General features: G+C 50.2%; 1 protein-coding gene and 1 long non-coding RNA gene across 3 annotated transcripts in view; both read right to left on the reverse strand.

The window, feature by feature from the left end:
• Positions 1–1,427: 1,427 nt before the first annotated feature.
• Positions 1,428–51,999, reverse strand: SLC6A17 (solute carrier family 6 member 17). 2 transcript variants are annotated; one of them, XM_054024884.1, is made up of 13 exons: positions 51,289–51,999; positions 40,525–40,691; positions 26,866–27,256; positions 16,316–16,473; positions 13,712–13,838; positions 12,842–13,023; positions 10,970–11,080; positions 8,757–8,998; positions 7,432–7,624; positions 7,058–7,250; positions 5,523–5,682; positions 4,357–4,519; positions 1,428–3,763 (listed from the first exon to the last, which is right to left on the reverse strand). In XM_054024884.1, the coding sequence occupies exons 3-13, from the start codon at positions 27,149–27,151 to the stop codon at positions 3,395–3,397; spliced, it is 2,184 nt and encodes a 727-aa protein (XP_053880859.1). In that variant the 5' UTR covers positions 27,152–27,256; positions 40,525–40,691; positions 51,289–51,999; the 3' UTR covers positions 1,428–3,394. The 2 variants fall into 2 exon arrangements, with proteins under 2 accessions (XP_053880859.1, XP_053880858.1); XM_054024883.1 differs by lacking the exon at positions 40,525–40,691.
• An 11,485-nt stretch (positions 52,000–63,484) lies between these two features.
• The window catches only part of LOC128836980 (uncharacterized), an 8,420-nt gene continuing 577 nt past the window's right edge, over positions 63,485–71,327 (reverse strand). Inside the window, exons 2-3 of the long non-coding RNA XR_008444868.1 lie at positions 67,321–67,469; positions 63,485–64,823 (exon numbers count right to left, since the gene is read on the reverse strand). This is a non-coding gene — a long non-coding RNA (uncharacterized LOC128836980). The remainder of the gene's footprint in view (positions 64,824–67,320; positions 67,470–71,327) is intronic.

Below are 71,327 nucleotides of genomic sequence, written 5' to 3' on the forward strand. Positions count from 1 at the left end.
TGGCTCTGTGTTTCTCCCATGAAGTTTGGAAAAGAGCCAATTCCTAACCCTTCTGATTCCCACTTGGGTTTAAATTCTCTCTCATCTGAAGTGGAAATATCTTAGGGATGCTGGCATCTATCGAGCAGCTAATGGACACGGAACTGGATCCTTCCAGGGCCATCCTGCAGCTGCTCCATCCCCATCTGGAAGCAAGTGCACCAGCTAGGCAAAACCAGCCTCAGATGCAAAGAGCTCAACTCTGCACAGGGCATGTCCATCACTTTCACTCTGCTCCGAAGGGTAGCAGGACCCACATGGTGACTCCTAATGCATCGCCCAGGAAAACAAGGTGAATCGAGAGAAAGAGTCTTCACGGTGATGGTACAAAAGCCAGAGAAAGTGACACAAGCCTTAGTGGCTTGTGGGAACCCAGTGGGTCCTACTGAGCAGAAGTGAAATGGTGTTTGAGTGTAAACGGGTGGGGGTGGGTCTGATTTGCATCTCACGCAATCTTTTTTTAGTGTGTTTATCCTCAACCCCCTGCGAGGTAGAGCAGTGCTGTCACAGCTGGAGAACTGAGGCACAGGGAGACAAAGGCCCAGATCCTGAAAGGTATTTCTGTTGATTGCAATGGGAGTTAGGGGCCCAAATACCTTCCAGGATTGGGGCCTGAGGGACTTGCTCAAGGTCCCACAAGACGTCTGTGGCAGTGCAAGGAATGAAGGTCTGTCTCCCACGCCATAGGCTAACACCCTAACCCAAAGGCAGCAGAAGCTTGCTTTGAATGGGGGTGGAGGGATGGGAGGGAGGCCAGTGAGCATGCAAAGCCAGTGTAACTTACCCCCCTGGGGCAAGATCTCCAGCTGGTGTAAACTGGAATAATGACTGTGAAATCAGTGGAGCTACACTACTTTACACCAGCATGGATTTGGCTCGTTGGACCCAATTCTGATCTCATCTATACCAGTGCAGATCAGGAGTGTCTCCACTGGCATCAATGGAGTTACACCAGGATAAAACCACTGTCAGATCAGAATCAGGCCCGTTTGGCATTCTGTGCAGCCCTCATTCAGCTCTGACGTGAGCAGGTGGAGCTTCCACTGAAAGCAATTGGAGCCGTACCCACTTAAGCTTGAATATGACCCCAATATATTAGAGAAGGGTTGGGAGCACAAAACAAAGGAGGGGGATGTTCTACTTCATCGTATACCCATTTGCTAGTTGTCTCTCCAGCTACGCGCCGTTCTGACCCATGGTACATAAGTCACCCTAACTGAATGCCACAGTGGTGCATGAACACAACATTATGGACACATTGTTTCTGACTCAGAAGATTGCAAGGGAGATGTACCCCTTGCCTGTGGTTGCCGAGTCATGTGACCTTAGCTTGGAAAAGCACCATGGGTGGCTTAGGGGAGAACTGATTTTTAGTGCAGGGATGGGTGTTAGGGGTTCGATTCCCAGCAGTGCCACTGCTTCACACTGTAACCATGGCCCAGTCGGTGCCTCAGTTTCCCCGCCTGTAAAATGGCTACTGCGGGGCTCAATTAATGTCCATAAAGTGCTTCCAGACCCTTGGATGGCAGGTGCAATAGAAGGGTCAACGGTTATTATTTAAAGGCTCACAGGTTGCATGAGGGAAGCCTCAGAAGAGATGGACCTATGGGCAGAAACGGTGCTAATGGAAACGAACGAAGCAGCAAAAAGCTCCAGGGCTTTTCACCCGTCCTTCAGTCTTTCCATGTTTCCTCAAGAGGGCATGGACTCTCAGCAGAGGGGAAAGCAAAGGATGAGAGGGGAGAAGGTCTCCCAGTCTTTGCAAGGACAAGGGGAGATCAGCCTGGCCTATGCGTTGGCATGAAATACCATCGAGCTGGCGCTAAGTACAACAGGAGTAAGAAAGGGCAGGTTAAAAAAAGTGTACTTAAATGGATGGGAGAGACCCACAATTATTTCCCCCACCCAAACCCTAAATCTCATGGATGGGTGTGACAGACATGGGTCTGGGTCGCCACCAGCCATGCCAAGACCTCACACTAATGTACAGGAGACTCCGTAACACACAGTGCACATTGCAACCTACGTTTCCATACCACTGCAAACTCGGCATGGAGCCTCTGAGCCAACTACACCCCTGCTGTAAGGCTGACGTCTACGAAGATACACCAGGGAGGAATTTGGACCCTTGCTTTTAGATGCATGAGGCTAGTGAACAGGAAGAAACACACACAGTCAGCTTCCATTACACCCAGATGACACCACTCTAAATAAGGACAGAATTTAGATCATGGGACTCTATTTCCTACAAAAGCTAACTCAAGATTGTAATTAGAATCCAATACCCCCAGCTTCTCTCTACTCATCTCTGTATCTAGGAGGGCTAGGGTCTATCATTCACCAGTCCAGGGGGCTTCTTTCACACAGTGCATTGAAAATGAAAATCCTGGGGCTGGAGCTTGCTCACAGTTACCCAATTGCAAATCAGGAACGACTTCAGGGGTCACTCCTGATCTACACCAGCGTCACCCTGCTCAAATTCTGGCCTGTGGACATGGCACATGCTCACACACCTGAAATCGTGGTTGCACCGGAGGTCCTGTGCCACTTTGGATGGATAACACTGTATAATAAGTGTGTGTGCTCACTGCAGCTCAGTTTAGAATGAGATCCCACCCCACCCTGACATGACTCATGGACATATTCCCCATGTGTGTTGAACCAACATCCGTAGTAACACAACAGATACCAAAGGGTCAGCTAGTTGCTGGCGCTCACTGTAAAGTGTTGTCCACTCAAGATGCGTCTCCGCTGGGTGAAAAATGTCCACTAAAGCTGAGCTCTGAGTGTGTCCAGAGCTACAAACCCAAAGGAGGTGCCACGACCACCACCCCATCAGGTGATGGCTGTCCATCGGGCTATGAACATGGGTGGTCAAATGTGATCAATGGAATAAGAGCCATCTCTTCTCCTAACTAGGGGAAAACCAAGAGGAGGGGGAAGAACTCCAGGTTATAAGAGGAAACGTCTTTGGCTGTCACCTTATTTTGTATCCCTTCTCTGTTCTCTCGATGCTTGGAAACCAAGAGATGCTTGGCTTGATCTCCAATTTTCTCTCTCTGGAAACACACCCATCAAATTTATTGCAGTGTCTTCTTGTTTTTTTTTTTTCACAAGGGCAGCTGACAAGGGATCCTGCCTGATTGGAATTGCTGAGAGGGAAATCCAGGACCCTCCCACGATCCCTTCTTCCCGACCTTGCCTGGGAAATGGCTGCTTACTTGCTAACATTCTAGGAAGGGTTTCTTCTTTTTTTCCCCTTTTTGTTCCACAAATGGACAGGATCCATTCCCCAGTTGCCTCCTCTCCTAGGCGCTGGGGGTGGCGGGGTGGGGTGAGGGCTGGTGGGTGGCCATCACAGTTCAGATTCAGGGGTGCTGGCCAAGTGGTACCCACTTCCATAGCGTCCGTTGGGTGCACTGCTCATCTCCATTGGGGAAGCGTTTCCCGGGCCCAGGTAGGAACGGTGCATGGGCATCGGGGACGGGGTCTCGCTGGGCACTTTGCTCAAAATGAAGCGAGTCTCATCATTGTCCTCCAGGTTGGAGATGTCCTTCATCATCCGGCCCTTCTTGTAGGTGACGGAGAGGGCGTTGGAGCCATCAGACACCAGGTGGAACTGACGGAGGATGAAGACCACGGGCAGTGGGAGGGTGGCCAGGATGATGAGGCAGATGAGGATGGCCATAGCCCACATTGGGTAATAGAGAAACTTCTCTGTAGCCTGGAAGAGAAAGAGGTAGCTTCATTACAGTGGACGTGAGTGTCTACACCTCCATGAAGGCACATGGGCAGATGACAGGAGGTTATCATTGTGGAGTAAAGTCAAGGTCATTGTGGTCTTGGTCCTCCAGGTCCTAGAGAGGACCAGGACACGGTGTATAGGGGAACTTAATAAAGGGAGGCAGGAGGCCACTGTCTAGCTCTCTGCCGATTCACCTGATGTCTGAGGGAAGGGGATACAGAGAGATCCATCTACTGTAGGTGTGCTTATCACGAAGGAAAACTTTCTCAGAGTCTGGTTGTCCCTCACCCATCGTCTCCCGCCAACTGTGTGGTCTATATAAGAAGGAAAGGGCAGTTTGGAGCTTCAGGGATGGAGGTGGAGGTGGACAGGAAGTCAATTACCAAACACTGTGGAAGCAGAGAATTCCCAGCTGCTAACCTGGAACCAAACCTTCACTCAGTGTTTACCCAGGCATTACGCAGGCAGACTTCCCATGAGGAAGGTAAGGACCGAGTGAAAACTGAGTAAGGGCCTCAGGGTTGGAACTGTGGAGGAGAGGACTCACTAAAAGCTGGTATTCCTGTACTCACCTCCTCTCTGATCCAAGCGCTGTAGCCCGGTGGGTTGACTCCCAGCTGGATGATGCTGGCTGTCATTAGCACAGCCATGCAGAGGGGAGAGACGTACTTCCAGGTGTAGAAGTAGAAGATGTACGGCCGGAAGCCCAGCATTTCTGTCAGTTCCTGCATGAACCTGGAGAGAAAGGAGAGGAAATCCAAATGGATGGAGCACAAGAGTCCTGCCTTCTCCTTTCTCACCACTTCAGATGGAAAACTCCTACCCAGGAACCGCCTCAGTGAACTAAGCATTGGGTGACCCTAGAAACAGTCAGAGGTCAGCTTAGATCCAGAGAAGGATCCAAAAGCTTCTCTTAGCTTTTTGAAGCTCTTGAAGCTACAGAGCTGGCCTGGGAAAAGTCCACATGAGGGACTCCAGGAGCCCCCAGATGATCCCAGGAACAGCTACCTTGGGACTGCAGCATTCCTGATTCCGGACCCCTCTCGAATCCTCAAGTGAAGGGAAATGAAAAGCAATGAAGACAAGTGGAACCAAACATTTCAGAGACAGTTTGGTTCCAGGATGGGGTTACGTTTTCCAAATTATATTTTAGCCGGCTGTACACTTAGACCAAGTTCTAAATCCCCTCTTTATATCTGGGTGAAGTGCTATGGCTTGCCTTATATGCAGGAGGACAGAGTCCACGATCATAATGGCCCCTTTCTGGCCAATGGGCCAGATTCTCAGTCGCCCTGTGCCTTATGTGGTATTGTATACCAACCCACGGTGGGTGCAATACACGACTGTTCCGATCTGTACTTCTTTTGCATGGGTGAAGATGACTTCACCAATTGCAGGACCAGGGAGAATCTGGCCCTGTGAGCTCGTGACTATCTGTCGACCCCTCCAGGGTTAGAACTCCTTGATGGGACCTCTACAAATGCCTTCAGGACTGGCCCATGCTCTGGTCCTAGCCCTGGGATTAGAGAGGGGGGAAAACTGTTGATCCCTGCCTCAAGCTTTGCCTATCATTGCTCCGAACCTTGAGGTGCCACCTTGGGACAGAGAAAGGTGGCTTGGCACTAACCCCTGTACCGTTACATATTTGGAGCAAGAGATTAAAGGAGAAAGCTTAGGAATCCAGCCAGGCTAATAGAGGCAGCAGAGGTGTCATTATTGCCATTGCGTGAGTTCTTACTTCTTGGTGCCATAAATCCAGGCCACAGCAATGTTCTCCAGGATCACCACAACCGTGAGCGGTAGCGTGGCAGAGTAATCATCAAACATGGTGACGAAGTAATTCCCCGAGTGCTGCACGAAGATCAAACCTATCAGGAAGGCGACGATGCAACAGCCAACTGCAAAGAGCACATGGTCACAGTCAGCATACTCCTCCAGGGGAACGCAGAACTCAGGGAGGGGGAAGAATGGGGTTCTAATAACTCCCCCAGCCTAAATTAATACATCCTCAAATCTGCTGATGGAATAGTAAATAATGACAACAAGAAGCATTTCTGATCATCAGTGAGTCTAGCAACCTGCTGAGACCGCTGTGGCTACAAACCTAGGCTAATGCACCGGTCTCTACTGTTGCCTTGTCCTCCCACTGTTTGCCTCTTTTGTCGCCTGGGCCCTGATCCTGCAAAGTCTTATGCACGTGCTTAACTTTCATCTCTGGGACCAGTCCCATTGCAATCAGTTGCAGGCGGAGGAAGGATGGGTCAGTGGTTCTCAGAGAAAAATAGGAAGTTTATTATTATTATGATTTGCATTACAGCAGCAAGTAGGAGCCCCAGCCATGGTCAAGGTCCCATTGTGCAAGGCACCACACATACATATTGTGAGATAGCCCTGCCGTGAAGAAGTTCTAAAAGACAATGGGAGGAAGGGAAACTGAGGCACAGAGCAACAACATGACTTGCCAACTGTCAAGAGCTAGTCAGTGGCAGAGCCAGGAATAGAACCCAGGTCTCCTGAGGCCCAGTCTAGTGCCCTCCCGCACAATTCATCTCCCTCTGCTTTGGGATTGCTAGGGACAGCAGGTGCCGTGTTAATATTAAATCATTAAATGCATTGAGGAGAACTAGCGATGAACATGAATGGCAGTGGAGAAGGCACACTGTGTGTGTCCAAAACACTCCGAAATGCTGAGGCCACTAAAGGTGCAGATCTGGATCTGAAACACCTCCAAAGTTTTGGGTCTGGAGTTTCGGTTCTGGCCCATCTCTACTTATGACATTTGTTGCTTCAATGTTATTTGCAGTCATGGATCCATAGCCTGGCACTCCCAAGAGCAGAAGGAAGCAGGGTTCTTCCCACCTCCAAACGTCGTCACCTTTCCAACCCGCTCCCAGCAACTCAACAGCCAATCCAGTGCCTAGGTAACTCTGGGCCTCACTAGATCCAGAGTTCCATTCCTCCCCCCACCTCCCTCCCACATTCAGCCCCTTCCTCATCCAGGTTTTGCTCAGAAATCCCTCCGGGAGCAAGCTCTGCTCCCCTGGTCCTGCTAACCTTGGGCCCTTCCTATAATGCAGGCAGAGAGATGAGGTATCTGTGCACGCTCCTGGGACATCCTAAGCTTCAGCCCTGCTGGTGGAGATGAGATCTGACTGGGCCTCACAAACCAGCTGACGCTGCAGTCTCCAATCCACCTGCTCGAGTCACCGTGCCCACCCCAAGGAAATGGAGAACCCCCTGCCCCCAAGGCAGTGCAGCCAGAAAGAACCTCACCTGTGAAAACTTCCTTCCGCACCTTGAAGGTGTCAATGATAGGGGTAGTGATACCCGCCATGGTCCCAATCATGCTGCCCAGCCCCAGGTTTATCAGCATCAGGAAGAACATCACGGACCAGAAAGGAGAAGCTGGGAAGTGGGTCATGGCTTCAGTGAAGGCAATGAAGGCCAGGCCGGTTCCCTGCACTGACTGCATGGGGGGAGAAGAGGGACAGCTGTGTCAGACTCGGGAGAGAAATACACTGGGGACATGTGCATAAAAACACACATGCATCTGCAAGCCCAACAGCTACACCTACACCCAAATCCCACCCCCTGCCCCTGAGCTACCCCTAGCTCTGAAGCGAATGCAAAGGATCGTCCCCAAGCACCTTGTTGAGCTCATCCTCTAGCAGGCAGGGGTCCAAGCCCAGCTCCTTGAAGTGATCCTCCTTCACCGTCATGATCACTTGGTACATCTCGCTGTAGTCCTTGGCCGTGAGATGGGAGAAGTTCACGTGGGGCGGGATGAGGTCATGGCTCAGGACGTGGGTGTTCAGGTAGCCCAGGATCTTCTCAGTGTTCCTATGGGGAGCAAAGCCAGAGTCACCCATGGAGCCCCCACCCTGCAATGGAGATGAGGTGGGATGTGATCACCCCCTATGGGCCAGGCAGGGCACTGCGTGTGGAGGCAGGACAATGGGAGCAAGGTGGGGCATCATCAGCAACATTCTCCCGCAACATAGGTGCACCGGGAGGCAACCCTGCCATCAAAAGCACTGAGGGTTGTACATTCTCTCTCCTCCTGCATCCAGCATTAGCCTCCATCTCTGCAGCACTCACTGTGAGTACAAGGAGAAAAGCTGCCTTGGCTACCAACTCTAGACCGTGATCTCTCTGGGATCAGCAAGCGTCAGACCAGTCTGTGCAGCAGTCCCCAGACGCCAGCACTGCTCCAATGCTTGCCCCTCAGGTTTATAACTTCGACGTAGGTAGTGCCACTCGTCCAGAGATCCAAAAGCACTGTGCTCTTTTTAGAAACTCGGTATAGAGCTCACTTCACCCAGCGCTGAAACGCAGCCACTTCTGCGGTAGAGCGCAGCAGCTCTTTAACATCACATAGCTACGCACCAGGTGAGGACAGGAAGTAAAAGAGAATCCCGTCTCCAGCTGAAATTGGAGGAGGAATTTAGAATGTAATTAGCCAAGTTGGATTTGCCCAGGACAGTCAGGCCAATACCTCAGCTTTAAGCTTGGATTTCCAAAGGGATGTAAGGTCTCATTAGAAGCTGAGGGGGATTGGGTACTTAGTTTATGACTCAGAGAGAAAGAGCACCCTGCAGTGAGTCACCAGCAATACCCTAGACATGGAGACCTCCCATTCAGGCCCAGTATAGCTGCTGAGATCAGCTGCACCAACCAGGTATTATGGTTTCATTTATCCCTGTAACAATCTTTTCATCTCCGTTGGGTCATGAATGGAGACTGAACTGGGAGCTCCTGGACCTAAAAGCATGAGCTTTGAATGCATGCACTAAAAGAATAGGGCCCAGATCCTCAACGGCATTTAGGCACCTAACTCCCATTGAAATCAATCTTTGAGGATCTGGGCCCAGAAGATACTGAATATGCATCCCCATTTGTGTGGGTTCACCCTCTGGGCGGGAGACCAAGGCCAGGAGAAGGGCCCTGGGAAGTGAGAGGAATCCACACGTACTCCACCACACATTTCTCATTCATGATGTTGGCCTTGAACCCCAGCACGGCGAAGACCACCAGGGTGGCCAACACGGAGGTGAAGAAGTTGATGAAGGAGACGAGGGTGGCGTCGAAGTGGCAGTTATTGTCCTGCTTGTTGTAGCTGGAGAAAGCGATGACACCTCCAAAGCCCAGGCCCAGGGCGAAGAAGACCTGAGTGGCCGCCTCTCGCCACACCTGGGGGTCCAGCATCTTGTCAAGCTGGGAGGGGAGAGAAAGTGGGAGGAGCCTGGTGAGACGCCCCATCTCCCTGTTCACTCAGCCTGTCGGGTCCAGGGAAACCCAGCACACCCATCACTGGCGCCAAGCCAGTGACGTCCCTTGTGGTAATGGGTGGGTGGAGGCTCAATATGTAGAACCTTGGGCTCCATGTGCTAGCCGGGGCCATGGGCTCATGCCCACTGCACCTTGGACTACACTTGATCAGGGTTTTCACATATGCATATGGATTTGGAGAAGCAAAGAATATAATTCCCTCCCAAACAAACACCCCCTCTAATGAGGGTAGTGAGCCCATTGTGCTTACGTAGCCTATTCCACTCACAGTTCTCTAAGAGTTAGGTGTCACCATCTCTAATTTACAGATGGGGAAACTGAGGCACTGAGAAGGGGGAATTGTCATACAGTGACCGAGCTGGGAATAAGAACCCAGCCTGCTTGATGCCTGAGCATGTCTGTGCTCCAACCACGAGACCAAAGTGCTTTTCATGGATATCAAAGACCCTTCAAAGCAAGTGTGGTTAGCTTCTTTTCAGAGATGGGGAAGTGACTGGCCCAGGGTCACACACTGAGTCAGCAGAGCTGAGAAGAGCGCCCAAGTTTCCGGACGTTCACTCAGATCCCCCATCCACTAAACCGTCCTCTCCATGAGCTCCCTGTCTTTAATACCTGCCCTCCCCACTACTATATAGTTACACCCAGGCACCCACTTTCCTTGCATTCTGCAGCGAGCTCCAATCTTCCCATCAGGACCACTGGCTGCTGACTTATCCCTTGCTGACTATGCTGTTTGCTGCCACGGGACCTGGAGTGCTGCAGGACCCCGCACTGCGTGGAGCGGGAGCTGGATGCTGAATTGCGGCGTGTTCATATATGCAAAGCAGCCGGAGGCTGCACAGAGCCAGCTCTCTCTAGCTATTTCCAGCACACGTCTCCCCGTGGTGCCTGAGTACCTTAGGAGTGCCCTACGCATTAACATTAATTGAGAGCTAATGCCTGTGTGATTAGCCTAGTTTGTTTTAAATTCTCCCCCCCCATCTCAGCTTCCCCTTTATAATAAAAGCCAGAGCTGTAGGACTGAAGTGTCTGGGTATCTCTCATCAAGCTATCATCATTAATATCTTGCAACAGCTTTGTGGGATGAGCTGATTCATTTACATCTCAGATTCATTAATTAATTAGCTAGTTAATTAATTGATACGTAACACTTATGGTTGCCTAGGTTTGTAACTGTGGAGGTTTGTCTGCCAGTCAGCATCTGTCATAGAGGCAGCCCCATGAAGTTTTAAAATGTAGCCCATGGCGACAAGCACAGAGACTGCAGGTGCCAACCAGCAATGCCCCACCTTGAGCTAAGAGACCTGCCCCCCCAAACATTGCATGCTGGGAGCTGTAGTTTCCTTTAGCTGCACCCCTACATTAAAGATACAGTCTGCCCCACTTTTGTAAATTAGGTGTGGTCTTGGGGTCCTGACTGTTTCAATGGCACTGGGTTTAGGCACCCTGATTTCCTGTAGGGGGCGTGTGTAGCACTGATTGTATGTGCATATAGGGTTGTGTAAGGCTGTGTGCAGCTGCATTGCATGCATCTATGTGTGTGTGTGTGTACAGTTGTGTGTGTCAATCTGTTTCCTAGTGTGAACCAATGATATGTGTAAATGGGACTGGGTGTGTGCACAGGGCTCATTGCATGTGTGTAGTTGTATGTAGGTAGGTGTAATTTTGTGTATGTGTGTGCACCTGCCTATGGTTGATATAGGAAGCAGCCTCCTCCCTCCAGGGAAATGAAGGAGCAAGCCAGAAGGAATGGGAGCCTGTGTCGTGATCATGGACCTCTGCCTTTATCTCCCACCCAAACTCATCATGAAATCAGCAGGGCAAGCAGCCTTGCGAAATGGCCCTGTCCCTCTCTGATCAGGCAGAGGGGCTGTACAGCGAGCGCTGGTCACTTACCTTAGGAGTGAACATGTGCAGGATCCCATCTATCGCCCCTCTCAGGAGCAGCCCCCGCACCAGGAAGCAAAGGAGCACCACATAGGGGAAGAGGGAGCTGAAGTACATCACCTAGGAGAGAGGAGACCCAACGTGACAAGCACAGCTACCGCCTCCCACACTGACACTCAGGCAGGGCCCGTTCCCTTCTGCACACAATCCCCCGACAGAAAAGGAGCAGGAGGGGGAGAGAATGCTACTCTGAAAGAGAAGCATTGAGCCTCTATAAGTCAGCATGAAACATGTTGCAGCATTAAGGCGCATTGTGCTGCTGGGATTGTTGCCCTTCAATACCTAAATGCCAGTTCTATCTGCCATGGCACAAGGAGGCGCTGTGCTGCTAGGGATGCTGCCCTCCATAGCCTGAACCTATCCCCTTTATACTGTAGCATGGTGTAACAAGTACAGTACAGTCTCTCAAAAAGATTTGAACCTACCACCTTTAGCACTGACCTTTACCACTGGAAGAGCCTCCATTTGGTTGTAGCAGTAGTAGGCTGTTATCCTCCTTATGACCCAGCCACTAGGGAAGAGTCGGGATGCAACGCATACTTGATTGGCATGAGGGGGCCCTGGGCGGCTATGCTGACTACCCGTGTAACCTGGGCCTATTTCTAGTGCTCAGGTGAGCATGCATTAACAGAGTCCAGTGTGTCACACTTAATCTGAGCAGGGAAGTTTGGCTGTTAATGCTCCACTTTTGTTCTCTGCTTGGTGCAGAGCATCTGGTGCCTCTTTGTATTGCTGGGATGGCAGCCTGGGGACTCATTGCCCTGATGCTCTACAGCAGAGTTACGGGGACACACAGTGTTCCGGCATCTCAGCTGGGATTTTACCCTTCAGAACTCCCTCGCCTTGCTCCGTAATGAGACACGGCCTTTTTCATAGCGCCAAATGTGAACATCATTGAAATGTTCATTGCAGCCTTCTCCCCAAGCCTCTGATCGAGCCCTGGTTGGGTCTGGTGCCTACCAATTCCCATCGGTGCCGCCTGCCAACCCAGCAAGACAGGCTGGGCGTTGTGGCAGCTTCCTCGGAACAGAGTTTCCTCAGCACTGCCAAGGGCAACTAGCGCAAAAGGTCAAACCTCGCTCTGGGCCCAAATCATCACACGTGGGTGCCCAATGTGTCATAGCCAGGCGCCCAGCCTGATCGTCACAGGTGCAGAACATGCACAAGCCCCCCTGAAGTCATAGGGACACGGGACTGGAAGGGACCTCCCAGGGCATCCATTCCAGTCCCCTGCTATCGCAGGCAACCCCATTCATAAGTGTTTGCCCCACTACTCCTATTGGAAGCCTGTTCCGAAACCTCACTGCTCTGATGGTTCTAATTCTAATCGCCAGCCTAGATTTATTCCTGGCCAGTTAATCCCCATTTGTTCCTGGGCCAGCATGGTCCTTTAGCTTAAATAGCGTCAGCCTTTTTCACAGCTGGTCAGTGGGGAGCTGCAGATGGCCAGAACCTCAGAACACCAGCTCATTTCCATTAGGGGACCTACAGGCTGAGATCTCAACATGGTGGCAGAAGTTAATACCCGATCACACACCACGGGTATCTGCAGAGGTCAGTCATGATGGTTACATCAGCAGGGCCACATTCCTAGCAGGAATAAACTCACCAGCTGTAGAAACCTCCTACCTCCAGGCACAAGCAGCTGCAGACATTCCTACCTTCTCAGACACTCCATAGCTACACTACTACCCAGCTGCTCTTTTGTAGACACTCCCCAGCACTGGTTGCATTTACTCCTATTATCCTTGGTGCACGTAACATCACTTCAGCCACTCGCAGGAAACAAGGCTTGTGGCTCTGGCCCTTGCTGACCCTCACCTTCCCTGAAGACTGAATTCCTTTGATCACGGCCAATCCCACGATGCTCCAGGCCGTCAGCAGGCACAGGGTCATCTTCCAGTTGAGCCCTCCGCCCTCTGAGATGGAGCTGGAAATCTCCAGAGCCTCCCGGTACCAGAAGTAGGTGGTAGCGGAGCTCTTCTCACATTCTGCCTCCACAACTGAAACAAACACGGGCCAGGAGAGGTTGGGTTGCTGGAAAGCACCCCCCTCCCTTGAGGGTAACATGTCATTAAGAACCCGCCTAAGTCCCAGGGCGGCCAGCCGTCATTTACAAATGTCTGTACAGCACTTGGGGGATTGGAGCTTGGTTGATTTTTAATAGCAAAGAGGGGATAGAAAGATGCGAACAAATGAAAATAAGATGTTAAATAAGTGATGCAATTTACACCTGCCATAAAATATTCCCAAGTATACCAGGGAGATGTTCAGATGTTACTAAACACGCTCTGTATTGGGCTCTCAGGAACCAGCTAGATGAGCACTCCGAATTCAATTACCAGCTGCCAAATCCATCTGCAATCCCGATAGCAGGCATGCCACAGTGGCTGTCTCCTTAGCGCAACCAGGCAAACATGTCCCAACACAACGCCATGTCCCACCAGTGGGGAAATACCCACAAAGAGACAGCAAGTGTCCCATGCGCTGCCACATCCCAGCATCCCCTAACCACGAGCATCCCCATCCAGTGACAACTATCAGCAATGGAAACTACCCACAACCCCGGAAGCAACTCCCCAGATCCAATGCCTTGTCCCAGCAGCTGGAACCATTTGCAACCCTAACAGCTCTTGTCCACGTCCCGTCTCCCAGCACCTGCCGAGCTGGAGAGACAACAAAATTACTCACCAGCCACTGTGCCATTTTTAACGATGGGGCACTCGCTCCAGGGGAGCGGATACTGGAAGGATTTAAAGAAGTAAAAGATGCTCCAGCCGATGATCACATTATAATAAAGACCGACAAAGAAGCAGACCTAGGGGAGGGAAAATAACATAGTGTTTAGATCCCACACGGTGCATCCCTTATACAGACCTGACGCTGACCAGGAAACTCTGGGACAACAAGGCAGCTGGGGTGATGAGACGTGGTAATCTGGGCCTGATCCCAAAGTCTGGTGATGTGAATGGAAAAACTCCCATTGACTGCAATGGGCCAATGGATCAGGCCATTAGAATGTTCACTTCCAATGACCATGAGAGACCCGGAGCTTTACTACGATGGACCTTCAGAAAAAGCAAATTTTAAGTTTGAATTCCAATTCTTCAATCTCGTTCTTCAATCCAAGGTCTAACATGGTCCACTGGCTGGGAGCTGAAGCAAGACCAATTCAGACTAGAAACAAGGTGCACGTTTTTAACAGTTAGGGGAATTAATGACTGGAACAACTGGCCAAGAACTGTGGTGAGTTCTCCAGCCCTGGCCATTTTGGAATCGGGATTGGATGTTTTTCTAAAAGATCTGCTCAAATTCAAACAGGAATGAATTCCGGGAAGTCCGATGGCCTGTATTATGCAGGCGGTCAGACCAGATGATTACAGTGGTCCCTTCTGGCTAGATAATCTGTTCATTGCATCTTCCCCGAAGCGTTTGCAGTTTGTGCTGCGCAAGCTTATTAAATACGTGTTGTTGTCTTTTGCTCTTTACGCAACAAAAACAACGTGGAGAAACCACACAGGCACAGCTGGGTCCCAAATAACTGTGTTACTAACTATACACAGATAGGACGGGCCTAATCACAGACACATTGCTGCTTCTTTCTGGCACGTTCTAAGACACAGAACACAGTGAGTGTCACTAGCCGGTTGGCAAACCGTTTAAAGGGACACTACCTTATTTTCTGTATGCTACAATATGTGATCCAAGCAGGGAACAGGCCCAACACCACCCAACCCATGTAACTAACAGACACACAGCAATCCTTGGTGAAAATTCTTGCTGCATTATCCTCAGTCTGAGCTTTATTCAGAGAAGAAATTAGCAGAGAATTTTATCTAAATCGGTGCGATCACTTTGCTGTCTGCTCGCAAGCTGGAAGCAAAGGTGACATTGGCTGAATGAAAGATTCATCATGAATGAGTCGCTCGGCTGTGATTACATTCCAAACTGAATTCTGAATTGCCTGTGTAACCCACTGATCAGGATGTGTTGTGGGTGTCGTCCTCTGCACCTGATCCGCAGGGGACATGAGTCTGATACAGCCCTAATTTGAGAGGCTGGCTTTTTAGCTCATGATGTAAAGACTCATGTTTTCAGCTCCCGGTTCAATCTCTGGTGTTGACCAAGGTGGCAGCTGTCACACGTGTTTTTCAGTGAAGTTGTTTTCGATACGTAGTAGCCAAAGCTAAGAAATGAAAAGTTAAGGAAGAAACCAACAGCTCTGGGCTGCATGTCTGAGGCTGTGCCTGGATTAACACAGTCTATACTGGTGTAATGGACATCACACTCTGATCTCAAACTCCTGCAAAACCCACGGGGAATTGCTAGTGATGGTAGTACTGTGTGCTCTGGGAAAACCTGGAGCCAGGAGATAATGAGGCTAGAATGGGAGCCATTTATTACCACTTTACAATTGAACCTGCTGCAATGCACCATAACCAAATGCTCGGAGCTCACCTGCAAGGGACTATCTCTTCTAGGGCAATCCAGGATGAACCCCCTCATCCCCATCATGCCCTGGAACTAAGGTGAGAATCTCTATCCATTCAGAGACTATCCAAGGGACTGATTCTGTGAGGTGCTGAGCATCTCCTAATGTCCATAGGCTCCATTGAGGGCACTCAGTAGCTCTCAGCAGATGTCCAGCCCCCGGCTAGCACATCCTGTTTGTGCTGAACTTTTCCTCTTAGAAGCCCAGGTGAGACTGCCATATTGAGCTCAGGTGAGACTGCCATGTTGAGCCCAGGTGAGACTGCCATGTTGACCTCAGACTGAGGTGGAGCATTGCACCCCATCACTCACTAGACTGATTAGGCAAATGACAATGCACTTGAATTTCTATGTATAGGAATTACCTCCCCTGCTACCAAACTGCAGCCACCTCTGGGGTGGGACATGGCAGCTGTTTAACAGCACTCCTAACTGCCCAACAAAGGTGAAGAATACTATATCCGCTAGCTATGTAGTGGCCCACACTGGCGTCTGACCAGGACATTGGGGATAACACCCTGACTCTTGCAATAAGTGCTATGGGATTTTGATGACCACAAGTGGATACAACCCTGGTTTTACATCTCAACATCCTCAGACAAGTACCTCTTCCCAGGCTCCATGATGACTAAGGACGCTGCCGTGGCAGCTGGAAGTCTGTTTTGCTATTGCTCCAGTTACCGTAGCTAGGAACCCAGCTGTTTGTGGCCTGCAATGCCCTCCCTGTGACTAGACAAAGAGATCAACCCTCCTCCCCTCCCACAACCACACTTGGCACCGGGTGAAACTCATCTGAGCACTCACGAGACAGCTGGCGTATCCAATGCCCCCCAGGCGGGGGCAGATGTAATTCCACACGCCGATGCTGCCCCGGCGGATTCTCTGACCCACGGCCAGCTCCAGGAAGAAGAGAGGGAGCCCGATGATGATGAGCAGCACCAGGTACGGGACCAGGTAGGCACCTGGCAGGAGAAAAAAGGGCCATTACAGATCCCACCTGCAACTGTGAGAGCCAGTGTTCTTCCACGTGGTGGGACAGACGTGGAGGGGGAGAGGAAGGAGGACAAGGGGGTAGGAGAGAGAAAAATCTCAACCGTGATGTCTCACCAGCCGCCTGTTCATTATAACCCAGAACCATCAGAGTCACGCCCCTGCGCCTGTTGTTTTTCTTACACACCGACAGGTGCCTAGGATACTTGTTTGCAGAGGAAACAGACACAGAGCAGCACCGGCTCCAGGAACCAGCTGAGGAAGCAGGTGCTTGGGGCAGCTAAGGGGAAGGGGTGGCACGTCGGGCTCTTCGGCGGAAATTCGGCAGCGGGTCCCTCAGTCCCTCTCGGAGGGAAGGACCTGCCGCTGAAGTGCCGACAAAGAAGAAAGCGGTGCGGTGGAGCTACAGCCGATCACGGCTTTTTTTTTTTTCCCCCGCCGCTTGGGGCGGCAAAAACCCTGGAGCCAGCCCTGACACAGAGACTGTCAAGGCTGCTTCCCCACTCTGAACTTTAGGGTACAAATGTGGGGGCCTGCATGAAAACTTCTAAGCTTAACTACCAGCTTAGATCTGGTCCGCTGTCACCATTCCCAAGTGCATTCCCTTCCCTGGGAAGCCTTGAGAAACCTTTCACCAATTCCCTGGTGAATACAGATCCAACCCCCCTTGGATCTAAAAACAAGGAAAAATCAATCAGGTTCTTAAAAAGAAGGCTTTTAATTAAAGAAAAAAGGTAAAAATCATCTCTGTAAAATCAGTATGGAAAATAACTTTCCAGGGTCATCAAACTTAAAGAGCTCAGAGGACCCCCCTCTAGTCTCAGGTTCAAAGTACAGCAAACAGAGATAAACACTCTAGTAAAAGGTGCATTTACAAATTGAGAAAACAAAGGAAAACTAAGACGCCTTGCCTGGCTATTTACTTACAAGTTTGAAATAGGAGAGACTTGTTTAGAAAGATGGGGAGAACCTGGATTGATGTCTGGTCCCTCTCAGTCCCAAGAGCGAACAACTTCCCAAAACAAAGAGCACAAACAAAAGCCTTCCCCCCGCCAAGATTTGAAAGAATCTTGTCCCCTTATTGGTCCTTTGGGTCAGATGCCAGCCAGGTTACCTGAGCTTCTTAACCCTTTACAGGGAAAAGGATTTTGGAGTCTCTGGCCAGGAGGGATTTTATAGTACTGTACACAGGACAGCTGTTACCCTTCCCTTTATAGTTATGACAGAGACACACAGATGTTTACATGGACACACCCCCAGCCACACCCCCACACATAATGGGACTGACTGATACAGTACACACGGATACAGGAGTGTACACACACACACACACACACACACACTATTCTGGCACCTACAGACACTTGATTTATCCGTCTGCTTTCACACTTGTGCTTGGCACAATACTAGCTTCTGCACTTGAGTGAGTAGCTCCTAAGAGGGCTGAATGGCAACTCTCCAGGCTGGAATGGCTTTCAATAGAAACCCCATTAATCTCTGTCTAGTTGGGGAGACAAGAGCGAAATCAGCAGTTCAAGGAGCGTGACCAGATGACCACAAAGAACAAAATTACTCACGCTGGAGCTGCCTGCTGATAAATCCCCCAGGCATCCTGAAGGGCTCACAGCAAAGAGGCCATTTTTCCAGCATATTTCTGATTCTTACTGCGTGGGAGGCTGTGGATATTTAGATGCAGATTTCTGAGGCAGTTGTGGGACACCAAACAAGGACACTCGTGCCTGGTTGGCAGGCTGGGCTGGCTAGAAATAAATATATAGCAGCCTCGTGTCATTACTGACCCAAGCACCTTCCAGCAGCGAGCAGAGCCCCAGCATGTTACCAGCACACACCTACCGACTGTGCTTGTGCGTCTTCCCCTCCCGGACACCACAACACATCACACTGAAGCCACTCTTGAGCGACGACAGCACAATCGCTTCTCCGCCCCACTGAGAGTCTCACCCTGCTCCCAACGCAACCCTGTGGCTGCACCCAGCCCAGCAGCCTAACCGTTATCCACCATAAAGCCATACCCTGCACGTAGGCCTGGATTAGCCGCTGTGCACTTACACGGGGGGCCCCTGCCCACTGACACAAACCTGAGCAGCGCTGTAACCCTGTGCGCCCATTGAAATGTGTCTCACTCAAATTTGGCCTCATGACTCCCCACCCCTATCCTGACAGGGGGGCGGCGGAGCCAAACCTGAGTGGTGCGGGGCCATGTGAATGCTGGGCAGGCCATGGGAGCAACCGGAGCTGGGCAGCCAGGATCAGAAGCAACTATCCTAGCCCAGGATGGGAGCAGAGTGCTGCGCTGGGGGGTGCTGGTGAATAGCCCCCTGGAAGATCCTGGGGTGGGCAGCTGAGGGGGTGGGGCTGAGTTGCTGGTGGGCTATAGGACGAAGGAGTGGGGGTGAGTGAGGGATGTCGGGGGGCAGTGGGGCAGGAGGATAGGATGTTGGGGCCGAGTGGGGCACGTTGGCAACTGTGGCCAGTAGGGCCGAGGTGTTGGGGGCTGCAGTGAGTACGATATACATCAGAGCGGTTGGGATGTGTGGAGGCGTGGGGGGGGGGAGCTGTCAGGATAAGTGGAGGCTGGAGGAGGGTTTTTGGGGTATATGTGGAATGGAAGGGGCATTCTGGGGTCTGTGGGGTGGGATGGGAGAGCATTCTGGGGGGCTGTGTGGGGTGAGGATGGGGGAAATTCTGGGGTCTGTAGGGGGTGGGAGGGGCATTTGGGTGTTGGTGTGTTGTCTATGTGGGGTGAAGGTGGGGGGTATTCCAGGGTCTGTGTGTGGTGGGAGAGGCATTTGGGGGTTTGTTGGGGATAGGGATGTGTGGGGTAGGGTTGGGGGACATTCTGGGGTCCATGTGGGGTGGAGTACATATGGGGCGTGCACTTTAAGGAAGGAGGGGCAACTTCCATAGTGCACAGGGCCCCCAAATTCTTTAATCTGGGCCTGCCTGCACCTCACACTACAGTCTAGCTCTGCCTCTGGCTGCAACTTTTCCTCAGGTTACCACTGCACCGGAGAGAGCTTCCCAGTCACATCAGCCCAAATCACATAACCCTGCCTTATCGCCGGCATGAATGGCCACATGCGCTCAGTGGGACAACATCAGCCAGTGGCCAAATGACAACGTCACTCTGATCCTAGGACAAAGGCACTTACAGCACTCAGATACTACAGTGACCAGCAGTGACAAAGGCTTTAGAAGTACAGAGAGAGAGAGAACAGCCTATGAGCTGATAGAGAGAGAGAAAGAGAATCATCTCTCATTAATAGTACATGCACCCGAGATGGTAACTTCCTCTCATCACTGATATTAAGGCTTCCTACTTGCATAGTCCCTTTCATCCCAGGATCTCAAAGCACTTTACAAAAGTGGGTGAACTTTACTATCCAGTGCCCATTTCAATCAGCCCCACCCAGAGCTGCCGGATTTCATTATCAACTCTAAACACAGCTTAATGCATCGGTCATAACCTTATTGGGCCAGATCCTCAGCTGTTGCAAATAGACATACTCCAAGATATTTGGGTAGGGAAGAGTTTAGTGCAGAAACTGCTTATTATTGAGATGGGAAACTAGAAGTTTGGGATCTAGAAGGGTGGGATTGTTTAGTCTGCAGAAGAGAAGAGTGAGGCGGGATTTGATAGCTACTTTCAACTACCTGAAAGGGGGTTCCAAGGATGAATCTAGACTGTTCTCAGTGATGGCAGATGACAGAACAAAGAGCAATGGTCTCAAGTTGCAGTGCGGGAGGTCTAGGTTGGATATTAGGAAAAACTTTTTCACTAGGAGGGTGGTGAAGCACTAGAATGGGTTATCTAGGGAGGTGGTGGAATCTCCTTCCTTAGAGGTTTTTAAGGCCTGGCTTGACAAAGCCCTGGCTGGGATGATTTAGTTGGGGATTGGTCCTGCTTTGAGCAGGGGGTCGGACTAGATGACCTCCTGAGGTCCCTTCCAACCCTGATAGTCTATGATTCTATTCTATGATTTACACCATCTGAAGATGGGATCTATTATTTCTAGTGCAAACCTAGTCTCTGCCGCTGCTGCTATAACCTCATCCCACAGTAAAGCTAAAGCAGCTCACTTATCACCCTGTTAGAGCCCCTTTCATTCAAGATAAGCCCACCTCAACACACAGTCCATCACAGCATCCCCTAGTACAAACCTGCCCGTTGTACCCAGGAGTACAGTACTCTGCTTTCTCAGAAGTCTGCACGAGCAATTGCATGCACCAAAACGCACACGTGTACATGTTTAATTTGCATGTGACAATGCTCCGATCATGATCGGAACCTTGGCAATTGCACATGCCAATCAGGCAAACACATTGCATCATTGTGTGTGCTTTCACTCAAGCACACAGAGTTCTGAAGATCTGGGCCAATATCACTCTGTTACCAATACAAAACTGTTCTCTGCAACATATGCACACATGGTTACCAGGATAAAATCCAGTTTGCCGCCCCCACACATCACAGCATTTCCAACACATACCCTCTCATTGTACCAAGGAGCACGCCCACCACACACCAGCTCTCTGCATCCATTGCTCTCACCTCATCCTCTGGCTAACAGGACCCAATGGCATGCAGCCAACCTGCACACTGGCCCAAATCAGCCAGGTACTTAAGGACATAATGATAATAAATAAGATTTTATTGGAATATAATGCAGCTGCATTCCCATCATATACCCTGTAAGTACCTTGCTTCGGCTGGGGAAACCAAAGCTACAACTAGCAAGCCAAAGCTTTCAGATTCTCAAGCAATCTCAGTGATCTTAACCATGATTAGGAAACTCTGGACATTGGCCCATGCCTGAAAATCCTTCAGCTAAATGTTGGAGGTCTCTCAGCTCGTAAACCTTCCATTCTTCAGCCCCTAGCCTCCAAACAGAACATGGGAGAAATCTGCCTTGAGAAGCCACATGTTGACTCCCAATCAGCCAACCGTCCGAATGTCAAAGCTTATGACCTTGTGCCATACTTTTTGCATAGCCAACATGGCTGTGCTACCTATGTTGGAGCAGGTCTTGCTGACACAGAACCGCGCCCATCAAATTCAGACCTCTGGGACATTGTGAGAACTGGTCATTTCAGAGAGGCAAATGCATACCAGCCCCTTAACGAATCCTGGCCTACCCAAATATTCTTCATAAACTCCCACACCCGGTCATCTATGTTGGAGATTTGAATAGTCACCACACCAGCTGGGGATACAGGGGGTCAGATCAAAATGGAGTTGACCCTTTGGATCAGGCTTCACTCCATGACCTTCACCTTATCCTGGCAAAACTAATGAGGTACTGTTCATTCTGCCAGATGGAAGCAAAACTACTCCCCTCCCCTCACCTGAAGCACCAGCACAATCAATCATCCACATCAAGTCATAAGCCAGTGTACTGAACAACTTCTCACCTAGTCGACACCGTCTGACCTTTGCCACAGCTGGAATAACCAGAGCCTCGCTGGAACTGGCCCACCTTTACATGTTTCACGGCCCGCCACATAGCTTGGAACGTCTCTAGCGAAGAAGCTGACACACAGTGCACAAAAGCCATTTATAGAGCTGTCACCAAGTCAGTTCCAAGAGGCCATCAGATCTACACCCCCTGCCTAGATGAGGAGTGTGCAGAACTCCTCAAGCAACGTGCAGAAAGTGGCCACCCAAAGCACCACCCAGCCTTTTAGACATTTCTAGAAGAGCAAGATGGGATCAGGCTACCACAGAACTAAACGCGCTAAGATCCAGCCGCAAAGCCTGGGCACTAATCAGAAAACTTGGTGCAGTTCAGGAACTTCCAGCATGGGGCTATCCCCCAGTGTCTTCCAATCACATTGCTACCCACCCATAAAGGACAAGAAGCTTGAAGGAGAGGTGAAGAAGAAATGGTGACAATACAAACAGTGCTTACCTGAAACCAAAGCAGATTTCCAGCCTTTCACCCCAGATGAAATAGAGAGGCGATCAAAACACTGAAAACGGGGAAAGCCTATGTGTTTGCTCATCTCTCCCCCAAATTCCTGAAGAATCTAGGACAAGCTAGCAGGCCATGGCTAGCCATCTTTCTAGCTCAAGTCTAGCTTTTTACTCTACACCAGCTCTTGGGTATTTTATTCCCATCTTGGTGATGGGAGCTGGTGTAGAGTAAAAGTAATAGCCTTGCCAAAAGCAAAGCGAGACCACCCACTTGTAACAAGGTACTGCCCCCTCACTTGGCTAAGCTGTGCGTACAAATGACTGGAAAGGCTAGGCCTGCCGAGAACTGGTGGTCCCCTGAGTGTAGAGCAAGCCAGGTTCATACCAAATCGCAGGACCTGTGATCAAGGGCTGGCACTCACCGCCTGCATCGAGAGTGGTTTCCAGCCTAGGCAGAAGACAGGTGCAGTATCCCTCGACCGCACCGCTGCACAGGGCACAACCCAGCATACAGGCCGACTGCACAAACAGTCTTTGGCCCTGCCAAAATGGGTTGTTGTGGCTGTGGAACTGTTGCTGGGAGGCTGCTGGTTCCAAGTTTCACTTGGGCAAAAACACAGCTCCTGGAGGCCCCAGAACAGCCGTCTACCTCAGGGCTCAGAGAGTCACCATGGTATTAACTGACTATTCTTATTCAGAATCACCATCGGAACCACTTATCTAGAACCCTGAAAATGAAGATGGTGCATTACGGAGGCTGAACAGGGCAGGTTTCCCCCTCTGAAGAGCTTATAATCAAAGGCCCCATTCCTGCAAAGACACGTGCTTAACTTTCTGCACTGAAACAGAACTGCTTGCGCTGCGTACAGCTCAGCACACACAGGACTGGGGTTTAGCCAAACTGACCTATCTTAGGCATTTGCCTGGCCCCCATCATCGTTCACGAATTGAGCCTCACGACACTCTTGTGAGGCTACTACCCCATTGTGCAGATGGGGAGCAGAGGCACAGAGAGACACTAAGTGACTGACCCAAGGCCATGCAGGAAGTCCACGGCAGAGCAGGGATTTGAAAATTGAGATGAATGACAGGACCACAGACAGTAGATATGGGAGTAAGGAGAAGTGATGGCAAAGATGTAGGTGGGGACAGGATGAGACAAGGTGAGGATGGGGAATATGAATGGGCCGTGGGCCAGATATTCAGCTGGTGTAAATTTAGGGAAACATTAATTCATTAGGGACCCGCCCCCAACTGTTTTGAGATGGGTCAATGTTATTATACCCATTGTGCCAATGGGGAAACCGAGGCACAAAGTGGTTACGTGACTTGCTTTAGATGATGTAGCCAGGAAATGGCAGTTTTTGGACTACAACCAGGAATTCTGCCCCCCCACCAGTCACGGCTCACACTCTGAGCCTGGTTCTCATCTCCCTTACAGTGGTGTAAATCGAGAGGTCCTCCATGGAAGTCACAGGGCCAGATCCTCAGCAGGTATAGATCAGCATAGCCCCATTGGAATCAATGAGAATGGAGAATCTGGCCCAATAATTGCATTCAACCTCCTCCTTGTTACCAGTACAAACCCACTGAATGCACATCACTGCAGATGCAATGCATGCATATCAGTGGGTACACAATGTAACATATGCATGCATATCAGTGTGCATGCAATGCAACCCTTGCATGCATATCAATGCGGAGGCAATGCAGCCTGTGCACACAGATCAGTGCTTATGCAATGCAGTGCAAGCCATGCAGGTCTATCAGAGTATTCTCTCTTTGACCCAAACTAGGTCACTGTTCGCTATGTATGTGAGATCACAAGGGGAATCAGGTGATGGGGAAGTGCTGGCACACTGGAGCTGGCCTGAGGTGCGCTCCATCCAATTTGGGATCGAAAGGTGAGGGGCGCGTGAGCAGACCCGGAGTGTGAAGTGCTCACTGTACAGGTTCAGCTAGAAGGATGACTCATCACCGACATGACACTAGAGACATTTTAATTATTGAGATTACTGCAGCCTTCGCCGCTGAGGAGATGCTGAATTATGCAGTGCTGGGAATAAGGACAACAGGGAGGAGGGGAAGCATCAGAATAGGCTCCCCAGCTTGGTGACTTGCGAGGGGGAGGGGGGGGAGACAACTGTGATGGAAATCAGAGTTTGGGTCCTGCTGCCTGAATTCCACACCAGGGAATTTAGCTCTGAGGGAGCATCTGAATGTGAGCTCTGGAGATGGGTTAACACCATTCTGCTGCAGCTTCCTTCCACACTCTGAAAGGTTATCACTGCAGCACAGAGACACCGAATGCCTGATCTTCCAAGGTGCTGTGCAACCTTTTACAGTAGAGCCTCAGAGTTGCGAACACCAGAGTTACGAAAGGACCCGTCGACCACACACCTCATTTGGAACCGGAAATACAAAATCAGGCCGCAGCAGAGACCAGATTAAAAGCCAATGCAATACAGTGCTGTGTTAAACATAAACTACTAAAAAATCAAGGGAAAGCAGCATTTTTCCTCTGCACAGTAAAGTTCCAAAGTTGTATTAAGTCAATGTTCAGCTGTAAACTTTTGAATGAACAACCAGAAGGTTTTGTTCAGAGTTAGGAACAAGCTCCAGTCCCAAGGTGTTCGTAACTCTGAGGTTCTACTGTACTGACTTTGTTAGGTGCTGTAGGCGCTGCAGCAAACGAAGGGCTAACCCAGCGGGCTTGATCCCGCCCTTTGACATTAGTGGGGATCATGTGGGGTTATCTGAGAGCAGAATCTGGTCTGCATGATTAGGACAGGGGCTGGGTGGAGGGGGTTGGGTTGCGCTGGGGAGGGTGACGAGAGGCCTATCTAAATCATGGATATATTTTGCCTGTCAATATGTAAAATTGTAGCAATTATCAACTGTGGATCTCAAAGCACTTTAGAAACATTAGCTAATCAAGCATCGTCACAGGCTCCTCTGAGATAGGTCACTATTATGATCCCCATTTTGCAAACTGGGAAAACTGAGGCAAGTTAGGTGACTTGCCCAAGGTCACAGAGCAAGGCAATGGTGGAGCTGGGGATAGCAGTCAGGAATGCTGTCTCCCCGTCACTGCTCCGGTCACTCGACCACATTCTCTAAGCCGGATTCTGATTTTTTGTGTGCTGGTGTAAATCAGGAGTAACTCCACTAAAGTAAATGCAATGGTGTTGGTGTCAAACCAGCCTGAGAAGAAAATCAATTCTCCCAATTGCATAAAAACAAAATTCAGGTGTCTGTTTCCTTGTACAGAAGTCACCATTAAAATGCCAGTGTTCACCTACATTGTGATGTCTGACGTCACTGCAGTGAGGCCTTGTTCTACTCCTGCAAAGAAAAATGGCACAATAATGTGCTCATAACTGTGAATAAATGCTGATACTCTCTAATGGGGATAGATAGATAGATATTTACTTGGTGTTGATTTCAATGGATCTATCTAGGCTGGTTTACACCATTTGAGGAGCTGACCCCATAGGTTGACCTGGTTCAAAAATCTAATGCAATTTGCTTTCCTGTAATATGGAGTGTAGAGATGAGCGTATAATTGATTTTTTGGTTCTCTGGCAATTTTGGAGAAAAAAAGTTTCATGTCAACCTGAAAACAAATATTTTCTAACTTTTCAGCAAATAGAACAGTCAAAAAATGTCATTGCAGGTCAAACAAAAGGTTTAGTTTCACTTTAATGTTTTTTATAATAAAATTAAAGAAAATTTTGAAAGAAAAAAATTGTTCCAACCTGAAAAAAAAAAAAAAAAAAATCAAAACATTTTTCGGTTTCTGGATTTTTTTTTTTTTTCTTCAAATGAACAAGTCAGTAAAACGGACACAAATTCACTAAAAGTTTCTGACTTACTGAATCTGAAGTGTCTTCCCCCCCCCCCCCAAAAAAATAGACAAATAGTGGCACAGCCTTCAACTCCCCTAGGGCTAGAGGAGGAGATCAACTGAGCTAAGTCTGCACTGCAATAAAAATCCCCGCAGCACCGAGTCTGAGAGCCCAGGTCAGCTGATTCAGGCTCGCAGGGCCCGGGCTGTAAAATTGCAGTGAAGGGTTCAGACTTGGGCTCTGAGACCCTCCCCTATCACGGGATCGGAGAGCACAGGCTCCAGCCCGAGCCTGAACGTCTACACTCCAATTTTACACCCCTACAAGCCTGAGCCCCTCTGAGTTGGCTGACCCGGGCCAACCACAGCCATGCCAGGGGTCTTTTCTCACAGTGTAGACATACCCCATATGCATTCCAAGCATCCAGATAGTGCATGTGGGTTAATCCTGCCCTTGGCTATGCATTCCCACCTGCTACAGATTTCAGCAGGAGCTGGATGCGTGCAGGAATTGCCCCCCTCTCTATCCCAGTGGCGTTGTGTTGTACTGAGCTGGCTGCACCCACGCCAGTGGTCTCTTACCTCCGCCGTTTTTTTGACACAAGTATGGAAACCGCCAGACGTTCCCCAGCCCCACCGAGTACCCGATCTGGGCCAGGATGTACTGCAGTTTGCTGTTCCACGCTGGCCGCTTCTCAGAGTCTAGATCTTCCTCCACATCCTTCTGCTTGTCCCAGGCCTCGCCCGTCACGTTCAAGACGCTGCGCTTGTAGTCCACGGGCTCCTCGTGGGCCAGCAGGTCGGCCACCGATTCGGTGACATGCTCGCTGCTGTGCTCTCGCTGCGTCACTTTGCTGTTCTTAGGCATTGGGGGTTCGCTGGCTCTGCAGCCCCACGCGTCGGGATGAGATGAAAGGGGGGCGGCCTCTAGCTTTGGAGATCAGCCCCCTCAGCTCCTGTTCATCAATGGGACCTGCAAAATAGACATGCCAATGGGCAATGAAAGCAAATAGTCTGTTTGGCTTTGCTGTGATGGGAGATGCACACTTCACTCGGGGGGTGGGGAGGCGGATCACCTAGCTTGGGGAGGGGCTTCACCTGGTTTAGATGGGACTGCTGGTGGCCTCTGAACTGGTGTGATAGCCAGAGGCCAGATGGGCTAGCCAGAGGCTTCAGGCATCTCACGGCATTGGGGACCTTCATCTGGTCCAGATGGGACGGCTAGAGCCTTCAGTGCTAGTGGGGACCTGCACCTACTCTCGGTTGCACTGAGATATGACCCACCCCTTCCTCCATTTATCTCCCCACAGACTCCTGCTCCATCTGATTCCACGATATTCAGTCTGCAGCCACCGACTGCCTCCTGCGAGGCCTGACGGGCATATCCAAGGGTGGCATGATCCCTGCTCTCCTCCAGTGTCCCCCGTTCCCATGGCTGCTTCCTGGCCAGCACCTTCCACATCCTGCTTGGGTTAGCGCCGAGGATGGGCACTGAAAATATTGTTCAAGACAAGAACAGGCATCAGCTGTGTTCGTTTGACAGCGACAACAGCCAGAGTTCTCTCTCTCTGCTGACGTTATCAGAGCAATTGAAATAGCCAGGAAGCATGTAGCTAATTCTTCCAAGGCAGTTTTACAGCAGATAATGTCTACAGATCATCGGCACGGTGTACAGAGCCATCGATTGTGCCTTCCCCTTCGCATTGCAAAGCTGCTGATCATAGGATCACATCCTCAACTACTGCAAATCAACACAGACCCATTGACTTGGATGCTGCTCCAGCGACCTACATCAGCTGGGAATCTGGCCCATAACGTTTCAAAGATCTATGGCGTTGGCGTCGTTTGAAAGTGTTTCTTAATTAAAATGATGAGGGGGAAAGATTTTTCAAAGCAGTTTTCACCAGTGTATTTCCAGGGCAGTCTTGACTGTCCAGTGGAATTGTACTATTACAGGGAACTCCGTCTTCTGAACTAACCTGTATTCAGCATATTCTGGATTGCACAGGGACCTGATCCCATACCGGTCATACATGGAGGATTTGCATGATGACAGCATCTAGACACCCTGGCCAGGATCAGAGCCCATGGTGCTAGGTGCTGCACGTACACAAAGAGAGAGACGGGCCCCGCCCCCAGAAGCTCACAGTCCAAATAGACAAGGCGGACAAGAGTCAGAGAGAGTGGAAGTGACATGTCCAAGGTCCCCCAGCAGGTCAGCGACCGAGCCCGGAATAGCACCAGGGCTTGAGTCCCACTCCCGGGCCCTAGCCAGGAGCAGAGCTAGGTTTTGCAGCTAGAGGTGGCGATGGGTACTTGGTGATGGGCTGGAGAATGAGCCCACCCTACACTCACCCAGCAGCAGCAGCTCCTGTCCTGCAGGACCGGGCCTGGCTCCCCGCTCCGGGCGATTTGACCTGGTGCACGGGCCTGCAGTGCCATTCAGGTGTGACCCATCACGATGACGGGGCAGCTGGCTCAGATTTGAGTGGATGCCGTTGCAAGCTAGTCACAGGGTTGCAGCACCATACAAGCCTATTGCCATCTCACAACACCTGGAGTGGGGAGCTGGGCCCAGCCTCGTGGGATGGGAGCTGCCAAGGCCGGCTGAGTGCTGGGTGGACTCGCTCTCCAACCCTGCCTTGGCCACATGAACACACTGCCCGTGGTACCCACACACCACACCCTACTGCCACCCTTACTCATGCTGGGCCAGGTCCTCAACTGGTGGAAACTGGTGTAACTCCACTGAAGTCAATGGAGCAAGACCGGTTTACACCAGCTGAGGATCTGGCCTGTTGGGCAGTAACTTAGGGTTCAGTCCTGCCCATCCTGAAATCAGTAGCAAAACCCCTGTTCATTTTAATGGGGTCGGATTGGGCCCTTCTTCTGTGAATTGCTCCAGTGAAATAAATAGGATTAGTTGTGTAGGAAAGTCCTGTTCAACGTGATCATGAGCAAGAACCTAATCCTTAATAGCTGTCCAGGCTCATCTCCTGCCACCAATGTTCATGTAGCAGGTGTTTTCCAAGAGCTTCAGTGCATGCCGTGGGCCAGATCCTCAGCTGGGAGAAGCCAACAGAGCTCATGAGACCTCATCTCTTCCAACTGTGCTAGCAACTCCGTGAAGAGGATCCTCAGTCAGGAGCTGGCAGCCAGACTCCAAGCTGATGTCATGGGAATAAATCTGTGCTCCGATCCAGTGACCTGTTGTGACGAACTGGGACTGTTCTTGCTGGGGTGTGTGAATGCTGACAGGGGAGTGTGACTAGGATGGTCTGCATCGGGGGATGGGAGTCTGCCCGAGGGAACATACCTGAGCTTGTAACATGAGAACCCAGGAAGGGGTTGGAGGCCAGGTGACTCCGGGGCCGGGAAACTGAACAAAGGCTGTGGGAGGGGTCGCTGAAGGGAGAGTGCTGGAAGCAGGCTGGAGAGATGGCTGGGAGGCAGAGATGGCTCTGACCCCCCAAAGGGGGGTGGGCTGGGATGCCCTGGGACCCCAAGCTGGACCTAACTGAGGGGGGCCCTGTTGTCTGTGCCTGCAAGACCTATCTTGGACTGTATTCCTGTCATCCAAATAAACCTTCTGCTTTACTGGCTGGCTGAGAGTCATGGTGAATCGCAGGAAGCCAGGGGTGCAGGGCCCTGAGTCCCCCAATACTCCGCGACAACTGGTGGCAGCGGTGGGATCTACTGCACCCCGTGGACGGCGCTTCCTGCAGTAAGTGACTGGGGAGCAGTAAAACGAAGGGGGATTGACGGGAACCAGGCGTGCTGGAGAGTGAGAGAGAGACGGTTATTACCCCTGGGAGTGTGTGACCAGCGAGAAGGACTTTTGCAGTAACAGGGTCCCCCGGGGGGATCGCAGCGAGTGGTCCCAGGGGCGGAGGAGTCTGCAGCTCGACCCTGGCAGAGAGGTGGTGATGTCGAGAAGGGCTAGCACACTAGGGGTCTCCCTGGGAACTGTGGGGAGCTGTGAGCACACAGGCCGGTGAGTGGCCAGCAGGAAGATATATGCCAAGCGGCTTAAGAGCGACCTGGTGGAGCTGTGCAAGCAGAGGGGGCTGTGCATTGGGAGGCTCACCAAAGAACAGCTCATTGCCCGGCTGGAGGCGGAAGATCGCGCGAATGAACTGATCCCTGTGTCTCAGGGAAGCAGCCTGGCAAATGCAGCGCAGGCACCAGTGTCTGTCCCAGCTGGGAGTGGTCAGCCGGCTGCTGAGGGCTTCCCGAGACCCCTCCTTCCTATGCCTAGGGGAAGGGTGGGGAGAAGCCCAGCAAATACCGAAGGTGCCGTGGCCCCCCCAGCCAGCAGGGGACCCTCCCGGCGAAGCTCGCCGGCCAGCAGAGGATCCTCCCGGCGACGTTCGGCATCCATGGAGCGGAATTGGCTGGAATGGGAATGGAAAGAGCTAAAACTGAGAGAGCTGGAGGATCGTGAACAACAGAGACAGCATGAACGGGAGGAGAAAGAGAGACAGAGACAGCATGAAGAGAGACAGCATCAGCATGAACGGGAGGAGAATGAGAGACAGCGTCAGCATGACCTGGAACTGGCGAGATTGAAGGGCAGCGAACCCCTGGCTGCGGTGAGTGAGGGGGGACCCAGGACTGCACGGAGCTTTGATAAGTGCATCCTGGCCCCACGCAAGGAGGGGGAGGACATGGATGACTTCCTGGAGGCCTTTGAGACGGCCTGCGAGCTGCACCGGGTTGATCCCGCGGACAGACTCCGGGTCCTTACCCCCTTACTGGACCCCAAAGCCGTGGCATTGTACCGCCAACTGGGAGAGGCAGAGAAAGGGGACTACGAACTATTCAAAAAGGCCCTGCTACGGGAGTTTGGGCTGACTCCTGAGATGTACCGGGAAAGGTTCCGGAGTCAGGATAAAACCCCGGAGATCTCCTATCTGCAACTAGCCGTCCGCATGGAAAGATACGCCAGCAAGTGGGCTGATGGGGCCCAGACGAAGGAGGACCTGATTAAACTGCTGGTACTGGAGCAGCTGTATGAGCGGTGCCCATCCGACCTAAGGCTGTGGTTGGTGGACCGAAAGCCAGAGAACCCGCGACACGCAGGGCAGCTGGCTGATGAGTTTGTAAAGAGCCGGTCAGGGGGTGGCAGGGAGGAGCCCCAAAGGAACAGGCCCGCCACGATGCAGAGAGAGAGTTACCCTGGGACCTCCCAAAGGGGGAATATGGGGAATCCCCTCCCACGGGGAATGCCCAGCGTCAGGGACAACCGACCGGCTCGAGGGGACCCACAGGACATGAGCTGCTATTACTGCGGCCGAAGAGGCCACGTTCGGGCCCAGTGCCCCAAGCTCAAGGACAGACTGAGCAGACCGAACCCGCACAGGGTTAACTTGGTAGAGGCCCAGACGGACGAGGGGCAGACTTCTCACGCAAGAGGGGCTGGCAGCTTATCAACTGCTCAAGAGAGAGAAGGGCCCCAGGCCAGCTCCTCTAGGGGGCTGGATGCTCCAGACTCAGGGTTTTTGGTTTATATGGTGGGCGCGGGGCTGTCCCTCCGGAGAGAGTACCTTGTTCCCCTGGAGGTGGATGGGAGGAAGGTCAATGGATACTGGGATACGGGCGCAGAGGTGACGCTGGCCCGGCCCGAGGTGGTGGCCCCAGATCAGGTGGTGCCCAACACCTACCTGACCCTGACGGGGGTGGGCGGAACACCAGTCAAAGTGCCGTGGCAAGGGTACACCTGAAGTGGGGGGCCAAGGAGGGCCCCAAGGATGTGGGGGTACACCCGTATTTGCCCACTGAGGTATTGATGGGGGGGGACCTGGAGAACTGGCCAAGCAACCCCCAAAAGGCACTGGTTGTGACCCGCAGTCAGAGCCGGCGAGGGGCACTGCGCCCTGGCCTTGGGGGGGGTGCCTTGCCTGAGGCGCAGGACCCTAACCTGGTGGGGAGGGAACGCCCAGGGACACGGCTCAGGGAGGCTGCAGCTTCAGACCCAGCGGGCGAGAAAGAGCAGGTGGCCATCCCTGTCCCAGCTGCTGAGTTCCAGGCCGAGTTGCAGAGAGATCCCTCCTTGCGGAAGATAAGGGACCTGGCCGACCTCAATGCGGTACAGACCATGGGACGAGGTGGCCGGAAAAGGTTCCTGTGGGAGAAGGGGTTCCTGTACCGAGAATGGGCTCCCCCAGGGAAAATGGAGTCAGGGGGGATCAGGAGGCAGCTGGTGGTACCCCAGAAGTATCGCCGCCAGCTGCTGTGCCGGGCCCATGACATTCCCCTCTCAGGACACCAGGGAACCTGGCATACCCAGCAGAGGCTGCTACGGAGCTTTTACTGGCCTGGGGTCTTTGTTACTGTCCGACAGTACTGCGGATCCTGTGACCCCTGTCAGAGGGGGAGGAAGGCCTGGGACAAGGGGAAAACAGCTTTAGGACCCTTGCCCAGCATAAAGGATCCTTTCCGGAGGGTGGCCAAGGTTAAAAGGGCGGCTCTAAACCAAGAGAGCCCAAAGCACAGACCTCCAGACTGGAGCGCTGGGAGAAGACCACAGCCCAGTTGGAACCCCAGGGGTATTGGGGTGGGAAAAGGGCACAGGCCGCATAAACCTTCTCACATGCGAACTGCAAGTGCCATCAAGCACCCCCAACCCAAGGGGGGGCGTGAAACTGGAGGGGCCTGGTGTAATTCCCACCAAGGAATGTGAGGGATGCGGGGGCATCCATGGGAACGGGGGTAGGTTCGAACTTCCCCAGGTCACTGGCTAAAGTGACCCCGCTCAGTTTGGTCTCGAAGGGGGGAGAGATGTGACGAACTGGGACTGTTCTTGCTGGGGTGTGTGAATGCTGACAGGGGAGTGTGACTAGGATGGTCTGCATCGGGGGATGGGAGTCTGCCCGAGGGAACATACCTGAGCTTGTAACATGAGAACCCAGGAAGGGGTTGGAGGCCAGGTGACTCCGGGGCCGGGAAACTGAACAAAGGCTGTGGGAGGGGTCGCTGAAGGGAGAGTGCTGGAAGCAGGCTGGAGAGATGGCTGGGAGGCAGAGATGGCTCTGACCCCCCAAAGGGGGGTGGGCTGGGATGCCCTGGGACCCCAAGCTGGACCTAACTGAGGGGGGCCCTGTTGTCTGTGCCTGCAAGACCTATCTTGGACTGTATTCCTGTCATCCAAATAAACCTTCTGCTTTACTGGCTGGCTGAGAGTCATGGTGAATCGCAGGAAGCCAGGGGTGCAGGGCCCTGAGTCCCCCAATACTCCGCGACACCTGTCCTTAAACGCTTTAGGATCTTAGATGAGCTTGTTCTACTGATCCAGGGCTCCCAGAACCTGACAACTAGCAGGGCTCTGCCAGTTGTCCTGTCACAGAACACGACCCAGAAACCCTTCACATCAGGATTGGGTGATGCCGGGCTGTGCAGAGTTGACACTAATCCTGGGCTTTGACATTCCAGCCCAGCTACCGACCAGACAGACAGCTGCAAACCACACAAATCCACCGGATTTTGCTGCTCTTCTACCAGGCTTGAAATGAGGGTGCTGAGTGGTGATGTGCATTTGCAAAACCACCTCCCAGTTAACATGCCCGAGGACAAACAGAAATTTGACGCTAATCCCACCAGCAGGAAGCATTGGCCTTCACGTCCCACCCGGTCCATAGTGGCAGAGGTATGGGCTGTCTGCCAGACAGAGACACTCACCTGTGGGAATGTGCATACATAACATAAATGACACTGGCTCAAAGACTGCGGGCCCCAACCTGCTCCCACTGAAGTCAGTGATTTTCTCCGTTTGGGTTCAATGAGTGTTAGATCTGCCCTGTGTCGGTGTCTGGGAATATTTAAGACTTTTTCTTCTTTACCTTTTCTTTTATTTCCTTTTTCTCAGCCTCTCTTTTGGTTTCCTTTTTAAAAGCAAGCAAGCGAGCAATTTTCTTGGGGAAAAAAAAAAACACTTTCCAAAGAGCCCATATTCTTTCTAATATTGCAGGGGGCCTCGCATGTTCCCCTGAAGCAGCTGGTGCTAGACCCCCCGACTTTCACCAGTTTTACACCAGAATAGCTCCACTGAACTCAATGGAGTCTCTCCTGATTTACATCACAGGCGTTAGAGGGGAATCAGGCCCAATGGAGTTACTCTTGACTGACACCGGGGTGAATGAGAAGAGAAAACGAAAACCGTGGAGAGACAATACACAACAAGAAACACCAATAACATTTTCTGGCACTGACATAGAAGATGTTGGCACTTCACGTATCTTGACAGCATTACAAGCAGATCAGGAGGAACAGACGAAGACATTAAAGCCAGCATAGCAAAAGCCAACCTGGAGAAATGGAAATCTTGCCCTCCAAACTAAACTTTGAATAGTTAACACCCTTGTTAAGTCTGTCTTGCTATATGGTGCTGAAACAAGGAGACTTACTAAGATCTTACCAGCTAAACTCTGGGTTTTTATAAACAGCTGCCTCAGACAAATCCTCAACCTCAGGTGAGCAAAAAAAAAAAAATCACAAATGAAGAGCTTTGGAGGAGGACAAAGCAGAAACTGATAGGCCAGGAAATTGAATGAAAACAGAGGTGGCTAGAATACACATGAAGGCACGACCCCCACCACATAACAAGACAGGTGCTGGGCTGGAATTCCTGGGCAAGAGGCAACAAGGTAGACCAAGAACAACTGGGAAACACAACAGGAGCAGAACTGAAAGTCGCCCCGACAGCATGGGAAGAAGCTAAGACTGCGGCAAGAGATGATCAAGCTGGAAGACGGGGTGAAGGCCCTCTGCTCCACATGGAATGAAGAGGCACAAGTAAGTCAAGAACTAAGTAAGGATAAGAAAGTCAAGAATGAGAAGAGAATTAGGCCCAATGGAATTACTCCTGATTTACATGGGGTGAGAGAGAGAGAGAAACAAAGACTTTTGTTTCCTTACAGATCTGTGCATGTCAACTCCATGGAGCTTTATCGATAACAATAACCACTTTTTCCTCTCTTCCTTTCTGTTTATTCTGCCTTTTCTCCTTTTCTTCCACTGAAAAAGTGTGTGTGGGGGGGGACAGGGCTACCTCCTGCATCTGCAGTTTTCTCCCGGGTCCATTTGGCCAGACGCCCACTCCTGATCCGCTGACAGATCACTCTAGAGCACATTTCTGCATCCCCTTCGGGCTTTGCATTCTCCGCACTGCTCTTCCCGGTGACCTTTCCCTTTAGTCTCCCCTGTCCCACTCGCTTTCTCCTCTTCCCAGCCTTGGAGCCTTTCCACAGGGCTTATGCCAGAAGGGCTCATTCGATGGTCTAGTCCAGTGATTCTCAAACATTTGCATTGGTGACCCCTTTCACACAGCAAGCCTCTGAATGCGACCCCCTGTTATACATTAAAAACACACATTTTTATATTAAACACTTGCAAATGCTGGTTTGAGGGTGGAGGCTGACAGCTCGCGACCCCCACGCAATAACCTCACGACCTCCAGTTTGAGAATCCCGGATCTAGTCTGACCTCTTGTACGGCACAAGTCATTTCCCCCCAGTGAGCCCTGTATTGAGCCCAGTACTTGTGTTTGGCTAAAGCATCTCTTCCAGAAAGACATCCAAGCTTGGTCTGAAGCTATCAGGAGATGGAGATTCCACCCGGGGAGCTTGTTCCAATGGTTAATCACCCCCACCGTTAAAAATGTGTGTGTCATTTCAAGATGGATTTTGTCTGGTTCAGCATCCAGCCACTGGTTCTTTCTCCCTGTGCTATCCAGCTCCCCTGCCAGTATAACTGGGTCAGGCAGCAACCCCTTGGGCGGGCACATTAAAAAATCAGGACCTCCCTCCCCTGGGTCACATAACAAACCTCCATATCAGTTCCTGGGCGCAGCTCTTGCTCTTCCTGTATAATGAGCAGGTCCCTTTAAAAAGGGGCCATGAAGTAAGGTCATTGGCTCATGGAATATCCATCACTAGAGCAATCAGGGATTTGTAGCAGCCTCCATGCTAGTGAGTCCACAGAAAGATTTAATCAGAGCAATCAGCAATGCATTAGACCCGACTTACAATTCATTACCCAACAACTGGGGGGAAATCAGACAGGAGCCTGGGCTCACAGCCTGCTGTATTTCTCATAAGCCTGGACAACGGCTGGCAAAACGAACAGCCCAAGTTTATTCTGGGGCTGCTAAAATCCAAAAATAAGATGGTGAATAACCCCTGAGGGAAGTCTAGCAAACAGGCCACTAGATTGGGCAGCAAGAGATCTGGGTTCTAACCCGAGCTCTGTCACTGACTCACTGTGTGACATCGGGCAAGTTACTTGGGGGCAGATTTTAAAGGTATTTCGGTGCCTACCTTTAAAAAAAGTCAGACCTGTCCTCACTCTGTGCCTCAGTTTCCCCACTCAAATTTTGTCTGGCTTATCTATAAACTATAAACTCTCCAGAGCAGGGCCTGTCTCTTATGTGTGTGTACAGTGTCTAGCATTGTACACACTCAATGTCTTGCTCTCAGTTGGGGCCTTCGGGTTCGACTGTCACACTATTCAGAATAAGCCTGGGACATGCAGCTAGCTCTGTGTGTGAACACGGGATGACACATATATGCCTGTGAGCTTGGAAGGTGATGCAGAAGAAACAGCTTTGCTGCCCTGCTGGCGGGAATGAGGGACTGGTTAGCTCCCGGTAGACAGTAAATAGATGCCCACCAGGACATTGGGTGACCTCAGCAGAGAGTCTCAGGGTTGAACGGGTCTGGGCTACCTCTGCCCTGGTTTTGCCAGGGCTGTAGCATCTGGGCACCTCTCACTCATTAATGAGTTTATCCTCACAGCAGCCCAGGAGGTTGGGAAATATTCCCCCCTCTTTTACAGGTGAGGAAAGTGAGGTGCCGAGAGATCTAGCCCAAGATTTTCCAGAGTGACCTTGGGGGGGATCTCAGCCTGAGACATCGAACAGTGCCTTGTTTTCTGAGGGCGGACACTTAGCACTGTCTGAAAACCAGGCCCCTTTGACATGTCTCAAGTTAGGCACCCAAAATCACCAGGTGCTTGGGAAAATCGTGGCCGAGGGGACTTCCTTGAGGTCACACAAGCCAGGCTTGGAGCCTAGATCTCCTGAGTCCCAGCTCAGTGCCTTAACTGCAAGCCCATCCATTTTACAATACTGCTCAGCGACTGAGAGGAAAGGATCGTTGGCCTGGCTCTGGTTACTATGGGGCAGCGAGGTGTCCACCCCTCACAAACACCATCACACCACCCGGGGATCCTTACCAAAGAGACCAAAGACTGAGCAGCCCAGGACTGCTGACCCTTCCTCTCACCCTCTGGAGGATGGTTCCCTCCAGGCAGGGCTGAGGCACATGGGCAGGATGGGAGGAAGCTTGTACTGCTGGGGCTCCATGTTCTGTGGATAAACAGGGGGATTTGATTCTCCAGAGCTGTTAACCTGGCACCTTTCACAAGTGCTAAATGATCCATCACATCAGTCTTGCAAAACTTCGCCATCACCTGTTCCTTTCAATACCCCTCGTGCTGTCTCGTTTCTATGGCATCCCCCGCTCTTTAGGAATTCAAGGCAGGAATCACTAGGATTTTTCCCTCCTCTCCTCTTTCCTGCTGCTTCATTCATAAGCTATTTGGAGATAGAAATTCTGGGAAACTCCTTCTACCATCCCTTCAATCAGAGCCATGCCCTGGAGCCCTGGTAGGTGCTGCCTGCATTTGACAGCCAGGAAAGCTAGCCGTTTCTCGGATTGGTTTCTGCCATCTGGCCATGCTGCCAGGGCGAGGGAAAAGAATCGGAAGAGCTCTGAGGTCTGCTGGGGTAACTCACCCAAATATAAGTGAATGTTCTTATCAGCTGCAAGCACCAGAAAGTAATGTCATTAAACAAAGAGGGACAATTTCATTCTTGGGGCAACTCCACTGACTTTAGCTGAGTTACACCAGGGACACCAGAGTTTTCAAGCGATCACTTCCCAGGGCTGGGCAACTTCAGAGAACCTGGGTGCCTAAGGTAGGCCGCTCAGTTCCACATCTGGGTGCCATGCCGGGGTGCCAATTGGTGAAGCTGGGTGCCCTAACTTATACCCCAACTTGGGCACCAATCTGGGCTCTGCTAAGCTTCTTTGTGCTGCTCTGTTGCTGCAAAGCAACCTTAAACCCAACTTTGAGGACTTCCTGGCATATTCCCTGGTGCAAGAGAATCCTGCATAAGGGCAGGGCCACCACAGAAGCTCTTGAGTCATCCCCCAATTCTGGCCCATGGCTCAGAGGACACAGCTGACAGAAAGGGACTGTCTCTAGGCCTAGTGGATAGAGCACTGAACTGGTACTCAACAGACCTGTGTTCCATTCTTGGCTCTGCCATTGGCCTGTTGGGTGACCTTGCGCAAGTCACTTCTCCTCTCTGTGCCTCCGTTTCCCCAGCTGTCAAATGGAGATAATGAGACTGATCTTCTTTGTCAAGTGCTAGATAAGAGTATTATCATTACTTATTATGCCCTGGTGATCCCTAGGCATCCAAATAGCCCCTTCGGAGTATAAGAGACACAAGGTGGGTGAGATAATATCTTTTATTGGAGCAACTTCTGTTGGTGCAAGAGACACATTTTCGAGTTACACCGTGAGCTGAAGAAGAGCTCTGTGTAGCTCAAAAACTTGTCTCTTTCACCAACAGAAGTTGGTCCAGTAAGAGAGATTACCTCACCCACCTTGTCTCACTAATGTCCTGGGACCAACCCAGCTACAAGAACACTGCAAACAAGCTTCCGGCTATAGGCAGCTGATATAAGTTAGAGCAGCCTTCGGGCTGTTCTGAAATGCGCGGGGCAGGGAGAGAGCAGTGCTTGGTCTGGCAGTTGGCATCCCCAGGATCAAATGAGAGAAAAGATCATATAAAACCCCTCCCCTCCTGTGCAGCTGCAGAAAGGCAGAACTCCAAGCCCTGGGGCTGCCACCCTCAAACCTGGATGGATGGTGGGGTCCACCATTGTATTGTTCTATGCACAAAGCTCCCCACACTGCCGCTTGCTGCAACTCACATCCCCTCCTTACCTTGCCTCGTCTTTCTAGCTCAGATACAGTCACATAAAGAGACATTCCTTGGGCCAGACCATTGGTTCAGCAAATCCATTATCCTGCCTTTTCAGAGAATCATAGCAACGCAGGGCTGGAAGGGGCCTCAAAAAGTCATCAGGTCCAGCCCCCTGCACTGAGGCAGAACCAAGTAACCTAGACCAGCCCTGACAGGTGTTCATGCAACCTCTTCTTAAAGGACTCCAGTGATGGGGATTCCCCAACCCTTCTCAAGAGCCTATTCCTGACCTTAACTATCCCTACAGTTAGAATGTTTTCCCTAATATCTAACCTAAATCTCCCTTGCTGCACTTTAAACCCATTACTTCTTGTTCTACTTTCAGTGGACATGGAGATCAATTGATCACCGTCCTCTTTCTAACAGCCTTTAACACATTTCAAAACTGTTAACAGGTCCTCAGTCTTTGTAAGATCAATCAGCCCAGTGTTTTTAACCTTTCCTCCCAGGTCAGGTTTTCTAAATCTTTTCTCATTTTTGCTGCTCGCTCTTCAATTTGCCCACCTCTTTCCTAAAGTGTGGTGGCCAAAATGTTGTTGTAGAAACCCATCAGGTGTGGTATCCTGCCTGCATAATGGCTTCAAAGGGAAAACACTATGTCCCATAACTGCAGAAAGCTGGGTTTGTGGTTCAGGCAGTAGGTTCTATTTCTGGCTCAATCATAGACAAAATCATTGTAGGGCCAGATCCAAAGCCTGCTGAGATCAATGGAAAGATTCCCAAGAATTTCACTGGGCTTTAGAAACAGGCTCCTCTCGATTCTTTCAAAGCTGTAGATAGAGAAAATGTTTCTACCTGACCCTGTGTCAATCATACCCTGAAGCCTAAGGGTTCATGGCACTCGGCTTAGCATAGGATGCTCCTTTTGCAGGCAATTTTTCTGCTGTAGTAACTGCCATGGAGTTGTGAGATATTGGCATGAATGGCGCGTTATTATACAATTAAACTATTGTCTCAATCTTGACAGAATATTTAAACGCCTTCACAGTATCGTTTTAGGAGACTCCTGATCCAGCAGAGCCCAGAGATCTGACACTGTAGCCTAGCAACGGATGCAGAGTGCAGCTTAAAATAGCTTTTCTAATAGAAGCAGGAACTGAGCTGGTGAACTGTGAGCTTTCTTAAGGGGGCAGAATAATGAGGTGAAAGGAAGCAAAACAGTCAGAAAATTGCTCCTTGCCAAGCACCTGTTTCCGCCCCGTGTTGCTCTTTAACCCTTTCAGCAAGTCGTTGGCATCTGTTCAGGAGTTCAGACCTGCAGTCCTCGGCTTCTAAGTCATCATGGGCCAAATGGTGAGATCTTTGCTCAGTCCTTATTCAGGGGAAATCGGTGCCATTTCCAGTGGACATTTGTCTAAATAAAAGAGACATTTGCCTGAAAACTACATAACTTCCTATTAAAATATAGGACATGGTTCTCCTCTCACTCACCCTGATGCAAATGAGGAGCGACTCCATTGGGCCTGCTTCCCCCCTCACTCATGCCAGTGTAAATCAGGAGTAACGCCACTGAAATCAATCTAGTTACACTGGCATAAGCAAAAGGAGAATCAGGCCTGTGAAGTAGAAAGGACTGACCAGGAAGTACTAAAGGAATGGATGGTAGTGCTGTCTTTGGTGCTGAAATGTGCCCATGGGCTCCAGGGTTAGCTGCAGAACAGTGAGGGAGATTGAAAAGTGAGATCCTTTCCTACAGGGCTAACCAAATTTTGCCTGGCTGAGTGGCCTGTTGGGAGAACCTTGAGGGCAGCACCTAACCCCGCACAGATTTCAGCCATCCTCCTCTTTAATATGAAACTCCTCAGCTCTTTTCTTCCAGTCTCGCCATATTAGACTAGAAGCACCTCTGGGTGGCACTGATTTCTGTTTTTAAAAATGGGTGTCATAAATCAGGGGCCTGGATCGGATTTCACCCACACCAGTGTACATCAGAAAGAGCTGTATTAAAGTCAACATGGCTACGTGGGCCAAATTCTCTGCTCAGTTATACTAGTGCAACCCCACGAACATCAAGGGAGCGTAGCAGAGAAGAGAATTTGAGCAAACACCAACTCAGAATCAGGCCTGAAGTGCACCCCATCCATTCCCAGTACCCTCAGCATCCCAAAGGGCCAGATCCAAGGCCTATTGATGCCAGAGGGATCCTTTCCATTGACTCCAGGCTCAAAGGCCAGGCCTCCCCTAATTTGAAAATGCATTTCAATTCCAGCATTTCCACCACTGTTGATTGAAAAGGGATTTAATCAAAAATTCATCTTCTAAAACAAACAAACAAACAGATAAAGACAAGTCTGATCAGCTGACAAACATGATCCTTTCTATTTTGATTTGCTATAGAAAGCCCACGTTACTGACAGATGGGGACTTTGTTTACTCAGGCTGTGTGGCATTAATTTTCTTAAAATGTGCACGTTCTCCGTCTTTAGAAGAAAGAGGAGGGCATTTTTAGCTCTCAGGTTGCAGTAAACGCACTTGGAATGCTCAGTGGTTGCCGCATATTTGCAGTAATATTTCACATGTAACGGCTGTGCTGATTTTTCGGTCATCTGCCTGTGGAAAGAGGCCTATTTGCAGACAGGGCTGTAGAATTCCCCATGGCAAGGCTGAGAGAATTTGTCAGCTAAAGGTGGTTCCGGTGCCATGGCCGGAATCCCTAAAGGATTCATCAGAGAGCATATTTTCATTGTGTATCCATGTCACGTGATTAAAGATTGCTGTGCCAGATCCATCCCTAGTGTAACCTCACTGAAGTCAATGGAATTGTGCCTAGGATGAATTTGCACCTGTGTCATAGAGGCCCACCTTTGGTGCTTCCTAGCTTTGTCCCTTGGGTCTGCTCTATCCGCTTAAGTCTGCTAAGTTACTTGTTGCTTAGTATTGTTAGACACCTGTACTGTTCGATATTATGTGCACCCGGTTATATGTACTGTCTGCCTTTGTGCTGATAGTTTTACTCCAATAAATTGTACATGATGCTGGAGCTGAAAAATGCATTTTTACCAGCCAGAAATATAGATAATGGAACAATGTGTAACTCCTATTGTATTCCCCCCCCCCAGCATCCTCCCTGCCGCAGGGATGCTTTTCAAAGACAGAGAGAGCATCCTGGAGTCCAACTCCCATTGGAAAATAATAGGAATTGGGCACCTACCTCCCATTTGTGCCTTTGAAAATCTCCCTCCAGAACTGTAAATAAAACATAGCTATGCAAATAATGTAGCCCACAATATATGTATATTCAAACAGGAACACAGGGATTGTCACACCAGAACAGACCAAGGGCCTGTATCTTATCTCTAGCAGTGACCAATACCAAATGCTTCAGAGGAAGATGGAAGAAACCCGGCAGAAGCAGTGATGGGATCCTCTGTCCCCAGAAAAAGTGTCTTCCTAACGCTCATATATCCAAGGTCTGATTTAAGCCTCCAGCAAAGAAATTCAGAACCTAAAAGTGAAGATAGGGTCAGCAGTGACTTTGGGAACATGGCACCTTCTTACTCAAGAGATCTGCTCCCTGCCGGGATTCAGTCTATTACAATGGTTCTCAATCAGGAAACGCTTTTCTGTACCATGCCCCCTCCTGGAGACTCGCTCATCTACCTGGGATCTAGCCAGGACCCCTCCCATTCAGTGATATGGGAAGGGCAGGGTGGTGGTTACTTACTGGCAACTGTTCATGACCTGCAAGTTGAGAACACCCACTCCCCGGAGTCAAATCTGCTGACTTTAAGTGACAAATATTAGTCTCTATTCATTACTTTTCATTCCTGCCAACCCTGCAGAGCCAATCCAGCTGTAGGCGAGTGAGTGGCAGCCTACTCGGGCTCATGCATCGTTAACACCGTTGTTAACTGTTCGCTGATTGCAGAATCTGTGTTGCTAGCGAATGACATAGGAGCGGGAAAGAAATTCAGCTTGACGGTCAGCGTCCAGCTGGGACTCTGAAGGCCTAGCAGTTACAAAAGCGACCTTATTTCTAATAATAACTTTCAATGGGAGTCAGGCGACTAAATACCTTTGAGGATCTGGACCATAGAGCTTAAGCAGTGCGTAGGCATTATGCTGGCCCTCCGAGCAGGGGTGAATGTCACCCTCTGTGAGTAAGTTTGGTACAGAGTTAAGTAACATGAGCCATTTTCATAGTTGCTGCCCAGAACGAACCTGTCTTTTACGAAACTGAAATCCCACCTTCAACCAGGAAATTGCAGTTGAGGGGCCGGATCCAAAACCCATTGAAAAACTCCCATTGACTTCATGGGGCTTGGATCAGGCCCTAAAGGCACAGGATGCAGGGTTAGCTGGTGTCTGAGGACTCCTGGGGCACCTAGGTGCTGACCGCGAGCAGGAGCGGCTTACGCTGTGGCTGCCTACGCTGTCCTAGCTCTATGGACAGAGAGAGGGGCCCAGTAGCCATGGGTATGTCTACCCTGCAACTAAATACCCACGGCTAGCCAGAGTCAGCTGATTTGGGATTACAGGCCTTGGGCTAAGGGGCTGTTTCATTGAGGGGTAGATGTCTGAGCTCTCGGACTTGCCCCCATCACGGAGCTTCAGATCCCAGGCTCCCTCTTGAGCAGCTACACTGCAATTAGTGGAGACATATCCCATGAGACTCACTCTTGTGCCTTCCATCAGCCTGAAATGTGAACATTTACAAGGGAACGTGCTCCGCAAAATAGCTGCCCAAGGACTGGAGGCTTCTGGGCAAGGCTCCGCATGCTTGCAGCAGCACTAAGGGCGCTGAACTCTTCTCACAATACTGACACCATGTGTTCCAGTTGAACAAGCCCCATTAAGCCAGGCTTCCTGCTCCGTTATGAATTGTTTAGTAGAGGAGAAAGTTGCTGTGCTGTGCGTTGCCTCCCTGGGTTTCTCAGGGCAGTAGCCAGAGATCTATATAATGTTGGCTCAGCATTCTGTCAACAGCAGCATGTTGGGATGGGCCACTGCCTGATGGGATGGTGCAGCCCACCTGACCTAGGAGGCGGCACGGATTACAGCAGCCCCTTCGGCCTGCGCATGGGCGAGTTACTGGAAACCCATTAAAACCTTGGGCCTGGAAAACTCCTCTGACACTGCTGTGGAGTAGCTCACTTTTCTCTAAACCTTTCCTAGACCCCTCTGATTCAGAATGCTGCTAATAATACTGAGCAGATCGCAAAGTATTTTGCAAAGGAAAGTAGCACTTGCCCCATTCTACATGTGGGGAAACTGAGGCAGGGAGGAAGGACGGGACTTACCCAAGGTCACACAGTGATTTTGTGGCAAAACTGGGAATAACATCCAGGTTGCCTGACTCCCAGGCTGCTGCCTTGCCACTTGACCCACCCTCCCGCCCCAGGCCGCCTCCCTTTTCATCCTACCTTGCCCCGGTGGAAGCCTCATTCCTCCCAGGTTCCAGAAGCCTCAGAGATGACCAGGGAGAGGAAATCTATCCCTGGGGGGTATCCTGCCTCTGCCAAGCAAAGTGTCCAGTGAATGAGGCCTAGAAATCCAGCATGCCTGTGCACCCCTAGCCAGTGGGCCCTTAGAAACAAGTCTTGTAACCAGCTGTGAACTGGCAATCTCTATAATTTGAATAAGCACATGGTGTGTTCCCAGTCAGCCTGCAACACAACTCAGAGAGAGAGAGATCCCAAAATCGGAGATGAATAACTACACTCTGCACCTATCCTCAGTATGGACAGGGCCCCCAGCACCTCTGCTTAATGTGTTTCTCTTCCCAACACCCCTGGGAGATACAGCAAGGCTTTTATCCCCATTGTCCAGAAGGGGGAACTGAGGCACGGAGTGACCAAGGGACTCACCCATGGTTATACAGGGAGCCAGTAACAGAGCTGGGGGTTAAACCCAGGTCTTTGGCATCCCAGGTTAGCACTCTAACCACTGGACCATCCTTCCTCTCTTTCCCAGCCTCATCTTCAAAGCTCTGTATGGACACGTATAGGTTCACCCTCCCGGCACCCCTTTGAACTTGGCAAGCCAGAGTCATTATCCCCACTTCGCAGATGGAAGAAACGGAGGCCCAGAGACCCGCTGCATGTTCCAGAGTGGAGCTGGCGTCAGAGCAGAGCTTCAATTGCAGGAGTTTGATAGGAATTGTACAAGAAGTCGAGGAATTAGACTCATGAGAGTCACAGGTGCGTGTGGCCCCTCTTAGGGAAGCAACCCTGGAGCTCTTTACTCAAGCAAAATTCTCATTGACTATAATGGGGGGTTGCCTGAATAAAAGACTGATTATAAACTTCTGGGTGCCATCGCCTTCTCCTAAAGGAAAACCAGCTGGAGGAAGCAAAGCGGGAGGAAATACCGTGAGACATCGTCCCCCCAGTTGTTTTTGTCATGGGTTCCCCCTCTGCAGAGCAGGCTGCAAGACCTTCTCATGATCCTCAGGGATCTGCACAGATTCTGGGGATCAGAGGAAAGCCAATGGCATGGAAGGCTCCACACTTCTGTTTCATGCCCCACTCCACTCTGCTTCCTAGTGGCACGGCTCCCTTGCGTGTGCCCATAACTCAGATCAGTCACAGACCTTATGAGGAAGGGAGGCAAGATATTTTTCAAGATCAGGAAGAACTGAGCGATGTGTTTTTTGCCAGGCAGATTTCATTTGGGCCCACTGTGCTTTGACGCTGCCTCTTTAAGCCTGTGACTGCTGCTGTGACACATACCAGCATGCGAACGTGTTCCCAGCCACCTCACTCGGAGGGTGATAGGCACTGCCGAAAAATGTCAGCCCCAAGCTAGGCAGAAGGGAAACAGATCAAAGCAGCAAAAGGCATTTTTTATAAGGACATTACGGCCTGATCCTGGGGTGCTTTGCCATTGAGTTGCATGGCTGCAGGATCAGGCCCTAAATGCTGCTTTAATGGGTTTATCAAGGTTTAAAGAGGAAGCCATTTATGCAGGGGGGGGGTGTTAATTGGCCTTGTTCCATTTGTACCATGGGGCCACATTTCCAGAATGTCAGCCTCCTCTTTGGCACCTGCCAAAATTTGCATTTTATGCTCCCAGATGCTACAACAATGGGCAACAACATAAAACTCTAAGCTAGATTTTTGCCTCCAAGTTGAACTCTGGGTGCTAATATGAGTGGTCGTCGCTCTACTGATCGTGCATGAAGATGGGCTGGTCAGAGATGCAAATACTGAGACTTGTGCCCACAATTTATGGTGCAGGGACATGTGCCCAAGTGGAGTTTGCACCCACAAAAAGAGAAGCTCTTTTAAAAATGTCCTCATGTCCTGTAGCGACTGGTGCCTACATCTATCCTCTCTCGCTTCACTCTACAGAGCTGTCCGGTGCCTCTCCTTGTGACACCAGAGGCTGGCTTCTCAGCTGGCATAAATAAAATGAATGCAGTGGTGATATGCTAATTTATACCAGCGGTATCTCTGGCCCCAGGATATTTGATGCACTAAAGAAACAGCCTTTGTTTTTCAGAATTTCCTACTGCAACACTGACTGCCTCTAGCACCTTTCCTCAGAGGATCTCAAAGCACTTTCCAAGGGTGGGGTAGTGCTACTGGAGTGAAATACTCACGTTCGTTTCCTTCGCTCTCTGTAAAAATGTTGTTAGGGGATAGGAAACATTCACATACTAATGGTCCCATTCTATATAGGGGAAACTGAGACACAGAACAGTGAGGTGACTTGCTCAGGGTCATACAGTGAGTCAGGGACAGGGTATGGAAGAGAACCCTGGAGGCCTGACTCCTCATAGCCCTCTGCTGTAATCACTAAACCATGTTTATTTTGCTCCCAGGTGCACGTTGTGCAGCTGCAGTGTTCAACTCTCCAAAGGCATGGACCAAGGCTGGATCCAGAGGCCAGAAGGTGCCTAACTCACTAGCGAGTCCATGAAAAACCAAGAGTCACTTTATCAAGGTAACAGGGAAGGGAAGATCAAGGACACAAGGGGCGAGGGAGTGTCGGCAGTGAGTAAGGTCATGGTTATCTGTGGTGGATCAGGGCCCCGTTCCGTCCTTATCCACCCCAGCTCTCCCTATCTATTATTTGTATTGCAGCAGCACCTAGAGGCTCCAACCAAGATCAAGGTCGCATTGTGCCAGGCGCTGTGCAGACGCATGGGAAGAGAGAGTACCTGCCCTGCAGAGCTCCTGGCCTAAATAGAGGAGACAAAAGGTGACTGATCCCAGTTGTAGAGAAGGGGAAATTGAAGCAAAGAGATTAAATCAATGGTGTTAAGAGCTGGGCCTGAGTGACTTGCGCAAGGTCACACCGAGTGTCTATGGCTGAGCAGCAAATTAAACCCCAGTTCCACAAGCCCTAACCACAAGCTCTGTCTCCCTCTCAAAAAGCAAACTCTATGGAATAGGTCATGAGACCAGGACTGCAGCGTCATGGGTTCAAGTCCCAACTGTGCCACCGACTCAGCGGGTGACCTTGGGCAAATCATTTAATCTTCCCAGTGCTGCAGCTCCCCAGCCATAGAATGGAGCTAATCCTTCCTTTCCTCATGGGGGGGCGGCGGGGTCACGAGGACAGAATCCATTGCTGATTCAAAGGTGCCCAGATACTACAGTGATGAGAGCTAGATAGCTCACAATGGGGGGAGGGAGCACACACAGGCACAGGGGAATGTTGCATTCAAACTGCACCATGTGGTCCCGAAAGGAGAATTTTGCCCAGATTGTGGAAGCGAATCATCTCCTGGCACTTCTTTTACTGCACATCCCCTGGTCTCCTCTCGCTCAGAACAACTGCGCATACAATCCAAGCCACATCACTTTGCCAGCCAGGCAACGAGAAGGGCTGCGGCTCTCAGGGATGCCAGGCTCCAGATCTGATCTTCCTTCCTTCCTTCCTTCCTAGCTGGCCCCGTTGGAACACTGCCAGCTGGACTCATTAGGGTTTCTCCCCCCCCCGCGCCCCCAGACCATCTATGCTAATGAGTTGCATTTAACCAATGCACACATCAACAAAAATGACAGGCCAACTTCTAGTGTGACTCAGTTGAAACAAATGGCAGGCACGGTCTGTCCACCATGGCGGGGTGAGTGTGCTCGTTGATTTACACTGACTCACCAGGAAAGCCCGGGCTCCAGGCACGCTTGCTAGCTTTAGCAGCGGCAGAGGATGACTTCGCTACCATCAGGTGCACCTCAGCAGCTTGGCTGAAACAGGCGGGGGAGGAGTGGGGGGTCAAATCTCAAGAGGGACAAACCATCCTTCTGAGGTGGATCAGCTGTGTGCCTGGCATCGGGGGGAGGGGTTGTTTCCAAAGATAATTAGGCACTCAGAGACTGATTCTTTCTTGCCCAGGCACTTACCCCAGGGCAGGGGGGGGACAAAATGTTACCATTCTGATTGGATAGCAGTTTACATTCACTTTGCTCTGAGGCATCTGACCTTCATATATGACAGGCCTATAAATACCTGAATAGATTTAAACAATGAAATCCTGTGACCTCTGTGTGGATGTTACTAATGATGCTATGGCCCTTTAACTAACAGTAGAGGCTCAGTCAGCACAACCATCCCATGTGCTTTGAGATACTGCTCCATCACCCAGGTGGCTGCATTTCATGCATATGCCCTGATTTGGGATGCAAGGTGCTACCATGTAAAATAATATTCTTAGCTCTTTACTGAGAGTCCATTGGATAAAGCCCCCAGGAGCCCAGATGGGGTGGTTATAAAGGAGTATCTCAATGTTTATCATCCCATAACAACATTCGGAGAAGGGGGATTTTCATCCGTCATTAGTCAGGAAGCGTCTGGACAAGTTTAATCATCTGATTTGGTCTCCTTTCATCTCTCATTTGGTAATATGCAAACATACATCAGCTGCAACAATGTGACACTGAACTTGAAGCCAGTTAGAGCCAATGATCATATGATTCCTTGCAGGCTGCAAGCTTTATTACACTCACAAGAGGATATTTTTCCAGCTGGAGCAGAGGAGCACTCCCTCCCCAATTAACAGCACTAACTTCAGATTAATGACTGACCCTGACAGCAAACTCCTCCTGGAAAACTGAATGTGACTTGAGTTCTAATACAGCTGATGCATCTCAAATCACAGCTTCCCCATTTCTGATCATCTTCACCTATTGTAACACAATGAACTGCTTCGTGTGTAAACAGGAATGGCCTGGCTGATCTAACTCACACTGGAGTAAATTCAGAGCATCGCCACTGAACTCAGTAGAATTACTGTGGATTTACACTGGTCCACCTGATTGTAATAGGCCAGATTCTGACCTTACAATGGGTTTACATTGATGTGACCCCATTGGAGCAAATTCTCCTCTCAGATTGGTATAAATCTAGAATGACCCTGGAGTTAATGGTATATTCCAGATTTACACCAGGAAAGGTGAAAGCAGCTTTTGGACCACTGATGTCAGTGAAGCTGCTCCTGATTTACACTGGAGCATGGTAGATCAGAACCAGGCCCAGAAGTTTGGTCTCCTTTGGATCAATGACATTACTGTTCTTAGAGACTTTAAGGTCAGAAGGGACCATCATGATCATCCAGTCTGACCTCCTGCACAACGCAGGCCACAGAGCCTCACCCGCCCACTCCTGTAATAGACCCAGTTAAACTAGAGTCCAGTTTTTCTGACCTAGTCACAGCATGTTCGGTGAGATACTTTCAAAGCCACACCTAGGCCAAGTGATTTTTTAAATCACAGAACCATAGAAACGTAGGACTGGAAGGGACTTTGAGAGGAAGGATCAAATCCTTCCTAGACCATCCCTGACATCCAACCTGCTCTTAAAAACCTCCAATAAAGGGAATTCCACAACCTCCCTTGGAAGACTTTAACTGCCTTTATAGTTAGAAAGGTTTTCCTAAGATCTAACCTATATCTCCTTTGCGGCAGATGACACCCATTACTTCTTGAATTTCTACTTTCACCATGTCTGTGTAAGCTCAAACGCTTGTCTCTCTCACCAACAGAAGCTAGTCCAATACATGATACCACCTCCCCTGCCTTATCCACTCTCAATTCCTGGACCCAGGTGGGTTTGCCAGGGGGTGGAAGCAAGTATCAGATCTTCAGTTTTTAAGCAGGGGGGCGGTCTTCACAGGTGCAAGCTATCATCGCTTAACTCAGGGCAACGACGCTCTGCTGATCTACGGCAGCTGAGGATCTGGCCCAGAATGTAAGACCTAGAGGAATGTGTGTCCTTGGGGGTGTCCAGTGATTTACTGAAAAGCACAAATGCAGGGGGAGGAAATGAGCCAGCCCTGCACCTCCTGGCGTCTTTAATCAGATGAACACACAAATATTACTGCCAATTTTCTGCCCCCCCCCCCTCCCCAAATAAGATTCCTGCTCTGAATTCACAGCATGCAAATAAATAACTAAATACAACTCAGGGGCTGGAAATTAAATATTCGTTATGGTAGCGTGTGCTTTCTGCCTCCCTCCTCAATGTTATAGTCAAGGTCACGCTAGCAAGCCTGGAGCCTGCATGTAGTTCAGCAGAGGCATTTGGGAATTTGCAGGGTTGTTTCCTGATGCTGGGTTGTGGATTCCAATCAGCCCCACCAGAGGTACCAGCCAGCTTGCCCCAGCTACTGCAAAAACCATTTACTCTTTTACATCACTCTCGCTCTCTCTGACTTTCTCAACCAGTCCTTCCTGTGAAACTGCTTCGCCTTGTCCTTTGTGGGTATTTTTAGATTCCAGTTGACGCTTATTTCCTTTCTCTCCCTCCCCACACCCTTAAACCAGCCCCTCCCTGATTTCCTTCTCCCCAAGGAGGTTCGATTCCCCCTTCAGCCCCGTAGCCTAGCAACTGGGGTGGAGGCGGGTTGTAATGGTGGACTAAAACAGGCGATCCCCTGTCTGAAGAGATGCTCCTTGGGAAGAGACCCACCGAGGGGAAGTGGCGACGATACATGACATTGGAAGAGACAAAAGCCCGGGCACTTACTTACTGATCTTGTGGCAGAAGGAGGGCGCGAGTCTTACCTCTCTCCGGATGCTGCCCAGCTGTTGGGGTGTGCACAGAGCGCTCCTCCGGGATGCGGGAAGGTGATCAGAGCGGCTCTCCCACGCCCCGGCACCCACGCTCGCTCAGCCCCGCTGCACCTGACCAGCTCCTGAGCTTGGAAATTGGCCTGCAGCGCGGTGCGTTCTGACGCACGGATGAACTCCCCAGATCTCTGCGCGGGGCTGGGACCCAACCTCACTCCTCCAGCGGCAGCTGCTGGTCCACGCCGGTAGCCTCCCGGCTGCAGAAAGCTGAACGGCTCCGGTCTGCTGCGGAGCAGATCCCACTCCGCTCTGATCAGCCCGTGTGGAAACACAGCCACATCTCCGCCTCTGCTCAGTCCCTGGGCAACTTCTGTCACATCCCTCTGGGTCTCACTCGGAGCCACTTTCTGGAGAGCCAGATACCTCTCTGCCTGCGCCCGGATCTGCTCCTACCCCGAGAAGACCAGCCACAGGCTGGGTGAGCGCTGCTTTCTCTCTCCCCTCCCTTTCAAAGAAAAAGGGGGGGGGGGCAATCTTTTAGCTGGGAGGGGGTGACGCAGGCTTGAGTCACTTGGAGATGCACGTCAGTGAGAAGCGTTGGGCTAGCGGACAAAGATCGGCTGAGAAGAGAGCTGGAGATACCAGTGCGTGGGAGCGAAACCCACCCCTTCTGGGACCAGGAAGGGGTCCCACTGGAGCTCGGTGGCTTTATCATAAATAGGCTCCCCCGAGTGCAAAACGATTTGGCTGAGTTGTTACTGTTTGCACAAGAAGGTGAATTTGCGGTGCCAGACCTTTTAAGTGGGTATCCTGCCTTCAGCTGGGTTCAATGTCTGATGCTTCCCAAAAAGGCAGAGCCTTCCCCTCATGCAGCTAGCCAGTGAGGCAACTTTGCACATGAAGTCCTTCCTGATCACTGTGGCAACAGTTTCTGCCCTGAAACATCAGACTAGATTGTCACTAGCTTATCGTTATGACAATGTTGCGGTTCTCTAGCACATTTTATCTGAAAACAAAATGTACTTTATGAACCTCACCGAACTCAGTGTCGTCGAGTTTAAGGCCAGAAGGAGCACCAGATCATCTAGTCTGACCTGCTGTATATCACAGGCCACCAGCACTCCTGGGAGGCAAGTTATTATTCGCATTCCCAAATGGGGAAACTGAGGCACAAGCCGGGACTGTGAGCTGGGAATAGAACTCAGGGGACAAAATCTATTCTCAGGAATACCAGTGTAAATCTGGAGCCTCCCCTTGAAAGTCGATGGAGTTAGGGCATGGATCCAAAGCTAATGGGCTTTGAATCCAGACCCAACCCTGCATTTACACTGGTGCCACTGCAGAATTTGACACCACATCTCCTGACTTCCACAAGGGCCCTCTACCTCAGCTACAGATGTCCACACAGATCATAAAGTTATCCAGGTAAATGGTTCTATTGAAAGCTTCTGATCCCCATTGACGGGTTATAATGAGGCCTCCAGCTGTTTATACCCCCCCCAAAAAAGTCACAGCTGAACATTAGATGTGCACTCTTTAGTCCAGGCATCCCGTGAGTCTGGCTTCTCATGTTGGACTAACTTGTCACTCAGCTACTTTTGCTGCTCCAAACCACATCCTATTATTTCTATAACAGTATAAAGATCAGGGCCCCCTTGTGCCAGGTGCTGTACATACACATAGCAAGACAGAGTCCCTGCCCCAAGAGATTACAATTGAAATAGACAGCCAACAGAAGTATTACCATCTCCTTTTTACAGATGGGGAAATGAGGCCCACGGGGACTAAGGGTGGACCCAGCTCTGGTTTACGTCTGCACTTTTGAAAAGCCCAGGTTATGTGACTTGTCCAAGGCCACACAGAGAGTCTGTGGCAGAGCTGGGAATTGCCCCAGATCTCTTGAGTCCCAGCCCAGTACCCTAATCACAAAACCAGCCTTCTTCTCTAACAAAGGCTCATGGGAAACCTGACAGTTGCTAGTATGTAGAATATGATGGTCCAGAGTCCTTATACAGTAACTCCTCACTTAACATTGTAGTTATGTTCCTGAAAAATGCGACTTTAAGCAAAACAATGTTAAGCGAATCCAATTTCCCCATAAGAATTAATGTAAATGGGGGGTTAGGTTCCAGGGAAATTTTTTTCACCAGGCAAAAGACTATATATATATATATATATATACACACACACACACACACACACAGTATAAGTTTTAAACAAACAATTTAATACTGGTACACAGTGATGATGATTGTGAAGCTTGGTTGAAGTGGAGGAGTCAGAGGGTGGGATATTTCCCTTACTGCTAAATGATGAATTAGCAATTGGCTGAGCCCTCAAGGGTTAACTGTCTCACTCTACAAGGCAGCAGGAATGGAGGGAGATCTGCGCATTTCCCTTAAGTACACTGCCTTGTTAATTAGATCAGGTTGCTGAGACCGCAGCTGCTGCAAGCTCCCTCCATCCTGAGCCCTGGTGTCCCCCCCCATGGAAGATGGGGTAAGTGGGGTGCAGGGGGGATGTGGGACATCCTAACATTAGCCCCCCTTTTCCTTCCCTCCCCTCCCCACCCCCCGCACAGCAAGCAGGAGTCTCGGGGAGCAGCTCCAAGGCAGAGGGCAGGAGCAGCACATGGCAGTGGGGGGAGGGACAGCGGCAATTGCTAGCCTGCTGGGCAGCTGCTGCACAGGGAACTTAGGGGAGCAGGGAGCTGATTGGGGGGAGCTGATGGGGGGCTACCGGCCCAACCTGGTTACAAGCCCCCACCAGCTAGCTGCAAGGGGCTGCTCTTTCTGCAAGCAGTGGACAAAGCAGGCGGCTGCCAAACGACGCTAGAAGGGAGCATTGCACAACTTTATACGAGCATGTTCCCTAATTGATCAGCAAAGTAACAACGAAACAACGTTAACCAGGATGACTTTAAGTGAGGAGTTCCTGTATACCCAGGCCACTCTGAGCTTATAGTCATGATAAGAGAGAAAAGTAGAGCGAGGCTGACCAACTCCTGAGTTCATGGGCCATATGAATTATCCAAGTTTCTTGTTCCAAACATCTCCCTAACTCTGCAGCAGAGCTTTTCTATTTCGTTATTTACACACGTTTTCAGCTCAGAAGGCACAAAACTATTGATTCTTCCGCCCGCATGCACTTTCATGGGGCGAATGATCAAATCCATCAAATACGAGAGGCCTTGATCCTGATTTCCCTCTCTCTGATCCAGGGGAGAAACTCCACTGGGCCAATTCCCCCTCACTAGCCCTAGTGTAGATCAAGAGTAACCCGGCAGGGCCTGATTCTCCTCTCACTCATCCCAGCTTAAATCAGGAGTAACTGAACTGAAGTCAATGGAGTTAAACCAACATAAATAGGATGCAATGTGTGCTGCTGGCATGATGGTTCAACCAACATTGCTGCTTTCCAGGCAAAATTATCCTGACACTGCTGGGCCTGCCACTCCCGCCAGACCAGGCTAAACCAGGAATAATACCACTGAAATCCAAGCAGTCACACTGATGTAAGTCAGATGTGAAAGCAAAATTGTACCCGGCGTGTCTCATCATCCGTTATATAAAGGCTGCTTCACATAGAGAAAACAACTCATGCCCTGGAGTCTGCGCTGGCTCCTGGTTATTTTCCAGATGGGAGTCAGGCTGTTTCTTTGCATTTTGACCCATAAAGCCCTAAACAATGTGGATCCTGGCGACCTGGTCGCCTCTCTCTACACATGACATCAGAGGAGGTCCATGTATTATTGGACCTTTGCAGCTGGAGCCAAAGGCCACTGAAGTTAATGAAGAGTATAACAGGGTGACCAACTCCAGAGAACCCCCTCCTGGTCAGGGGCAGCTCTGCAGCAGCACTGCCTCAGTTTCTCTTTTGCAGGGCTCCTCAGAAACTCCACAGCATGGTTTGGCTACTGCAGTGACTTGGCCTCCTCCTAAGCCATTAACAAAATCCCACCCCTTCCAGGGCATACCAATAGGGTGACCAGACAGCAAGTGTGAAAAATCGGGACGGGGTGGGGGGTAATAGGATCCTATATAAGAAAAAGACCCCAAAATCGGGACTGTCCCTATAAAATCGGGACATCTGGTCACCCTACATACCAATCCTAAAACAAACAAAACCACACAGACTTCAAGCCAGTTTCAGACAGGGCCAAGCCCCTCCTTTCTGAGGGCCTGGTCTGTCTGCAATAGACACTCGTCAGCCCACCTTCTGTCTCATCTTACAGCCCTTCCCAGGACTGTTCAGTGCCTCCACCTCAGCTCCTGCTAGCCTCCTTCACATTGCTTTTAAGTGAACATCCACTCCCATAACTTGCTTCATAGAATCAGAGGGTTAGAGGGGACCGTAAGGGACCTCTAGTCTAAACCCCTGCCATGATGCATCCCATCCCAGACAGACAGCTCCAGCCTCCTTTTGAAAACCTCCAGTGAAGGAGTTTCCACAAGCTCCCTAGGCATCTGTCCCATTGTCCTGTTGTTCTTACAGTTAGGAAGTTTTTCCTGAGGTTTAATCTACATCTGCTGTGCTGTAGTTTGACCCCATCGCCTCTTGTCCTGCCCTCTGTGGAAAGAGAGAACAACTTTTCTCCATCTTTTTATGGCAGCCTTCCAAGTATCTGAAGACTGTTATGTGCCCCCTTAATCTCCTCTTTTCCAAACTAAACATAGCCAGTTCCTTCAGCCTTTGCTCGTATGGCTTGTGTTCCGTCCCTCTGATCATCTTTGTTACTCGCCTCTGGATCCATTACAGTTTCTCCACATCCTTTCTAGACATTGGTGACCAAAACTGGACACTGTCCTCCAGCTGAGGCCTAACCAGTGCTGAGTAGAGCGGTACTATCGCCTCCCATAACTTGCATGCTATACCTCTGTTAATGCAACCTAAAACTGCATTTGCTTTTGTGCAACAGCATCGCATTGCTGACTCCTGCTGAGGTTGTGATCCACCACAGCTCCCAAATCCTTCTCAGAAGTGCCACGGCCAAGCTGGTTATCCCCCATTCTGTATCTGTGCATTTGTTTTTTCTTCCCTACCTTACATTTGTCTTTGTTGAATTTATTTTTGTCATCTATAGGCCAGTTCTCCAATTTATCAAGATCCCTCTGAATCTTAGCTCTAGCCTCCAAAGTGTTGGCAATGCCTTCAGCTTTGTGTCATCTGCACATCTTTTCAGCATGCTCTCTATTCCTATATCCAGGTCATTAATAAAGACGTTAAACACCACCAGACCCAGAACAGATCCCTGTGGAACCCCACTTGAGACCTCCCTCCAATCTGACATCATTCCATTAATAGTTACTCTTTGTTTGCAGTTGTTTAACCAATTATGTATCCACCTAATGGTAGTTCTGCTAAGTCCGCATTTCTCCAACTTACTTATCAGAACGTCAAATGGGATTTGTGCTCCCTTCTCTTCCCAGAGAGACGCCGCCCAAGGCCTCCTACCCTATCTGCCCCGGAGCTTGATTGGGTCACATGAACTTCATTTTCCTAACCTGGGGAGAAGAGTTGGCTGTGTCATAGGTGAGACTTAAAGCCCATCCACCCCGTGTCAGCCGGCTTGGATGCATGTGAGATCCAAAGTTCTAACAGAGTGGGTGACCATCCATTAGGGGGACTCAGCCGGCACTGTGACCACATGATCATAGCTGGATATAGTTCACCATCTGAGCACGCACGGTGGTTCTGTTAGGGTCCACTCCAAAACGCATTGAAGGCAGCGGAAAGAGTCCCATTGACTTTGGATCAGGCTAGCAAATGCTCTGCATGAGCTGAACCAGCCTTTCATGCCACTGAGCCAACTATTGTTGGGTGCTAATTAGAAGCGAGACAGTGACAGCTCAGGTCAAATGTGTCCCTGCTGTAACTCCACTGAAGTCAGGGGAATTATGGTCGAGATGGAGTTGGCCCCTTTACATCTCTGGCTCTTCTGTCCAGGAAGGCTGTCGTACAATCAGGGTTTGTCATCTGAAACCAAAGTTATAAAAAGCACATGGGAGAGAGGCCAGGATGCATTTACGACTCAGACTGGGACGCATTACAATGCATTGAGGAATTTCTATTTCCGTGTAATTAAATCAAAGTTCAGAGTCAGCAATATCCAAACCGACTCTGGTGCAGGAACTCAGCTCAAATTCAGCAGCCTTGTGCAAAGTCCTGTCAGACCCACCAAGGTGACTGACAAGCATCACTTTAATCTATTTGTATCCCTTTGCAGGGTGGATGTCTGTTTTTTTCTGCAGTGGGGGGGTGAAATATGCCAGCCTATTTAAATCCTGGGATGGTGGGTGGAGCCCACCAAAGGGACAAAAGGCCCACAGATGAGGTTTGGGGGCCTAGCACCTAGAAATACTGGGTTGCCATCCCTGGAGACTAAATCCTTTGTGTATCCACAATGCAGGCAATGACACGTTACCCTACTGTGCACCTCCACTTTACCTCATTACCCTACCGTGTGCCTCCAATCTCTCTCGGAAGGGTAAGAAAGAAGTCCACATGAAGAGCCTTCAGTGTGCATTCAAGCCTCCATTTTGTAGCAGAACTTGACACCCAGACTGGGTCTGGGAAGCTGAAGTGGGGGCATCAACTCTGAATTGTTCTACCCTGATATAACTATGGGGTTTCTATCACTGGCTTCTAATGACTCTCTGCCCCCTGGCCCTGTCCATGCCTGTTCTTAAACTCTTGGGGGCCTGATTCTGATCTCCCAGTTAAAATCAGTGGAATTGTCCTGGGGCAGATGGTGTCACTGAAATCAGAATCTCTGCCTTGGTCCCTCTACTAATGGGGTGACAGTGGGTGGTTGTGGGGTTGCTTGTGTGATGTAGACACGTTTTCTTAAACTAAAGGATCCGTGCTTTCCCTTCACTATAATAAGCCAGATCTTCAGCTGGTATAAATTGGCATCACTCCACTATGCCAGCTTACAGCAGCTGAGCATCTGGCCCGTTTGTGAGAGAGAGACAAGGGGCCCGTAGGGGCATTGGAGAGGGATGTGGTGAATGAAGAGTTTAATCAGCTATTTAGGGCATAACTCTTGGTATGCCAGAAAAAAAAGGAGCAATGGGCCTAGGTGCAAGGGATGGACTCAGATATGCCCATGTGGGACACCACCCCCGGGTCCTCTGACATACTCCACTAGGTTTGAATGTAGAAACCATGTTGGCAGCATCTGCCCGAAAGAGACAAGGAACCAAAGGATCTGTCCCCTGGCATCCCCAGCTCCTTTTTGTGCTGCCCTGGCAGGCTGTACTCACCCAGAGAAACCCAGCCAGCGGGTAGCTTGCACTACCGAGACACCCACACCAGCCACCACTCCACCAGATATTCCACCAGCAGAATCTTGACCCCTTAATGTTAAAAGTCTGGAGGATGCTCAGGTCATGGAGGCGATTCACCCTGGTCTTTTTTTCTCACCCCACATCATCGGAGTAAGGAGTCAGGATAGATTTATTTTCTGGCCACATGTTTAGCCCCCAAAATTGCAGGAGTTGAGAAATGGAGAAGAGGTGAGAGACTCCCCGGCTCTGCTTCTGCGTTCAGCCAACAGGTGGGGGGGGCAGGCTTGAGAAAAGCCCCCGTCTTGTCCTTGAGCATTCCTTGGACTGTGGATGGCCCCTCACACTGGGGCTAGCTGGGGCAGAATCTTTTCAGCCAAGGGCACTCTTGTCTATGCCGTTTGCATCTCCTGAGTTCATTGACCTTTAGAGCACACTGCAAAGTCTGTTTCTTTGCTCAATCTTTTCCTGATTGATTGAACAAAGTGCATTAGGGGGAAGGGACCTGCAATTTTAAGGGTGGAAGGGATTTTGGAGAGCTATTTTATTATTGTTGATATGCCATTTTAGATTGAACGTAGTACGTACTTATAAATGATCACTGTATAAGCAGCTAGAGGGAGAGGATGGTCCCATTATTATAATTAGGGAAAACAAATAAATACAGTACCTTTGGCTTTGCATTTCTATCGCCTCCTTCATCTGAGGATTTCAAAGCATGGATATTATTTAACTAACACCCCCTTTTTGCAGCTGATTGGATCCATGTTACAGCTAGGTAAACTGAGGTACAGAGTGGTTATGTGATTTACCCAGAGTTAAACACTGAGTGATAGTTGGAGCTGGGGATAGAAGCTACCCACTCCCCCACAGAGCCAGGGCTAAACCCAGATGCCTCCCATAACCTGTTCTAACCCCAGACTGAGGCCTACTAGCAAGACCAAAGAAACAGTCTATGATGATGAAGACGGTGATACCAGTGAGGGAAGCAAAAGGTGCACAAAACAGGCAAACGGCTTTGCATACATGGTTAACATTTCATTTTTGTAAAAGGACAACTAAAAGGAATTTGGCTTTGATCAGTCTGGCTGGAATAGGTTAAAAACAGGCTGAGACAGAGAAAATTACAGTGAGCCTTGTACTTTTCCAATGTCAGTTAATGTACGTCACCAAGAACCCTCTGAATTAATTCAGAGTCCGTGTGAGTAATGCCTCTCCTTAAAGACCAGTACCTTGGAGGCACAGCAAAGATTGAATACAATAGTCTAATATAGACACATTTCCATAAATGCACAAACAGCAGCCTATAAATAACTCACCGAGTTTACAGCTGCTCTCATGTGATCCTGATCCCTGCATCTTCTGCTGCCATCTATCACCATGGTGACAGCATCACATGGCCACCAGCCATTCATTCACAGCAATTTCAAGCCATAGGGAAGAGGGGGCGAAAATAATGAATGATTTTAAAAGATCAAATTTCCGATCTTTGTGAGGAAAATACGAAGTGCCAGTTTGATTGGGAACGTGTGACGGGAGAATGACGGATCCTCCTCAGAAAGGAGGCTGGAGAAGCATGTTGATGGGCACTATCTAAATATCATAATAGACTAGGAGAAGGAAGACAGACAGAACCTGTTCCAGAGCTTAGCCCCCCTTATACGTAGTTTATAGTTTTTCCCAATATCTAACCTAAATCTCCCTTGCTGCAGCCTAAGGCAAGTACTTGTCCTCCTCTCAGTGGACACAAAGAATTGATCACCATCTTCTTTGTAGCAACCTTTTACATATATGAAGACATATCAGTCTGCTCTTTTCTAGACTAAACGTGCCCCGTTCTTTCACCCTTCCCTCACAGCTCACTTTTGTTCCATTCACCTAGACTCTCTCCAATTTGTTTACATCTTTCTTAGAGTTGGGTGCCCAAAACTGGACGCATTTCTCCAGGGTAGACCTCCCCAGCACCAAGCAGAGGAGGGCAACTACCTCCTGTGTCTCCCATTCCCTGTTAATACACCCTAGAATGACATTTGCCTTTTTAGCAACAGCATCGCATTGTTGACTCATAATTAATTTGTGAGCTACTATAACCTCCAGATCCTTTTCTGCAGTACTACTCAAGGAGGTCAAATGGCTCACTCAAGATTATACTGTGTGCCAATGGCAGAGCTGGGAGTAGAACCCAGATCGGTTAAATCTCTGATCTGAATGTTCCCAAGGCCCCTTCTCAGAAGAGGGGGTGTTTGGGGGAAAAGAGGGTCACATTATCTTAGAAGAGGCTGAGGGCCAAATTCTGATTTCACTTACACTGGTGAGAATCAATACTTACTTCCCTGAAGTCACTGGTTGACATCCTAGCTAGCTCCCTTGAAGTCAATGGCAAAACTCCCATTGACTTCAGAGGAGCCAGGATTTCACCCCTTACTATAATAATCAGCTTTTATAACAACACTTCTAAATAGCAGATCTCAAAGTACTTAACAAAATAGATAGTTATAATTATCCCCATGTTACAGATGGGGAAACTGAGGGACAGAGCGGTGAAGAAGTTCAGCCAGCAAGCTAGTAGCAGAGCTAGGAACAGAACTTGCATCTCCCAGTCCTACTGCAGTGTGCCATCCACTAGGTTACACTGCTTCCCCAGCCTAGCCTCTCTATCAAGGTATTTTTTCTGTGCTCCTCACCATTATCAGCTTACCTGAGAGCAGAATTTGGCAGTGTGGCATTAAGGGACTTAAGTTACCGCAAGGCAACACAACTGCTCAGGTGAATTAAGGGATAACTAGTGACAAGAGAATCTGTAAAAACCTGGTACAGTTGGGACAAGGAGTTAGACCTTGAATGTTCATGGGAACCTGATTGGAACTATCTGAACCTCAACAACAACAATACGCTTAGACAGCCAGGGGCCGTAGCGCGAATATCCATAGCCGCATTGCGTGGCTTCATTCCAGGCGTGTAAAAGCTCCACAGGGTTATTACTGAACTGGTGCAGCCATGTCAATTGCGGACAATCATGTAGCCACTGCTAGTCCATAGCCGGGCAAATCCCCTTTTGACTTCAAGCCCGATCTTCAGTCCTCAGTGCGCGGTGTCTATCACTGAGGTGGGTACCTGACCATAAAGCATGAGCTGGCAATGACCAGTGAGGACTTCAGTCCTCTCCAGGCCACATCTCAATAATATATCCCGATTACTGCTAAAAATCAAACCATCTTCTGCTCAATAATCACTGCTGGCAACACACATGAAATGCCCCCTGCTGTCTTGTTTAAGCAGCATCCATGTTTCAGATCTGTATAAGAGGATCGGAAGTACACAGCTTTGACAAATCACTCAAATCGCCTTCTTCTGAACCTCCTGGGGCTTCAAAACTGGGATGAAGGCTTTGTGAGACGAGTCTTTTCCCCGGGGGGGGGGGGAGGGCGGGCTTTCAGGCAAGTGTTATGGCAACGGGCAATCTCAGGGGAATTCAGTCTTTTGCATCAGGATAGGCAGGTGAAAAAAAAAAGATCTTTAAAGGAAACTGATGTGAATTTTTCCAAACCTAAAAAAAAATCCAGTTTGAGTTCAGACTGAGGTTTGTATCAGTTCTTGATCTTCCAGACAGTAGGTAGGGGCCATGAGTAGTTTCCTTACTCTACCCTCCATCCCCTTGACGATAATAGCGAACCATGGAGACAGCTACAGCTAACTTGGGGCCACAATCACGATTCTTAACCAGCTGATGGTGCACAGAGACTTGGCTCTGAGTTTCGATTGCTAACCAGCCAGGCCAGCCAAACACGACCTTGCAGCTGCTCACTGGTCGTCGCTACTTTAACAGATGTCACCCAGGAACAGCCGGAGGCTTGTTAACCAGCTAGCGTAGTTAGCAAGGGACAGATGGGCGCCAGCTAACCCGTCCCTGCAGCTCAGAGAGGAAGCACAGGGAAACCACCCACTGCTGGTTAGCTGGGTGCTGCCAGAATCTTGGGAAAGGGAGCAGGGGAGCTCTAGAAGCAGAAGTGAGGAGCTTTGGGAGAAAAAGCCCCTAGCTTTGGCTGATGGATGTTTATCACCCTTCGCCAAAGCCGGCTGCCTGGCTCAAAAAGACTGTTCATATTTCACAGCTGTCATGTGATTTTTCCAGGGTATATTTTAAGCCTCATCTTGACGTCACACCTTCTTCTCCATCTCCCTGGGATTCTGCTCTGTATATTTCGAGGAGAGCAGGGGCCAGAGCTTCACCTTCAACTCCATCCTCTTTTCCGGCTGGCAAGGCACTGGCTAACCTGGCCATAAAACAACAACAAGGATTCCCAGAAGGGCTTTTTCTTTCCCCGTCTATGGGTATTGTCCACACTGCAAACAACAAAACTCCACGCCAAAACAGAACACAGCAGCAGCTCTTAGAACCAGGCTCCACAGACTGCAGCTCACACTCCGGCATTGACAATAGCACCATAGACATTCCCACTTGGCTGGAGCTGGGGCTCTCAGACCCACCCCCCTTGCCAGGTTTCAGGGCCTCAGCGAACATCTACACAGCTATTTTTAGCACCGTAGCATGAGCCTGAATCTGTAGATCGGGGCTGTGAGACTTGCTGATGCTGGGGGTGGGTCATTTTTTGTGTTTTTTTTTTTTTTTTTTTTTGGCAGTGTAAACTTACCCTTGGTCCCTCAATCACACCTGTGGTCTCTTTTTCCCTGGGGCATAGCAATCAGACCCTCCGTTCTCTTTAACCACTGCACAGAAAGCCTTATGTCTCAGCAGCTGAACAGAGCTGGTGATGATGGAGTTGATACTTAATACCCCCCTCTGGTAGAACACGAGTTGGCTGGAACACGAAGACTAAATCACCAAGCCAGATGACTATTTTTTATAGCAGGGTAGCCCCCCAAAGGAGAATCAGCTACAGCATTGTGCAATACTCGGTCCATACACATAGCAAGAGACAGCTACCGCACTGAAGCATGTATCGTCTAACTCGACAAAGGGTGGAAATGAGGAGTATTATCCCCATTTTACAGATGGAGAATTGAGGCACAGAGACACTAAGTGACTTGCACGTGGTCACACAGGCCATCTGTGGTAGAGCCAGGGTCTGAAGGCAGAACTACTAATCCCAGATCCGGCTCAATCCTGCAAATCCACAGATCTCTGGGGAAACCCCACAAGCAGCATCAGGCGGGGTTGGGGCATGCATCCCTTTGTGCATCGCTGGAGAGTCTGAGAGCACAGTACGCTGGTGTGGTTTTGTCCATCCTGGCAACGTGGCTGCAGAGCACGCAACATCATTTTTGAATAAAATGAGCAGCTGAAGGCAGGACAGACTTTGTGCAAAATGTCACAATCTCACAAACTCCACTATACCATGCCTGGTGCAAGGCCATCGCCATGGGCACTCCAGCTGGTGCAACGGTCCCTAGTAGACTCTGCATGTTGGATGATTTGAGGCCTTAGCCCCAAGCCCACTCTTACTCTGAGCACAGTGATGCAATGAGATTAGTTTGTGCAGTGAATTTCGTGGCAGGGCAAGGAGCCAGGTTAATAACTATGGAAAGAACCCTGCTTATCCCCAGCACGGGCAGCAGTAGTGTGCACGTACAGACCCAACCTGTTAGCGAGACTCAACCCCTGACATGCAGAGTCCACTCCTAAGCAGAAGGCAGCTCACTCCTCATGTCCATTCCATCCTCGACCACCGGCCTGTCTGATCCCAGGGTGCCGGTGAATGCCAGGTGTGGGGCTGCGGTTCTCTGATGGGGACACCCGGGGCCCAACTCTCCTTTCACCTGCACCAGTGTCAACCAGGCACCCACAAAGTCAGTGGAGTTCGCAGTCGACGTACATGAGATCAGACGGACTGAACTGAGACCACAGATTCGTTTCACACAGGCCCCTTCACAGCCATCGGTTGGTAATGATTTGCCGTCTACTGTCCTGGATCAGTAGAACAAGCTTATCCAAGCGTTTAAGGACAGGTCACTGGATCGGAGCACAGATTTATTCCCATGACATCAGCTCGGAGTCTGGCTGCCAGCTCCTGACTGAGGATCCTCTTCACGGAGTTGCTATCACAGTTGGAAGAGATGATGTCTCATGAGCTCTGTTGGCTTCTCCCAGCTGAGGATCTGGCCCACGACATGCACTGAAGCTCTTGGAAGACACCTGCTGCATGAACATTGGTGGCAGGAGATGAGCCTGGACAGCTATTAAAGATTAGGTTCTTGCTCATGATCACGTTGAACAGGAGTTTCCTACACAACGAAGAGAGAGAGATCACTTGGTCATTACCTGTTAGGTTCACTCCCTCCGGGGCACCTGGCATTGGCCACTGTCGGTAGACAGGATACTGGGCTAGATGGACTTTGGTCTGACCCAGTACGGCTGTTCTTATGTATTGGGGCAAATCACCGAGGGAGGGCCCAATCCCACACCCTCAGGTCCTGGATTTTGAAGCCACGGCAGCGCCAGCTTCAGTATGGTGTAGGCCTGCCTGAGGAATTACCCAGGGCTCTGGACGGGGCTGTACCACCCACCGTAAAGCCCGCGCTGCTCGGGCCAAGACTATCTCGGGTATGTCAACTGCAGCTACAATCATAGCCCATGACTGCAGTCTAGCCAGTCCCCCTCTCTAGGGCCTCACACTCTCTTGCTGCTTAACAGCCCTCTCTTCCTGGCCAGTCCCTGAGTTTTACATGGGGGATTGCCTTAGTCCGAGGGTGCCCCCAATGGCCTAGAGAGGGTGAGCCTCAGTGTCCATCCTCCTTTTGTGCAGCTGTTCTGTAACACAAAAGCAGCTTGGAAAGGTCAGGCAAGCCACAAGCACCTTTCAGCATCACCCCCGACTGCAGGTAGGTTCAGAGGATCCGAGCTTTCGCTGAACCAAAGCTGTTCTGGATCTACTCAGAGGATTCCAGGATCACCTGACTAGAGTTATCCTGGGTTCATTCAAAGGACAAAGTGGCTGGTAAAGCCCATCCCAGCTCTCAGCCTGGAAATAATCATCTACCACAAGGCAAAAGCATTCAGAAGGGAGAGAGGATGGAAGGAACTTGAACTTGGGAGGAGATTTTGCTGTATTAAGGGCTTTCCCCAGTCTAGTCTAGAATAGGCTAGGGGACAGGATGGCACTGAGGTGCATGAAACACTGATGGATGGGTCTGTTGTGTCCCCTTTGCCAGTCCACACTACAAATCATCTGACTTTAAGACTGCATCTACAACGAGGAGTTTCTGACATTGCTAGCACTAGTGTAGACCAGTGGTGGTGTTTTTACCCTTTTTTGTGACATCTAACCTTGCTCAAAGGAGTCCCAGCTAATGGTTCCAAAGCAAACAAACAAACTAACACCAACCCGCGTCCTGTCCACACCAGCATTCCCATCATTGCTAGAACTGCACCAGCAAAGACAAAGTCCCCAGGCCTGATTCTCCTCTGACGCCAGAGTGGATCCCCAGCAGAGCAGGTTGGGAATTTTTTGACAAAGTGGGTTTTTGTCAGAAAATGCGGATTTGTCAAAACTAAAAATGTTGTGGGAAAATATCTGTTTTGGTGAAGCTTTAGTCCAGGAAGGTTTCTCAGGCCAAGCATGAAATCTCTGGTGAAAATAAAAGAGCGACAGACAGACAACCCAGAGAGGCCAGTTGGGTAGGGCACCCATAGGGGAACCGCAGGTTCAAGGCCCTGGTCTGAATCAGGCAGGGCAGGAACTAGAATCTGAGTTTCTCAGTGAGTGCCCTTACCACTGGGATATTGGCTGTTACTTTGTGGTGGATCTGTCTGTCTCTCTCCCCCCACCACCACCCCTCCAATGCAGGATGGCAAAAATATTTGAAAGCTCAAATATTCACAAGGTCAGAGAAAACATTTCCTGCCCAGCTCTAACAAGACGTGTTTCTACTGAACACAGAGTTACACAGAGGTGTAAGCGAGAGAAGAATCAGGTTCTACACACAATTTGAGCTTGATTGTAGCCAGAGAGGGCTGTACCGTGCTTTGCCGGATCAGGGTAGACTGAGCCAAATTGGACTGGAACAACCAACTGTAACTGAGACTAGTTCTGGACATTCGTCTAGCCTGGATTGACCCCATTAATTCTAGCCCCCCCCCCCCCCCCCCCCCGAAGTTCAGTCTGCGTTTGAGAGTGATTTTTAAATACAGTTGTTTAGCCAGTATAAATGGGGAAATTACTGATTGCTAGATCCTCCTGCCCCACTGTGCTAGGCACAGTATAAATACACAACATAACCCAGATCCTCCAAAGGTGCTTAGGCACCTAACTCCTATTGCTTTCAGTGGAAGTTAGGTACCTGCACATCTTGGAGGATCTGGGCGATAGTCCCTTCAGTCTAACCTCCAGTCTTTCTAATGGCTTTGGACCTTTCAATGGGGCGTGGAATGCCACCCCAGCAGAGACATTCTTCCTCGTCAGAACATGCTTAGGCTCAGCAGCTCCCTTCTTCGAGACCCAGCAGCTGTGCTCAGACCTGTACGAGACATGTCTCCCGCCTTCCATTATTCACTTTCCGGTCCCCTTTCTATCCCCAACCTCAGCAACTAGGAAAAAACCTTCTGTACCCGTCTCAGAAATCTGCAAAAATAACACTAAACACCCTCCTTCCTTCTGTTCCATTTGGATTTCTTTGTAGACGTCTCACAGGGTGCGTCATAAAGAACATTCTTCATTCCTGATCAGCTCTGCATCCCCGTTCCAGGGTCACCTTCAACGGGAGACCTCCAAGGAGCACTTACCTAGGCGCTGGAGAAAGCAGTCTTCATCATCCAGTATGTGGCACTCTCCCCACTGAACCAACACCCCAGGGTGGTGCTAGGGGCACTGTGCTCTGTGCTGCAGGAGGTCGTGTGAGGAGATGTAGAACAGAGGCTTGACTCCCAACTACCTGTGGATAGGAAAGGTCTCAGGGTCCTGTCCACAAGAGGAGATATTAGCAATCCCATTGTCCCAGCCAAATTCTTACATCCCACCTCCCTGCTAGTCTTCATTTCTCCTCCCGTTTCACAACGGCACAGACTTGCCACTGCGTCCCACCCCCAGATGCCTTTCAGTGATAGGTGGACAATCCCTGTTCAGATACAGGGTTTGAGAAGTGCCAAACACCTGCAGCACTCAGGAGTGTCCCATTGATGACCATGGCCTCATGCCTCCCACCACACACACACACACACCTCTTGTTGCCCTTTTAGTTAGTGCAAGGCCTGCAATTATGCATGGTCCTGCCGACAAGGACTGCTTAGTCCCATGCCCTCCTGTGCATCCACTCAGGTGCCAGACACAACCAGGCCCTCAATGATCTTCCCTGTTGCAAAGACCAAAGCTAAACCAGGAGAAGTGGCTTACGCAACAGGTTTCAATTCCTTCCCACCCCCTCCCCACCCCACAATGGGGCCAAAATCTCAAGCCCCAGCAGGGCATTTCCCCTTTTGAATGGGGCCTTACAAACCAGGGGCATTAGAGACCACAAGGTTCTTTTCATAAGGACAGGGGCTTTCCCCCTCAGACTGGGCTGAAAGCTCACCCATTCATTCAATGGACAACTGTTTGGTGCATCAGTTGTCCATCTGGCTGCTGCCCTCTCCCTCAAAGGTGGCCGCATTGCAGGGGCTCTCTGTGGATATTGACACTCATCAAGCGTTGCACAGGAACATGGGTGGAGAAATTGGTGGCCCATGTCAGGACCAAGCGAAGAGGCTCCCCAGGCAGGCACAAAGCAAGGATGCTTGGAAAAACTGGAGGTGCAAGAAAGAATCTGGAGCAGGACAAGGGCAGCCCCTGCTCAGATGGATCCAATCCCATAATTCCCTGGTTGTGGAGCTTGACCTCGGCTGATTGACGCTGACTTTGATTAAGGGCTATGCCTGTCCATAAAGAATTTAACTGCATCAGGCTCCCCCGAGGAGGGAAGGATCCGCTGTCTAGAGCAAGGCTGCTGATTGCACTTAAGAAGCAAATGGACAGCACTTTAGATCAGTGGGAGCCCTGTATCAGTGAGCGCTTTATGGCTCATGCCAGACCATCATTACCAGAGAATTTATTGCCTCCTAGACAGGACCAGTTGGGGAGGGTGGCAAAGGGTCTGTTTAAATCATCCTGATGGGGGCAGCGGGCAGCTGGGACTAAAGAGGAACCATATTGACAGGATGATTTCAAGGTCCCTGTCAACCTTTCCCTTAAGCTTCTCCCATTACAGCTTCCTTAGCTGTGATTTACAGCCTTTCCCAGCCAGCGCTCAAAGCCGAAGCAGGCAGCAGTAGGCTCAGGGATAGCTGTTGGGAAAGCATTGGGGAGGTCTGGAACAGGGATATATGAGCAGAGCAAAGATCACGGTTCTCCTTCCCAGGGAGGTAGCATGATGCAGTGGCCAGGAGACTCGGGACACCAGGGTACTGCTCCCCACTCAGCCACTGTCCTGCTGTGGGCATCTTTAGGCAAGCTGCATCCCTGCTCGGTGCCTCAATTTCCCCAGCCTCTTTAACCTTGCTACCATCTGTCAACAGCCACTCCACGCCCCAAAGTGGTTTGCCCCATCTCACACCCCAGCCAGGTTGCTTATTGTCCCCACCCCTTCCAGGGCCATAAAGAGACCAATAAATCTAATGCCCTTAACCCAGGCCTTCAGCTCCACCCAGGGACCAATAATCCTTTTCTCCCCTTGTGTCAGGTTGAGGGGGAGAGAAGCTTTGCAGCCCATCTTTTGGGAAACCTAGGCCCTCCCTCTCCTCTGGGTTCCAGCCCGGGGATCCTGGATTAAGCAACTAGTGTCTGCTCCCCCAGACTTGCTGCTGCTTCCCTGGGCCACTTCCTACCTTCATCTGCCTCCCAGTCCCTTTCACAGTCCCTTTCCCTAATCAGCTCCAAGTGTTCCCTTCTCTCCTACTACCCTCCTCCTGCAAAACCAATCCTAATATTCACACTCCCTATGCAGCTCTCCTCAACTCCCTGCAGTCCCTCCTTTATAGGAACTCCCCAGGCTGATTCTCCCCAGCTGGGTCTAATCCTTAACGACCTGTCTGCCACCAGGTGCCACAGAACAGGCTAACTGAACTCCCTTTAACCCTTCACTGCCAGTGTGGGGGTTTATACACCCCATCGCAGTCAGGTGATAACATGGGCAATGAGAGAGAAGGAGTCTTTTCTGGGAGAAGGGCAGTTGGGAGAGAATGAGAGATGCTGGGACAGGGGAAGGAGAGAGAAAATGAAGGTGGAAGAAGAACAGTGGAGATTAAAGGAACGAGGAAGAGGAGGAAAGAGAGAAAGAATAGGGCTAAAATGCACTGGTGAGACAGCGATTTAGTGGAAGTTAGGAGCCTAAATACCTTTCAGGATCTGGGCCAAAGAGATGGCTAGAAAATGTCATTTTGTCAAAATCAAAATTTTCTGCTGGAACATGTCAATTTCAACAACATTTTACTTTCAAAAAAATAGAAAGGAAGCATTTTGACAAGGTCAAAAAGTTCCGCCCCTGTGGCTTAGGACACAGGACTCTGTTCCCAGCCTGGCCACTGACCTGTTCCATCCCCTTGGCTGTTCCATTTTGACAGTTTGGGAATGGAATGGTTCGATTTGGGGTTTTGAAATGAGTTTTTGTTGCAAAAAAATTATTTTGTTATTTAAAAAAAGGGTTACATTTTAAAAATTGTAACCCAACCTTTAGCTTTTATTGAAATGAAACCCTTCGATTGGCCCAAAACAACATTTCACTTCATGGGGAAGTTTGAAATTTGACTTTTTTTTTCTGATTTGGAAAGAAAATAAATGAGGAAATCATGAAATTTCCTGCATAATGGAAATTCTGGTTCTCATGCAGCTCCCAACCTGGAAGTCCCTGGATCTGTCCTTCCAGCAGCTCAAACTTCATAAAACAAATAAATGCACAGAGATGAGATAGGAATGGGGAAAGAGAGGGAGCGAAAAGTCTGTGGGGAGAGGGAGCAGCGAAGGCTGAAATAAGAGAAAGAAATGAGAGAAAAAGCCTAGAGAAGGAGACGTGAAAGAAAAGAAAGGAGAGGGGAAGTGAATGAAAAAGAGCAGGGAAAGGGAAGGGAAAGGATGGGGGGTGGGGAGGATGCAAGCTGCTGGAGCCATCTGTCATGGGCTATTGGATTCTTTGTGTGTGTGTCAGTTCTGTTGCCTGGGCTTTGCTGTGAGAGCTCCCACCTGCTGCCAGCTGGTTCTGGGAGCCAACCTGCAGTCACGCTTCCTACCATGCATGCGCACACAGACTGCAGGGGGGGGAAGCACAGAATGAAATTGACCATGATGGAGGTTGAGCCAAGCAGCACTCCTGCCCGGTGACACTCCACAGAAAATGAGGGGGCTGGTTTCTCCTTGGTGCATGGAATCAGCTGCTGCCCGACACCGGCTCTTCCTCCCACACAAAATGGGAGTGAGATCAGCTGCTGGGTGATGGAGCTCCTCCCTCCAGTGCCATGTGTGAGCAGACTCAGCGAGTGTCCCATTATGCCTCTGGTTCGCTGGCAAGGCAAGGAGGTAAGGTCAAGGGACTAGTGTTTGGATCTGGGGTCTGCAAAGAGCTTAATCCATGTGCTATGAGGAGATGGCATGAAATAGTCCATGTCCTCTTCTAGGACTCATAGGATTCATGCCAGGTATCACAGAGGACTCCATCACACCTCTGATAGAACTGGCTGGCCCTACATTGCCACTAACAAATCCAGTTCCTGCCCCTTCCATGCCCATTCCTCTAGCTACCTCGTTATCCTGCTTCACAATCACTTCA

The sequence above is a fragment of the Malaclemys terrapin genome, chromosome 4 (genome assembly GCF_027887155.1).
Source record: "Malaclemys terrapin pileata isolate rMalTer1 chromosome 4, rMalTer1.hap1, whole genome shotgun sequence".
Taxonomy (NCBI): domain Eukaryota; kingdom Metazoa; phylum Chordata; order Testudines; family Emydidae; genus Malaclemys; species Malaclemys terrapin.

Coding starts and splice junctions, on each gene's coding strand:
- SLC6A17 (XM_054024883.1), bottom strand. CDS start 27,151: ATGCCTAAGAACAGCAAAGTGACGCAGCGAGAGCACAGCAGCGAGCAT. Junction 13,839..16,315: donor TTGGATACGCCAGCTGTCTC/GTGAGTGCTCAG, acceptor TCCCTCCCCTAG/GTCTGCTTCTTTGTCGGTCT. Junction 5,683..7,057: donor GCGGAAGGAAGTTTTCACAG/GTGAGGTTCTTT, acceptor TGCTCTTTGCAG/TTGGCTGTTGCATCGTCGCC.